Source organism: Triticum aestivum, chromosome 2B (genome assembly GCF_018294505.1).
Source record: "Triticum aestivum cultivar Chinese Spring chromosome 2B, IWGSC CS RefSeq v2.1, whole genome shotgun sequence".
Taxonomy (NCBI): domain Eukaryota; kingdom Viridiplantae; phylum Streptophyta; class Magnoliopsida; order Poales; family Poaceae; genus Triticum; species Triticum aestivum.
Genome location: NC_057798.1, coordinates 561,505,719 through 561,576,775, shown reverse-complemented (window position 1 = coordinate 561,576,775; position 71,057 = coordinate 561,505,719). Strand labels below are relative to the sequence as shown.

General features: G+C 48.3%; 4 protein-coding genes across 5 annotated transcripts; 2 read left to right on the top strand and 2 right to left on the bottom strand.

Moving 5' to 3' along the window:
* The first annotated feature begins 6,881 nt into the window (after positions 1 to 6,881).
* Positions 6,882 to 9,546, top strand: LOC123046042 (sphingolipid delta(4)-desaturase DES1-like). Its single transcript, XM_044469324.1, has 2 exons — positions 6,882 to 7,291; positions 8,507 to 9,546. The coding sequence occupies exons 1-2, from the start codon at positions 7,109 to 7,111 to the stop codon at positions 9,326 to 9,328; spliced, it is 1,005 nt and encodes a 334-aa protein (XP_044325259.1). The 5' UTR covers positions 6,882 to 7,108; the 3' UTR covers positions 9,329 to 9,546.
* Positions 9,547 to 36,061: 26,515 nt separating this feature from the next.
* LOC123046039 (RNA-binding protein 25) lies at positions 36,062 to 40,834 on the bottom strand. The gene is made up of 8 exons (XM_044469320.1): positions 40,135 to 40,834; positions 38,600 to 38,645; positions 37,974 to 38,023; positions 37,827 to 37,868; positions 37,618 to 37,734; positions 37,162 to 37,240; positions 36,453 to 36,524; positions 36,062 to 36,367 (listed from the first exon to the last, which is right to left on the bottom strand). The coding sequence occupies exons 1-8, from the start codon at positions 40,722 to 40,724 to the stop codon at positions 36,317 to 36,319; spliced, it is 1,047 nt and encodes a 348-aa protein (XP_044325255.1). The 5' UTR covers positions 40,725 to 40,834; the 3' UTR covers positions 36,062 to 36,316.
* A 103-nt stretch (positions 40,835 to 40,937) lies between these two features.
* Positions 40,938 to 44,811, top strand: LOC123046040 (syntaxin-81). 2 transcript variants are annotated; one of them, XM_044469322.1, is made up of 8 exons: positions 40,945 to 41,067; positions 41,139 to 41,265; positions 41,359 to 41,442; positions 41,568 to 41,672; positions 42,140 to 42,289; positions 42,883 to 43,140; positions 43,779 to 43,910; positions 44,590 to 44,811. In XM_044469322.1, exons 2-8 carry the CDS (start codon positions 41,188 to 41,190, stop codon positions 44,734 to 44,736), a joined length of 954 nt encoding a protein of 317 aa, XP_044325257.1. In that variant the 5' UTR covers positions 40,945 to 41,067; positions 41,139 to 41,187; the 3' UTR covers positions 44,737 to 44,811. The 2 variants fall into 2 exon arrangements, with proteins under 2 accessions (XP_044325256.1, XP_044325257.1); XM_044469321.1 differs by having other exon boundaries at positions 40,938 to 41,265.
* Positions 44,812 to 45,432: 621 nt separating this feature from the next.
* Positions 45,433 to 48,970, bottom strand: LOC123046041 (E3 ubiquitin-protein ligase RMA1H1). The gene is made up of 2 exons (XM_044469323.1): positions 48,789 to 48,970; positions 45,433 to 46,582 (listed from the first exon to the last, which is right to left on the bottom strand). The coding sequence occupies exon 2, from the start codon at positions 46,527 to 46,529 to the stop codon at positions 45,732 to 45,734; it is 798 nt and encodes a 265-aa protein (XP_044325258.1). The 5' UTR covers positions 46,530 to 46,582; positions 48,789 to 48,970; the 3' UTR covers positions 45,433 to 45,731.
* Between the last annotated feature and the right edge of the window lie 22,087 nt (positions 48,971 to 71,057).

Below are 71,057 nucleotides of genomic sequence, written 5' to 3'. Positions count from 1 at the left end.
ATCGAAGACTATGCTTCTGGCAGCCTCTATCTTGCAGGATGTAGAAGAGAGTCGATTGAAGTTCACCAAGTATCATCGCATAGCATAATCCTACCCAGCGATTCTCCCCTCGTCGCCCTGTGGGAAAGCGATCACCGGTTGTCTCTGGAACTTGTCTGGGTGTGTTTTATTAAGTATCTGGTTCTAGTTGTCATAAGGTCAAGGTATAACTCCGGGTCAACCTTTTACTGAAGGACATGGCTATTCGAATAATAAACTTACATGCACGGGTGCACCACATTTCCCAACACGCTCGATCCCTCTGACCAGACACACTTTCCTGGATCATGCCCGGCCTCGGAAGATCAACACGTCACAGCCCTACCTAGGCATAATAGAGAGGTCAGCACGCTGATCTAAATCCTATGCGTGCAGGGGTCTGGGCCCATCGCCCATTGCACACATGCACGTTGCGAGGGCGGCCGGTGAGCAGACCTAGCAACCTCCATTATAAAGGAATTGTGTTACGCGGTCCAACCCGGTGCGCGCCGCTCAGTCGCTGACGTCAAGAAGGCTTCGTCTGATACCACGATGTCGAGTGCCCATAACTATTCCCGCGTAGTTGGTTAGTGCGTATAGGCAAGTGGCCAGACTCAGATCAAATACCACGATCTCGTTAAGCGTGTTATTATGAAGTAACCACGGACGCCGACTAGGGCCGGGCCCACCTCTCGCCTAGGTGGTCTCAACCTGCCCTGTCGCTCTGCCACAAAGTAACCATCAGGGGGCTGTCAGGAACCCAGGCCCATCACTACATGGATGGTACCACCTGCCGCTACAACCCCCATCTCTGAATCACTCGCGGGTACTCTACGAGCCGACCCGACTTTAGTCACCATCTGAATAGCATGTATGTATGTATAGTATATACCCGTGATCACCTGCCAAGTGATCACGGCCCGGTAGTATAGCAAGGCAGACGGACAAGAATGTAGGGCCACAGATGATAAACTAGCATCCTATACTAAGCATTTAGGATTGCAGGTAAGGTATCAACAACTGTAGCAACAATGACAAGCTATGCAACAGAATAGGATTAACCAAAATAGTAACATGCTAGACTACTCTAATGCAAGCAGTATAGGGAAGGAATAGGCAATATCTGGTGATCAAGGAGGGGCTTGCCTGGTTGCTCTGGCAATAAGGAGGGGTCGTCAACACCATAGTCGATCGAGGCAACAGCGGCGTCAGTCTCGTAGTCTACCGAAGAGAAGAAGGGGAAGAAACAATAAATATAATGCAAACATAAGCATGACGGTGCATGACATGACAATGAGCGGTGCTAGGTGTGCCCTAATGCGGTAGTAGGTGATACCGGCGAAGGGGGAAAACATCCGGGAAAGTATCCCCGATGTTTCGCGTTTTCGGACAGATGAACCATAGGTGAAATGTTGCATGTTCGCTATGCTAGGAATGTGTGGTTGACGAACGGGTTGCGTATTCGGATCTTCTCATCGTTCTGAGCAACTTTCATGTATAAAACTTTTTCACCCGAGTTACGGATTATTTTCTATGATTTTTCAAAGATTTAACAATATTCTGAAATTATTATTAATTCGAAATAAACAACAAATTGCTAGGGGTACCCAGCTCTATGTACACAAAAGTGCACACAGAGGATGACATTTGGGTCAGGGGGACCCAGTTGACCAGTTGGTCAACAGGGGTGGGGCCCCCTATTATTGATTGTTTAGGTTTATTTATTAGTTTAACTAAGTTAACTAACTAATTAGTGAGCTAAGTATGTAATTAATTAATTAATTAATTAATTTTTATTTACATTTTTTTATCTTTTTTAGGGCGTTGGGCCCCATATGTCATAGGCCCAGCGAGGCCTAACGGGCGCACGGTCGTACGGCTCGCGGGCGCAGCCACGAGCGCCCGCCGAGGCGAGCTCGGGCGCGGCCAGCCGGGGCCGCCGGCGATGGTGGCGGAGTACGGCGGGCAGGGGCGGACGCTGGCGAGTGGGAGGGCGTCAACGACAGTGGCAGGGTGGCACGGGAGGTGGTGGCGCTGGCGGCGGCCCACAGGGGTGTGGCGGAGGCGGAAGTCATCGCGGGCGTGACAGCAGCGGCCGGTGCGGCGCTAGGCGACGGCGCAGCCAGGCGAGGGGGCGGCTCGGTGGCGCTGCGTGCAGAGGCAGCAACAGCTAGCAGCAGTAGAGAAGCAACGCCGGCAGCACGCAGAGCAAGCAGCAGCGCACGGCAGCCGTGAGTAGCAGCACAGCACATCGGTAGGTGGGCACGAGCGGGCCGCGACTAGGACGCGTAGGGGGTGTGCGCGCACGAACGACGCAAGGTCGACACGGCAGTGGAGGCATAGGGGGAAGGGGGGTGATAGGCGCCGGTGCGCCGGCCCAAACTTTGGGCCGGTCGCACCCCGGCCATACGATGCGAGCTACGGATCAGTTAGATTCCGCCCGACGCCCAGCTCTCCCCGTGCCCTTGCCCTTCCTCCTGCTCGTGCCCGTTGACCAAATCTACAGATGGTCCCCCGCCGCGACACCGCTCCTCGCCGGAGGCAGCGCCGCTCCCCGCTCGACCGGATTAGTCGCTGCACCGCCGGCCCCGGCACCAAAAAGGACTTGTCTCTTGCTCGCCGGCCACCCGTGCCACCTGCACTCATCCCTCGGCCGCCACATGACATTGACGCCTGCAGCTCGCCCATCGGTCGGTTCCAGCTCTAGTCGCCATGGTTGCAACATCCCTAGGGCACCGCCAGCGCCTCCGCTCGTCACCGTCGTTCAGTTCGAAGCACCTTGTCCTCGGCAAAAACACAAAACTTCATTAGTTTGCGAGTAGTAGCAAAATCACATGCTGGTTGCAGCAAAAAAATCATCGAATCCAGCAAAAAAGAACCACCATCGCGTCGAGTACTTGCAAAAATTCTCGTGTATCTTCCCAGCAAAAGTTCTTATGGGTTCCAGCATTTTTTTTGCCGGTTCCAGCAAAACACATCTCGACACCGTCCCGATGCATCACCGAGCAATAGAGGTTGCAACCTTTTCTCCGTTCGCTTCCAGCAAAAAAACTATATGGTAGTAGCACCGTACCTCGACGTCTTCACCCCGGCAGCTGCTGGTTGCAGCAAAAATAGAAGATCGTTCCAGCATCTCCAGGATCCGATTCCAGCAAAAAAAACTCTTTGGTAGTAGCACCGTACCTCGCCTTCTTCACCCCCTGGCGGTTGCTGATTGCAGCAAAAGTGGACGATGGTTCCAGCTCCAGAGAACACTGCTTCCAGCATATTGTGTGGCCGGTTGCAGCTTTCCGATCAGTGAGGTCCTGGCCTTGCCGGTTGAAGCTCATCGCTTGAACGGCTCCACCACCACCACCGTCGTCCGGGATGCAGCTCTCACGGAAGGAAATCGAAAGCTAGCCATGGCGACTAGCGCGTTCGGCTGCGGCGACCATGGAGAGGAGCGCTCGAAGCCAGCCATGGCGTTCGCTCGCAGCTGCCGCAAGGTTGCTTGCAGCAGCCAGGACGCGTCGCGCGCCAGCTTTTTGCACCCCTCCTCGCCTTATTTTGCTGCAGGGAAGAAGGAAGGGGATGGGCAGAGGAGGAGATGGAAGGGAGAGAAGAAACATGACGCTGGGAGGGGTGTGGCTGAAGGTAGGGGATGAAGTGCGAGGGGAAAAGATAAGGCAGGAAGGGGCGGTCTGCCTCGGTCCACCAAATACACGCGTCTCGCGCGGGGGGTGATTGCGTGGGCGCACGACGCCACTGGCGTCGCGCCCGGCGGAAAGTTCGTACGATGCGCCGTTCTCCAACGATTCCCTAGGGGGAAAAGGGAAGGCGCGACACCTCACTAGCAGTTGCAGGGAAATGGCAGTGGGCGCGGGGAGGAAGACGAAGATGACGGCGAGCGATGACGCGGACAAGGCGCCGAGGTCGGGGCTGTTCTGCGACGGAGAGGACGACGGGGGCGACGGGGTGGCTCCAGCGAGGCGGCAACACAGGTGGGCGCGCGGAGCATGGCAGCGGCCGGCGACGTAGCTACGGGGCGACGACGCGCCGGCGACGGGCGCAGGTTGCTTGCCCCCGATCTAGATCGGGAGGAGGCAGAGGGCGGAATGGGGGCGCGTGGGGGGAGTGCGGTTCGTGCGGGGCTAGGGTTACGGGGTAGCGGGGGTTAGGTGGACCAGGGTGGGCCGGTTGGGTGTGCGACCAGTTGAGTCGTGGCCCAGTTGGGCCAGGGGCACTTTTCCTTTTTTATGTTGTTTTATTTTTCTGTTTTCATTTATTTCTCTTGTTTTCCTATTTGAGCTTTGCACCAGATGATTTTTATTAAAAGTGAAGCTTGAAATATAGATTAAGCACAATATTACCAGGGTGCACAAAAAGTTTGGGTCCAAAAGGAGTTGTCTACCCATTTTTAGAGAAAAGGCTAGCTATTTTGTTGCTGAACCACTTCATAAGATCCTAGGAATTAATTGGTGGGTCAAACAATGTTGTGTTCAATATTACCATGATCAGGGGAATTTATAGAATATAGTGAACTTTTTAGTTGTACTGCTTGAAGAAATAAATTATTTGACTTTACTTTAAATTTGAAAACGGCTTTGATTTTTATCAAGTGGCAATTTGGCTTAGTTAAATTTGATGACATGGCATCATTAGTGCGAGGTTACTGTAGCATGATCCCCGGGGTGTTACACTAATAATCTTAGACGTGATGCCTATATAATGATCATTGCCTAGATATCATCATGATTATTTGAATTTCTATCATTTTCCCAACAGTAATTGTGTTACCACCTATATGCTATTTTTCATGAGAGAAGCCACTAGTGAAATCTATGGACCTTGGGTCTTTTCTTAATCATATTTGCCTTTGAGATCTATTTTTATTTGCTTTTATTTTCATATCTATTAATCCAAAAATATGAAAATAACTTGCTGCAATTTTTATTTATTTATTTTATCTTGCATTCCCGTGAGATCTATTTATCCAAACTACTACAATTTTACCTATCCTTTTATCCGTGAGGGATTGACAACCCCTCTCTTACGTCGGGTTGCAAGTATCTGTTCTTTGTGTGTAGGAGCTGTTTACGTGGTGTTGTGTGGTTCTCCTACTGGTTCGATAATCTTGGTTTCATCACTGAGGGAAATAACTACCGTTGTTGTGCTGCATCATCCATTCCTCTTTGGGGAAATACCGACGTAATTCAAGCAAACATCAGGCGTCTGGGCCAAACCCCACATAAACTTCATTGTATCAGAAAACGCCGACAAACTGAAAGCTATGTTCGTGTTGACCCTCGCGATCGCCACAAATTTCTTTGCCTCCTCCTTTCCGACCACCACATCATTGAGCTCATCATCAAGTAGTTCCATGTTTTCCAGCATCTCCTCCAGATCAATCTCATACCTCTTCCCTACCACCGATGCAGAACTAGTGTCTACTGACAGAGCTAGGTTTCGCCCACCAGACTGCCGTCCGCAGACACTGGCACAAAAAACACCCTCGTCGCATGTGAGAGGGGGCGATTTTGTAAAGATCAGTGTACCAATCTCGCCCCAGCGGTGCAAATCGCCCACCGGTGACGTTTCTATGTGTTGGCTATGAGGTTCGTTGACCCCACAACTTCTGAGGAAAATATCCTAAAACATTGTGCATCTACTGTAAACTGTGAAGAGAAAAATCAAAAAATTAGCAATGACCCAACAGATTCTCGAGGTTGGCTTCACCACTGTCGCCAACGAGGGAAAAGAAACCCTAAATGGGAAGGTATGTGGCTCCTGGGCTATTAGATCCGCTGTGTAATCCGTTTGCAAAATCATCTGCTCAAAGTCCTTTTTAAGGGAATATATGCTCAAGTCCTAGAAGGACACTTTTCAAGGAGAAAAAGTGAAGCCCAAAAGTTGAAGCCATATAGGCCATTGGCTTGTTTACTGAAAAAAGAAGGTAGTAATGAGAGCAACTAATTGAGGAGCGCTCCTTTAGGAGCGTCTCCAAGGGTCACTTGGGGTGGACTTGACGCGCTCTCAGCCACGTATCATGCTTTGGACGCTTCCTCTAAATTTTGTTTTTATTTTTATTTTTTCTCACGTGTTTATGCCTTTTTAGATGGGTTTTTCTGAATTTTTTTGGCTTTTTGATTTTTCGTCTGTCTTTCTAAGCTTTTCGACAAAAAATATTTTTCGTGAAAAAATGTGTTTTCTTTTTCCTTTTGCTTTTGCGAGAGGCATGGATTTGCTTCCGCGAGAGGCACGGCCGTGCCTTCCGGAAACAAAAAAAAATTGTTTTCTCTTTTTATTTTTCCTTTCGTGAGAGGTATGGTTTTGCTTCCGCGAGAGGCACGGTCATGTCTCTCTGCGAAAGAAACACATTTTCTATTTTCCTTCCGCGGGTGGCACCGTTTTGCTTCCGCGAGTTTCGGAAAGAAAAAAAATGCTCCCGATGTGATTCTTTCGTCTAGTTTTTCCGTGAAATAAAAGTTCGCAATATGGGTCTAGTTTTGAAGATCTCGATGTGAGGAATTCAGCGGTAAAAATGAAATTCGGACGCACGGTATAAGAGATAAAACATTTTAAATAAACGGATCTAAAAAAACTCTCATATTGCGACAAATGACACACATAAGATATGAGTGATCCAGAGTGCTTCTTAATTAGTATTTCGTGCAGTAATTGGACCCGTATCAACCGCAAAAGAGTCACCCGAAAAAAAAAACCCCGCAAAAGAGTTGAGGTTCTCGAGTTCACTTTGGAGTTATCGACATGTTTATAGCCCTCGAAAGAAAAAACCGGACCCATGGCGTCAGAGACATGCGGGGTCCCCATGTGAAAAGAACGCACTATTTCAACTCCAATACTCCATCACGCTGTGTCCCGTACAGATATCCCGGCACAGGGCGCACGTCCATCTCCCATGCCCGCACCCCCACCTGAACTGGACTCCCTCAAATAACGAGCACCCAGACCAACTCCATAGCCGGGGCCTCTCCAATCAACGCTGCCGGCCAGCGCGTAGCTCCCGCCCACCCTCGCCCCGTCCCCGTCTCTTCCGCCAAGGAGCAGCCGCCATTGCCTGGGCCTTCGGAGGAGAGGAGGAGAGGAAGCAATGGGCGCGACACGCGCGGACGCCGACGAGAAGGACGCCGACGAGAAGGAGGAAGGCGTGATGGCGACGGACTTCTTCTGGTCGTACACGGACGAGCCGCACGCGTCGCGCCGCAGGGAGATCCTGGCCAAGTACCCGCAGATCAAGGAGCTCTTCGGCCCGGATCCTCTCGCTTTCATCAAGGTGCCGTGATCTATTCCCCAGTCTCCTTTCAGATTGAGATCTTCCGTAGATCGAGCTCTCTAGTGGTTTCAGCGTGGATTTGTTTGCATTGTGGTGGTCGTCTTGTTTTTTATTCCTTCAGTTTTTCTTAAACACCAGACAGTTAGATTCCTAACCTTGAGTTTGATTGCAGCTTCTTTCTTGTTTTAACTTCCATATAAAGCTGGTAAAAACTAAAAAGTCAGTACTATTTGGTAGAGTAGTGATTGATTTTGTCATGACCAAACTGGTCACTTCATCACAAACGAGCGGTTACGCTTTTAATTCAGGAGAACAAATAAGAGTATGTATGGTGCAGCATATTCGTACAGTGTGGTAGCTTCATTGGATGCAATTTAATGCAATGTTCCTTGGCATCAGGAAAAGCCTGGTTGTTACATGTCCACATCTTGTGCATGGGCTCCACGTCCAATCTGTAGTGTTGTCGCTCTCGATGATAGGAGTTTGTGTAGAATGGATGTCATGCTTTATACACATGTTGTGCACAACAAACTAAATTTCGTGTAGTTTGAAACTCAGCAACTTTATGTGCAGGCAATCAAATTAAGATCAAAGTATTTACTACTACCATTATTCTGGCAAAAAAAAGTGGCAATTTGTTGATCTTAAGAGTTCTGCAGAATCTGTCTTGTTGGTCCTGAATCTGTTATGTCATGCTTTTCGTGCCTGAAATAGTTATTGTGCTCTGCACGACTGCGCCTCTGCACCTTCCTTTGGTAATTGTCAGAACCAACTAGGTAGTCTTGCTCTGCAGTTTTGCCAATATGAGACTTCCGCTTCATGTATAAAATTGGTGCTTTTCTGTTCCTGTGACCGGCAATTACTGCATTGGTCTTTGAACTTCTCACTTGCAGACTTTTAGTGCACCTTGGCATGGCATGCTGGCAACTTGAAGCAGACAGATAGTCTCTCATGCCAAAACTTAGATCTCATGACCCATGTAGGCAGGCAATATAGGGCTCCTATCATCCTGTCCTTCAACTGTATAACGTTTTGTTTTATTTTGTTGGACGTTGTTCTTCATAGTTGTGTGATTAGAGATTTATTAGTCCTGTCAAAATTAGCTGGAGAATCAGGATACTTCTCTCTTTCTGTGTGAAAGTAACACCCTAGAAACAGCACATTTTCTAATTTATTACTGATGTATTTTCATATCCGTCTGAACTTTGATTGCAGATAGCCGCAGTTGTTTCGCTACAGCTATGGACTGCCACGCTCCTGCGCGACGCAGGCTGGTCGAAGATGCTGGTGGTTGCTTACTTCTTCGGCTCCTTTCTGAATCACAATCTCTTCCTCGCGATCCATGAGCTCAGCCACAACCTCGCCTTTGCCACCCCATCCCTGAACCGCTGGCTAGGCATCTTCGCAAACCTCCCCATCGGCGTCCCAATGTCGGTGACATTCCAGAAATACCACCTGGAGCACCACCGGTTCCAAGGCGTGGACGGGATCGACATGGACATTCCCAGCCAGACGGAGGCGCACGTCGTAAAGAACACCGTCAGCAAGTCCATCTGGGTCGTGCTCCAGCTCTTCTTCTACGCGCTCAGGCCGCTCTTCCTGAAGCCAAAGCCTCCGGGCCTGTGGGAGTTCACCAACCTGACGATCCAGGTCGCGCTCGACGCGGCCATGGTGTATCTCTACGGCTGGAAGTCGCTGGCCTACCTCATCCTGTCGACGTTCCTCGGCGGCGGCATGCACCCGATGGCCGGCCACTTCATCTCGGAGCACTACGTGTTCAGCCCGGAGCAGGAGACCTACTCGTACTACGGGCCGCTGAACCTGATGACGTGGCACGTGGGGTACCACAACGAGCACCACGACTTCCCCAGGATCCCCGGCACCAAGCTGCACAAGGTGAAGGAGATTGCGCCGGAGTACTATAACAGTCTGAAATCATACAGGTCCTGGAGCCAGGTGATATACATGTACGTCATGGACCAGACGGTCGGCCCTTTCAGCCGGATGAAGAGGAAGGCGCCCAAGAAAGATTCGTAGAAGAAGCCTCTGCTTTTAGGTTAAATTTTGCCACAGATAGCCGTTATAGATGATGTTTTCTCCTGAGCGTCGGGCCACTGTCTCACTGAACTACTGAACTGTTAACTGGAAGGCATTTTGCTTGTGTGTTCAGGGAACCGGCCCTTGTACCAACTTGTTGCTTCATATGAACTCTGCTGTGTACTTTACGCTGGAGCAAAATTTTCAGATTTTGTATATTTTTTCGAGAGTACACATATTTTGTAGAGTAGAAACATATTTTGGAACCACGTGGTACACCTGGTAAGTAACACAAACTTATACTATAATCAAAAGAAACATATTTTGGACGGTTCTTGCTTAGTGACGCGAGGATGGCAACTTTATTTGTCAACAGTGGCATAGCTAGGGGGTGGCCATGGACCACCCTGAAATTTCCCCATAGCTTCTATATAGTGTAGTAAAAAAATATTTTTTTGAAAATAAATAAACTTATGTAAATATTTATATTGATGTACCATCCTAACTTAGTGGGCTGGCTATGCCACTGTTTGTCAAGCATAGCAACTTTTTGTTTTGGATGGCAAGTTTCAGTTTTTTCTGTGGGTTTGTTTTTTCGGTTTCTTTTCTGTTAGTTGTAAATAACATCAGGCGAGATTGCTTCGTGCCACACGTGTGGCATGAATCATTTGGGTAATCTTTCTTCCTTTTTTCTTCTTTCAGACGATGGTAAAATCAGTTACTACCTTGATGATGTAAGTCCTTACTTAGTAACTGGGCAATTCTCTTATGCTTAATTATTCGATGAAACAAATCTACGCGTGCTCCGAGACTTAAGTGGCCTTGGTTCAAGTGGACTGCATCGACTTGGATCGGCACGGGCAATAAATCTTACGATGCGGGCATGGACCTCTTCCCTTCTACGTCTTCACCACCATCATGATGGGCAACCGCATGGGGGTGAATTTATGGAAACTCCGCTTGGGCAGATGGGCGTAGACCCAAGGACGTGTGTAGATAAGCACGGGCGTTCGGTCTATTTGCTTTGCTCGGTCCTGTCTTTTCGGTCTTCTTGGTCCTTCATTATTTGGTCTTCGGTCTTTACGGGATTGCCTTTGGTCCCGATTGTACATACCAAATATCATGCTACAGCTCAAATTCATGACCATTGCAGCACATGCGTATTGAAGGAGAATTCAGACAACGGGTATGTGTAACGAGTTCATGTATGCAGTGGCGGACCCAGGACTGGGTCAGGCCCTAGACGAACTAGGCCAAGGCCCGGGCAGCCTTCATTGACTGTAGCATTTACTATAGCTACAGTGCTAAAGTATACGAAGGAGATAGGCCTCACACCCCAGGCAGCCGCCCCTTTCTGCCTGGGGCTTGAATCTGCCCATGCATGTATGCAACCAAATTTCAGATTTCAGACAACATGTGTATGTACCAGATGTATTCAACAAGAATTGTGCCATAAACAGAAAGACTGGGGATTGTGCTAATTATGCCATAACATCCAGTGAATTTGCTAATTCAGTCTATCGAGGTTATTCGGTCATCCAGAAAAGAAGTCGACCCGACGAAATTAATTCGGTCTTCTAGTTTTGGCATTCACACCAAGAACGAACATCATTTTTTTTGCCTTGGCCTATAATGTTAATAACATAGAGAATGAGGGCAACGCAAGTGTTTTCAACAAAGTCTAATGCTGGAAGAGTAGGCCTTTGCATTGATTGGAAGAAAAAGAAGTACTACCTGTTGGGGATATAATTATTAGGTATGACCCGCCCAGGAGGGACCGGGTCACACCTATGGCGAAGCCCACGAAGACACTTAAAGATGGCGGTTCACTTAAAGGCCCAAGGCCCAGAGGCGACTTAAGGCCTGTAGAGATAAACCGCCATGTATGTGTAACTTGAATTGTAAGACAGAAATAGAGAGAGACCGAGCCGGACACTGTTTATGAACCTGTCGGGACTCTATGAGCCGCCGGGCGTCGACCTCTTTATATAAAGGGACGACTCGGCGGCGGTTTAGGGCAAGTAACATCAAGTCGAGAGCTATGTCAAGCGGATTCGCTCCCTGGTTATCGAGGCATAAGCAATCCCACCCAAAACTGGGTCGTAGGCTTTTACCTTCACTGCAAGGGGCCGAACCAGTATAAACCTCATGTCCTTTGTCCCGTTTAACCCCTTTAAGCTTCCTAGTTGTGATGGCTCCACGACTAAGTCCTTACGCTAGGACATCTGACATGACAATTCCACGATAGTTGGCGCCCACCGTGAGGCCAGCGCACGATGGATTTGAGTTCTTGAAGGGCAACTTCAAAGGGCTCAAAGGATACGCTGTGGGTCGGATGACCAAGAGTCATCGCGGCAAGCTCTGCATCGATGATGAAGGCTGGGGCCCCGACACCGGCTCAATTGAGTACGGGTACCGGGTCCCCTTCAGCGGATTCCACGTCTTCATCGACAAAATCGGCGAACCGGGCCCTGAGCCGGACATCTGCACCGACATCATCGAGACGGCTCAGCGTGCAAGACCCGCCCAGGTTCAACCCGCCGTGAGGCGTGCCTTCGTGGGATGCATCCATGGAGGGGAATTTTCTGAAGGATCTATTTCTGGTGGTGAGACGGCCATCTACTCTGATGGTGAGTTGTCCACAGGTCAGACGGCTTCGTTCTATCAACTGCAAGATGGCGGGCTTGGGGGGTGTTCCGATGGCAGCAGTATTCCGGACCCCTTTGAGCCGCCGAGCAGAGTTGGAATCTTCATGGCAGGTACCCAACCTGCGTTAAATTCATCAACTGCGGCGGCGATGACCTTCGGAATAGCAGCAGCCGGGAAAGGAGGCCCTGTGCGCTCGCCGGCTTAGGTGTTGATGGATCTCATGGACAAGTTGACGACCCTGTTAACCGCCATGGTCAACCCGGCGGATCAGGCTCAACATGATGTAGAGGTGGAACAGTTGAAGCTTGATATTGCACAAGCTAAAGAAGACCTGGCGGTGGAAGATGTCAGGATGACCGCAGAGCGGGCAGCTCTGGACGCTCGAGCTCAGCAGATCCAGTCACAGGCTTTCCATCTCACAATAGATCAGAACGCGTCAAATGAGGTTATGAGGAGAAGGTACCAGAAGACTCAATCTCGTCCGCCTCCGGATTATGATCCTAGGAACCTTTTTTAGACACCCAGAGCAGGCCCCAGTAACCCGCCGGAGGTAAACCGGGTCGCAGCAACCGAGACCAATACGCCGGTTCAGCCACAAGTTATGGGACCTCCACATCTGAACACTACTCCGCCTCCTTATGTGCCGACACCATCGGGTCATTATTCTAACCCGCTGGAGAACATGATCGCGGCGGCAGCACGACTGGCGGCTCTCCCGGCAGATGGCGATTCACCGACGGTGGTTGAAACACGAAGGGTCAGAGATCTTCTTCGGACAGCTTTAGCGCAGCAGGAGGCATACTCTTACAGTAGAGACATGATTCATTCGACCCCACGTCCAAGCCGGAGCAAGAGTTATAGCAGGCACCTAGACTCGCCGGCCGTTTCAAGCAATGCCCAGCGCCGCCATCAGCCACGCGAGTATGACCTGGCTCAGGGTGGGGCTCCTAATTTGCATAATCAAGACATAGTACATCAGCAGATTGAGCAGTCGGCTCAGCAGGCAGCTCAGTTGGTGGCTCAACAGGCGGTAGAAATAGTGGCTCAAGAGGTGGCTTATCAGCCCCGACCGATTTATCTGGTTGCGTCAGTTGAGGTAGGTTTGGTCACCAGGACTAGGGGCGTATCTTGTTTGGTGTCGGCTCTGCGTAATGAGCATTTGCCCAAGGATTTCAAGGGGCCTCGTAAGGTGCCTAATTACACGGCCGATTTACAGCCTGGGGCGTGGATTGAAAGTTATGAGATGGCCATGGAGCTACTGGAAGTTAGTGATGCTGCAATGGCTAAGTACTTTACCATAATGCTGGATGGAACGGCTCGTAATTGGTTGAAAGTGTTGCCGCCTAATTCCATTGGTTCATGGGCAGAGTTAAAGGAGTTGTTCATCCAGAACTTTAAAGATACATGCAAGCAACCCATGTCGATTGTGAATCTGACTAGTTGCAAGGAACAGGAGGGTGAGTCCATGACCCATTGGATGCGCCGGGTCAAGGAAATAATACATTCCTCTGACAAGATGGATGCCGACTCTGCAGTATTAATGTTGGAGCAAAATTGCCGTTTTGAGCCACTGAAGATGAAGCTGAGGCGGCTCAAGCGTGACTGCACTGACATGAGCCAGCTGATGGCGGCTCTAGTCAAATATGCTGACTCTGATAGTACCAAGGATCCTGAGTCTGACGATGAGAAGGCAGGGAAGGGAAAGAAGAGCAGCAACGCTAAGGGTCCTCAGCCTAACCCGGCAAATCAAGGAGGCAATAATAAACGTAAGGCTGATGGTAGCTTAGAGTTTGTGGCTAACACCAATGCACAGGGCAACAATCAGCGGCGTAAGGGGAGGCCACCTCCTCGATCTGGCGGGTCAGGTCCTACTCTCGAGCAGTTGTTAAATGAACCCTACCCGAAGCACGACACTCAAGAGAAGTCGGCTACTCACCTATGGAAGGATTGCACTATCATGAGGGCTTTCAAGAATTCCAACGTATTTGATGGTAATCATGGGCTGGGCGGCGGTTCAGGAGGCGGCGACTTTCATGGCCCGAACAATGGAAGTGGCGGCTCTGGTTCCAGCTTTCAGGGCCACCAGAGTAATCAAGGCAATTTCAATAAGGTAGTCAAGGCGGCTACAATCAACAATCTGGCCAGGGGGTTAGCAACAGCAGCAGCAGTCCGGGTATGAGAGTCATCCAAAGCAATTGAACGGTGGGCATTATCATGTTTTCACCACAAGTTTATGTAAGCGGGACCAGAAACTTCACAAGAGGGCAGTGAACGCCGTTGAGCCAACAGTTCCTCGATACTTGCGATGGTATGAGCAGCCCATTAAGTGGAGTCGGGAGGATCACCCGCCCCGGGTTGACAACCCGGGTCACTTGTCTTTGGTGGTAGCACCTCAAGTTGGGGGGTACAAGTTCACTAAGGTACTCATGGATGGAGGCAGCAGCATCAATATCCTTTATTATGAGACCTTCTGTCGTATGGGGTTAACTGACAAAAATCTTAAGAAGTCTAATACTATTTTCCACGGTGTAGTTTCTGGTAAGTCGGCATACCCAGTGGGCAAGATTGAGCTAGAGGTAGCCTTCGGATATGAGTATGATTCCAGGGCTGAGAAGTTAACTTTTGAGGTGGTCAAATCAGGAGCCCGTATCATGCTTTATTTGGGCGATCGGCTTACGCCAAATTCATGGCGCGCCCGTGTTGTGTTTATCTACAGCTAAAGATGCCGGGTCATAAAGGGACCATTACGGTTCATGGCAGTCGAAAGGTGGCTTTGGAGTGCAAGGAAGGCGACACGGCTTACGCTGAGTCGGTCTGTGCCGCAGAAGAGCTAAAGTTTTATAAAGACAATGTTGACCCGGCAGACATGACGTCCTTGAAGAAACCCACCACAGAGTGTGAACCGGAGATGAAGTTTAAATCGGCTGAGGATACCAAGATGGTTGACTTTGTTCCTGGCAATTAATCTAAACAGTTCAGTATCAGTGCCAATCTGGATCCTAAATAGGAAAGCGTGCTCATCGAGTTCATCCGTGAGAATCGGGACATCTTTGCATGGAAGCCTTCTGACATGCCGGTCAAGCAGTTTCTTCAGCGGTTTAACGAGGAGAGGCGCAAGGCCATTGGTGAGGAGGTGGCCCGGCTCTTGGCAGCCAGGTTCATTATCAAGGCATAAGCAATCCCACCCAAAACTGGATCATAGGCTTTTACCTTCACCGCAAGGGGCCGAACCAATATAAACCTCGTGTCCTTTGTCCCGTTTAACCCCTTTAAGCTTCCTAGTTGCGATGGCTCCACGACTAAGTCCTTACGCTAGGACACCTGACATGACAATTCCACGACAGTTGACGCCCACCGTGGTATTTCATCCTGAATGGTTGGCTAACCCGGTGATAGTACTCAAGAAGAATGGCACTTGGCGCATGTGTGTGGATTACACGGACTTGAACAAGGCTTGTCCGGCCGATCCCTTTGCTCTCCCCGCGTATTGATCAAATCATTGATGCTACGGCGGGATGTGAGCGTCTAAGTTTTTTGGATGCTTATTCTGGATATCATCAGATCAAGATGGCGATGAAGGACCAGGAGAAGACGGTGTTCATTACTCCCTTTGGAGCCTTCTGCTATGTTTCTATGCCTTTTGGGCTCAAGAGCTGGATGCTCAGCGTTGTGTGCAGAATTGCCTTCATACTCAGATTGGATGCAATGTACATGCTTATGTGGATGATATTATGGTGAAGTCCAGAGAGAAGGGAACATTGATAGATGATCTCAAGCAGACCTTTGATAACCTCCGGGTCTACAATATGATGCTTAACCCGGTGAAGTGTGTCTTTGGTGTGCCGGCAGGCAAGCTCTTGGGATTTCTGGTTTCTAAAAGAGGCATTGAGGCCAACCCGGATAAGATCAAGGCTATCACCTCTTTGGAAAAAAACCAAGTGTATAAATGACGTTCAGCGTTTGGCGGGTCGCATTGCTGCTTTAAGCCGGTTCATAAGCCGGTTAGGTGAGAAGGCCATACCGCTATATCAGATGTTGAAGAAGACAGACGACTATTTCTAGAGTGATGCTGCTAACGTTGCTTTTGAGGATTTGAAGAGACAACTGGCTGAGCCGCCGGTTCTTGCCGCTCCTATTGACAAAGAGCCCTTATTGTTATATGTGACGGCTAACGCGCGTGTTGTCAGTGTGGCCATTGTGGTGGAGCGCAAGGAGACTGGTAAGGAATATCCGGTTCAACGGCTGGTTTACTACATTAGTGAAGTGCTCATTGAGTCCAAACAGAGGTATCCACATTGGAAGAAGCTTGTTTATGGGGTGTTCATGGCCAGCCGAAAACTTAAGCAGTATTTCCTGGGTCATCCCATCATTGTGGTCAGTTCTGCTCCTTTAGGGGATATCATCCAGAACAGAGAGGCTACGGGACGAGTCGCCAAGTGGGCTATTGAGCTTGGGCCTCACGGTTTAAAATATGTACCACGTACTGCTATCAAGTCTCAAGCACTGGTGGATTTCATCAACGATTGGACAGAGTTGCAGGCGCCTGAAGAGAAGCCGGATAACACATACTGGACTATTCACTTTGATGGATCCAGACAATTGGAAGGCTCGGGGGATGGAGTTGTTTTGGCTTCCCCTCGAGGTGACAAATTTTTTTATGTGCTAAGGTTGATGTTTCCCTGTACTAATAATGCAGTTGAATATGAGGCCTTGCTCCATGGTCTTCGGATGGCCAAGGAGATGAACTTAAGCTGGGTAAGGTGCTTCGACGACTCATATTTGGTAGCTCAACAAGTATCAGGCAAGTGGGATTCTAAAGACCCTCTCATGGCGGCTTATCGCCGTGAGGTTGATGTTGTTGCTGGGCACTTCAAGGGTTATCAAGTGGAGCACATCGATCGCATGAAGAATGAGGCGGCCGATGCTTTAAGCCGGCTTGGATCTCAGCGTAAACCGGTACCCCCGAACACTTTCTTGGATGTTTTGCACAATCCTTCTGTTAAGTTACGTACAGAGGAAGACTTGGCCATACCTGACCCGGGAGCACAGTTGGTGGCGGCTCTTCATGTCATCCCAGATTGGACGGTGCCATATTTGGCTTACATGACCCGGGGAGAATTGCCCGAGGATGAAACCTTGGCTATACAGATAACCCGGCGGTCTAAGTCAATGACGATTGCTAGCGGCGAGTTACATCATCGCAGTGTCACTGGGGTGTTTCAACGTTGTGTGTCTCCTGAGGAAGGCCAAGAGATTCTTCGTGATATTCATGAGGGAGATTGTGGCCATCATGCTGGTTCAAAGTCCCTTGTGGCCAAAGTTTCCCGTCACAGATTTTATTGGTTGACGGCTCATGCTGATGCAGAAGATCTGGTCAGTAAATGTGACGGGTGTCAGAAATTTTCACGGCGAGCTCATGTGCCGGCTCAAGAATTGAGGATGATACCAATTACTTGGCCATTTTCTGTGTGGGGGCTTGACATGGTTGGGCCTTTTAAAAGATCCAAGGATAAAAAGACCCACCTTTTGGTGGCAGTGGATAACTTCACAAAGTGGGTAGAAGCAGAGCTGGTCAGTAAGTGTGACGCGGCGATGGCGGTTCAATTCATGAAAAAGGTGATTTTCCATTTTGGCTTTCCCCACAGCATCATAACTGATAATGGCACTAACTTGTCCAAGGGGGCTATGGAGGAGTTCTGTCAACGTGAGCATATCTGCTTGATGTCTCATCAGTGGCTCACCCCCAATCCAATGGTCAAGCAGAAAGAGCCAATCAGGAAATTTTGAAGGGTATCAAGCCCCGGCTTCTAGTTCCTTTGCAACGAACGCCAGGTTGTTGGGTGGAGGAGTTACCATCAGTGTTATGGAGCATCAATACTCCCACCAACAGATCTACGGGTTATACCCCTTTCTTCATGGTTTATGGAGCAGAGGCGGTTCTTCCTAGTGACATCCGCCATGACTCGCCCCGAGTGGCGGATTATGTGGAAGGTAATGATGAGCAAGCACATAAGGAGGCACTTGACCTATTAGATGAGAAGTGTGACTTGGCAGCAGCCTGCTCGGCGATTTACCAACAGGACCCGCGGTGCTATCGCAGCCGCCGGGTTAAATCCAGAACCTTTCAAGAAGGCGACTTGGTGCTCCGGCTCATCCAGGATCAGACTGATGCACACAAGTTATCCCCACCTTGGGAAGGGCCCTTTGTGGTCAGCAAGAATTTGAATAACGGGTCATACTACCTTATCGATGTTCGAGAGCACAAAGACTCACGTAGGTCGGAGGAGGAGACCCGCCGGCCGTGGAATATAGCTCATCTTCGGCCTTATTACACTTGAGCCACTGGCTCTCATGATGTACATATCTTGGTGATGTATATATTATCAATAATAAAGCAGGACCTCTGTCCTTTTCATCTTCAAAGATCATATGTCTTCATCGTCATAATTTCAAAAAGATCAACTGGGGGCTGATCGTATTCGAATCTAGCTTCACCCCTTCTGGTCCGACCCTGATCGTATTCGAATCAAAGTCGTTAAATATTCTCAAGGTCACTTGGGGGCTTCCTGTTCAAACATAGGTCGTATTCGAACCAAAGAGAACATAGATGTCGGTACCCACTTGATCGGCGCAATGCCAAAACCCACTTGAGGGCTTCTTGATCATATTCGAATCATAGCTAAACCCCTCTTGGGTCCGACCCAGATCATATTCGAATCAGAGTCGTTAAATATTCTCAAGGTCATTTGGGGGCTTCCTGTTCAAACATAGGTCGTATTCGAACCAAAGAGAACATAGCTGTCGGTACCCTCTTGATCGGCGCAATGCCAAAGCCACTAGGGTCTACATGGTCGTATTCGAACCCTAGCTTAACCCCTTTGGGACGGTTTACTGATCGTATTCGAATCAGAAGCCTTAATTTGTATTTGTATTTCTTTTTTGCTTAAGTCTTTTTTGAAAGCACTCTTTGGATTTGTCTTGAGACCTTTTTCTGTGTTCATGTTCTAAGGCATATAAGGTTTCTGTTTGAGCCGGCTTGACTTTGAACAATCAGTCGCCAGGCGTGTGACATACTCCAATTGAAGTCATGACTTCTAAACTGGGTCATCATCCTTACTGTACATGTCATCTAAACCGTCAGTAAAAATTTGACATCTCAAGTATGATGTTATCACAGTTATATTGAAAGTTCTGATTCTCATCAGGATTATTTATAACTCATATTCACATTTATAATTATGTGGGATAATTATGACCCTCCTTGCGATAAACCGCCAAGGGTCTATGTGATCTACCTTTCTGTGCAGGACAGATTACAGGCTTTCTTCTGCACAAAAACAATAGAAAAGCGTAAGATGGAGTAAATATATGATGGCGGCTTAAACAGTGTTAAGGCATTAAAATGTGCATGAAGGCACGTCATAGAAAAGTCATTCCTACTCCTATTACATGATTCCCCGAGTCAAAATGATTAACATTGTTTCTCAACAAGACTACAAATATGAGCCGCTCGGCGGATCAATTCTCTTGATGGCCTGAAGCTTCTGGATCAACCCTTTCCACTTCTTCGTCCTATTCCCGGTCCTGGAAGGTTAATGACGACCAGTCAATACCACTCAAAGCTTTAAATTCAGCTTCGTCATCAATTAATCCGGTCGGGTTAACTTCAAGGGCGAAGGTATGCTTACGAATTGGTGGAATCAGATTTGTCAAAGAGTATTGCGGTGTGGGGATCCTCTGGTTGTCTGCGTCATACCCCGCCTGGTACTTGGAGAGATCCGCTTCTTCAGCAATCAGAGTGGCCACAGGGCGCACTTCCTTCACACAGGCGGCGAAATCTTCCTGTTCAAATGAAGTACCATCTTCCTTCCGGCTTGGATACCCAATGGCAATGTCGGCCGGGTCTAGCTCCGGTAGCCAGGCATTGGCCCGGCTTAACGCGGCCACAGCTCCGGCTCTTATAGATGACCGCCTTAGTTCAGTAAACCGTTGGGGCAGCACAGAAAGCTTTCTTAGTACATCCGCCAAAAGGGTTGGAACTTCATTTGACAAGGCCACGGTGGCTAAGGCATGCTGAGATCTAGTGTAGAGTTGCTCCACCAGTGTGTAAACCACCTTCAGCTTTGTCAGCATATCTTGGTTGAGATTTGAACTCCTGGGGCCTGCATAGCAATGTCAGGTGCGTTAATAACAATTAATATGATCATCAGAAAGTTTCAAATATTTATAACTTGTAGGGAGAATTACCAAAGATTGCCATAACCATCTGGGTCACGTGGCATTTTAAGCCAGACAACTCATTGACCGCCTTTTCAAGATCCGGCTCTGCCTTGTCAGCTCGTTGGGTTAAGACATTCTTTTCATCATCCCAAGCTTTTCTCTCTACCTCAAAGTCGGCCTTCAGCTTCTCTGGTTCAGATACACTGAATTCAAGCTTGGAGTTGGCCCTTTGGGTTTCTGTCTCTTGTGATTGCAGGTGGTTCTTTAAGTCAGATATTTCTAATTGAAATTGATTGGTGGTGACCTGCACAAATACCTGATCAAAATCATGACCATTAGCATATCATATTCAAGTCCCAAGCACCTTGCAAGCAAGAATACTTGGCACTTGGGGGCTAATGTCTACCGCGGAAGTCTATCTATAGTGGCGGTTCATGAGAGTAAGTCCCAACCTCTTTGCAAGCAAAGCACTTGACACTTGGGGGCTAATGTCTACCGCAGAAGTCTATTTATAGTGGCGGTTCATGATGACTGGAGGTTCACAAAGTTAAAGTCCCAAGCACTTTGCAAGCAAGACTACTTGGCACTTGGGGACTAATGCATATTGCAGTTCAAACTATGCAGTTAATATGTTCTACACAAGCATGTGAAGGACCGGCTCATTCATTTTGATTAAACTGGCCCTTGGGGGCTACGGATTAAGCCGGACAATACAGGTTTGATCTAGAGACATTATTAATACTTGTATGATACTTCTAAATCTACATCATATTCATCATAAGTAGTAGACTTGGGGGCTGGCATAATAAGGATGATTCAGACAAGAAATGATACCTCAAATTTATGGTGCATTTGCTTCACCATATCAATTTCGACGTCACGGCTGCTGTGCACTTGACTGAGATAGCCAGACATAACTTCGCCAACACTCATCTGAGAATAAGCAGCAATATCAAATTTGACCTTGTGGCGGTTCAACTGCTCCTCCTTCGCAGAGCACTTGGCAAGTACAGTGGGTCGACCCGGCTCAGCATAGTCAGTTCTTGTAATCTCCACGTCGGCATCATGAGAGTCGTCTACCTTGGCTGGGCTAGGGGCTTCGGGATTTTCAGCGACATCAGTGGTGTGTTCTGCAGGCGGGTCAGAAGTTGGCACTGTTGTATCATGTACTGGATCAAGTGCTGGCTCAGGAGTAGGAGCATCAGGAGCAGATGTGTGGAGCTCCAGCTTGTGGTTAGTTGGCTTTTCAGCCGGCTTATTCTTCTTTATCCTTTTGCTGGGTTTTGCTTGTCCGCTGCATAAAGATCAAAGAAGGATAATACAAAGCCCAAAGAGTTACATCAAAATACAAAATAGGTAAGTCATCATTACCCTAGGGCGATCTTGAAAGTCGGCAGGTTCGATTCAATTGAGTCACCGGAGGAAGGAGATGTTTCCTGATAATTTGGGTCAGAAGGGTTCAGTGGTTGACGAGTGAGACCCGCCAAAGGATAAGAAGAATGTAAGTCGGAGTTGACCTTGTTCCGACGCTTCCGTGGTGTATTGGGCAAACCGGAGGATAGCTCTGCGTATTTGCTGGTACGGGTCTGCCTCCGACTCTCATGAATCTGTCGCTTCAAAAGAAATTGAGGATCTTGATAAGCTAAAGGATGTGAAAATCTTACTTTCTGGGTTACTTGGTGGATTTTTGGGTGCGACAAAGGCTCTGAGTCGGAGGAAATAATATTTACCTCTTCGTCCACCCCCTGACTCATGCCCGTGTCATCCTGGTCATAATTAGTATCAATAAGGCGATTAGAAAATGAGCCAAGAGAGTCAAGGGCTACCTCCGACTCAGAAGAGTCATCCAGCTGAAGTTGCTCAGAAGCACTAGGTTTCTTTCCGCATCTCTTCACGGAGGCTCTGCTAGCGGCTCTCTTGGCCTTCCTGGCTCTTTTCGCAGCCTCATGATCATATTTGACTTTCCAGAATTTGTCACCAGCCTGTGAAAATCAGCAAAAGATTGAGTATAGATAAAACATCAATATTGTAAATGACTTGTTCAAGCTTGGCGACTTGCCGCTGGAGCCGGGTTGGCTGTGCAGAAAGGGCGTAAGCCCACCTTGCCGCAGTCTGCTAGGCTTTCGTTGAGGAGGCACTTGGTCATGTCATTGATGACGTGATCAGGTAAATTATCAGGACTATGTCGCAGAGGATCATCTTTTTTGCCTGAATAATTGCACATTAGACCGGGGCAGCGGCTTAACGGAATGATCCGCCAGGCATGCCACACCGGACCAAGTCAATGCCATTAAACCCGTTCCCCAGAAGAGCATTGATTTTAGCCAAGGTGGGGGCGAGCGTTTTGCGTTCGGTGGCTGATATCTTGTCAAGCAGAGGATGATTGGAATCAAGACGTAAGGCGCGAAAACCGGGCAGAGGATTCTCATCAGCCGGGGAAGTGTCTTGGCAATAAAACCACGTTTGATTCCAGTCTTTAGGGTGGCTTGGCGGATTGGCATAAGGAAAAATGACGTCTCTCCGACGCTGGATTGAGGCGCTGCCAAGTTCCAAGCTCTGTCCGCTGGCGCATTCATTCTGGTGGTTCAAGTAAAATAACTCTCCGAAGAGTAGCAGGTTGGGTTCTTCTCCAAGATATACCTTGCTGAACACTTGAAAATTATAAATGTTAGACATGGAATTGGGTCCAATATCTTGAGGACGGAGATCGAAGAAGTGCAGGACGTCCCTAAAGTATTTTGAGCCGGGTGGTGAGAAACCTCGGTTCATATGATCCGTGAAAACAATTACTTCCCCTTCCTTTGGTTGAGGTCTCTCCTCTGTCAGGTCAGGGGCACGGTACGACATGACATCCCTTTTTGGCAGATAGCCGACTTTCACAAAGTCTTCAAGGGTCTGCTCAGTGACAACGAACGGGACCTAGTTGCATGAGGTGCTTGTCTTAGGTGCCATGGTGATGGAAACCTAAGAAAGGATAAAAATGTCCGGTTCAAATTTAAGCCTGAGGAAATGTCAGTGCGTATTCAAGATGACGGCTTATGAAGGGGCCTAATGGTATAAGGCTAATTATGTCAGATTATTTAAGCCGCCATAAGCATCATTGGCAATGAAATTATTTAAGCCGCCATGGGCGGTCAAAATTATCAACTAAGCATTTCCTTTTAAGCCGGTGATAAGAGTCGCCATGGCTAGGTGGATCTAACAAATACAGTTTTTGCCTAAGTATTGCATAAACAAGTTTCACAGGTTGCAACGATTATTTCGGATCAAACGACTGTTCAGAAAATAAAATATTCTAGACCTAAAAACGAAGTACAGGTGAGTTCATCAGTTCTAACAAGGCTTCTTTGCAAGATAAAGGGATCTGCTAGTATCGAAAATGAGTGTGAAACAACTACCGCATGAGTTTTATACTATCTTTTGGATCAAAGGAGGCTACATTGGTAGAACTACGAAGAAACCGAGAAGAACAGCGAAGAACACAGAAAGAACCTGCGAACCCTAATGCAGATCTGAAGCAGGGGAAGAGAAAAACTTACAGCTGCAGGGTTGCTACGGAGGCTCGCCAATGTTTTCTCTGGACAAATTCAGGTTGATGCAGCGGCCAAGGTCGACGAAGACGAGGTGCGCGGCGGCGGCGGTGGAGCTTGAGCAGCAGTAGGGTGCGAGAGAAAGAAGACACAGGAAGGAGAAGAATGGGGAAAGACCTGGTCGGGTCTATTTATAAGGAAAAAATTGATAAGTGGGCGCGAAAAACGAGGAGGCCAAAGACATAAGTTATCCAACTACAAGGATGCCTCGATTTTCGGGATGGTCTTTAAGATAAGGATCCATTAACGTATATTGGAGAAAAGCATGAATTAATGACAGATGATGTCATGGCGGGTTATCCCAAATCCGGAGGATGACGTCACGGTGGGTTAAGTTCTCACACCAAGAGGAAGCAGAAGATTTTTTCTTAGGTACTGAATATTGACATGAACCAGTTCAAATCAATCTGGGGCATAATATTGGGGATATAATTATTAGGTATGACCCGTCCAGGAGGGGCTGGGTCACACCTATGGCGACGCCCACGAAGACACTTAAAGATGACGGTTCACTTAAAGGCCCAAGGCCCAGAGGCGACTTAAGGCCTGTAGAGATAAACCGCCATGTATGTGTAACTTGAATTGTAAGACAGGAATAGAGAGAGACTGAGCCGGACACTGTTTATGAACCGGCCGGGACTCTATGAGCCGCTGGGCGTCGACCTCTGTACATAAAGGGACGACCCGGCGGCGGTTCAGGGCAAGTAACATCAAGTCGAGAGCTAGGGCAAGCGGATTCGCTCCCTGGTTATCGAGGCATAAGCAATCCCACCCAAAACTGGATCGTAGGCTTTTATTTTCACCGCAAGGGGCCGAACCAGTATAAACCTCATGTCCTTTGTCCCGTTTAACCCCTTTAAACTTCCTAGTTGCGATGGCTCCACGACTAAGTCCTTACACTAGGACATCTAACGTGACAATTCCACGACACTACCTGTCAGCAAAATCCGACCCACTTACACCCACAAAGTACAAGGTCGCGGGTTTGTGTTGCAAATGCAATACCGCAGGAGCCACCCTTGGCCACACACCAAATTCGTGGGCGCTGCACGCAAGCATAGCACTCTGCACTCATTTTTTTACCTTGATAAGTGACACTACACACATACGACACGAAGACATGCTAACTTCGAACGTTTTTTATGGCAAGTTTAGTGACACGAGGATGGTAACTTTTTTTGAGGGTTGAGGATGTCAACTTTAGTTGTCAAGTATGGCAACTTTCTTTTTGGATGACAAGTTTCAGTTTTTTGGGGGGTTTGTTTTTTCTTTTCAAATGGCAACTTTAGTTGTAAAAACATCAGGACAAAATTGCTTCATACCACACATGTGGCACTTACCTTTTTTTCCTTTAGTTGAGATTACAGGGGCGACGTCGTGTTTAGCACGTGGTCTCATCAGCCCGAGGCGCCCAACATTCCGATTGCCGGTGCCGTGGCCGCTTTCCTATGTGTTTTTTTCTTTAAGAAAACTTTCAATCTATTCATTATCATATATGGCAGTACAACAAACACTAATAATAATAATTATTATATCCAGATTCGTAGACCACCTAGCGACGACTACAAGCACTAAAGCGAGCTGAAGGCGCGTCGCCGTCATCGCCCCTCCCTTGCCGGAGCCGGGCAAAATTTTTTGTAGTTGACAGTCGCTCTCCCGCATCGTTATAGGATGGTTTCTCACGGCTACCAGTGTGGTGGCACTCGCACAACCGCGTCGATGTGCTGGTGCATATGCTTGTTGGATAATGCCAAGTGGAGAGTTTCCCGAAAGAAACGTGCGTGCCACTACTGCTACCGCTGGTCATCGAGAGAACAGGGTTAGAGCATGTCCAGCCGCGCCCCCAACAGGCCCCCTAGGGCGACTTTTTTCACGCCGGCGCCGGAAAAAAACCCAGTCGCGTCCCCAAGATGCCGAAATCCGCCGGCTCGGCCCTTTTTTAGCCCGGCGATCCCAGGCCGAACCCAGCGCGCTCGTGGGCTCCGGCGGAAGGGAAAAACATGTCTGGGCCACACAGTTAGACAAAAAGTCAAGGCAATCATCCAGATTCGCCCCCACCCCCGAGCGCTCAACCACCACCCTGCCAATCCCGGCGTCGCCCGCTGCCCAACACCGCTAGATAGGCCATTTCCCACCGGAAAAGAGAGAAGGTTTCACCGCGGCAACCTCTCCACCACCTTCCAAGCGAGTTTTCTGGCGCTCAGGCCACGCGGGGTGGTATATCGGCGGCTGTGCGCCCACCACGCCCGCCAGGTGTTCGGCGGTTTGCCTGCTCGGCGATGGACTCGGACGACGAGGAGGCGCTCGCGGCGTTGCTGGAGGAGGAAGCCGATGCCGACATGCAGGAGGAGGAGCATCTCATGGTCCTCGCCGCCCTCGCCGGCCTGCTCGCGAGCAATGAAAAGCCGCGGTGGCTGAAAACAAAGAATCGACATCGTCTGGAAGGCTATTGCATGCTCTACTCCGACTACTTCGCCGATGCTCCATTGCACGACGACAAAGTTTTTCGGCGCCATTATCGGATGAGGCGAAAGCTTTTCCTCAGGATTGTGAATTACATCCGGGTATTCGGCAGCTACTTCAAGTGCAAGAAGGATTGCACCGGCACACTTGGATTCACCTCAATCCAGAAGTGCACGACAGCTATGAGGATGCTTGCATACGGAGCTCCCAGTGATTCACTCGACGACTATGGGTGCATGGCCGAGTCCACGACCATTGAGTGTTTCTACCAGTTCTACAGGACAATGGTAGCAGTGTTTGGACCGCAATACTTGCGATCACCCAATGCTGAAGACACTACTCGGATCCTAGCACAGAATGCAGTAAGAGGATTTCCTGGGATGCTTGGAAGCATCGACTGCATGCATTGGAAATAGAAGAACTGTCCATTTGCTTGGTAGGGGATGCACAGAGGCGCCAAAGGCGGTTGCAGTGTGGTAATTGAGGCAGTGGCCACACATGATCTCTGGATTTGGCAATCCTTCTTTGGTATGCCAGGAACTCACAATGACATCAAGTGTTGCAGTGCTCCCTTGACTTTGCCAAGCTTGTTGAAGGTCATTCTTCTCCGGTGAATTTTGAGGTCAATGGGCGACACTACAACAAGGGGTACTACCTAGAAGATGGCATCTACCCGATATGATCTTCATTTGTGAAGACTATCTCAAACCCTGTGTCAGGAGGCAAGAACTCCCACTTTGCTGAGGTTCAGGAGGCTTTCAGGAAGGGTGTCGAGCGGGCATTTGGTGTGCTCCAATCTCGATTTGCTGTTGTCCGGTACCCTGCTCAGACCTGGTCGAAAGATCAAATGTGGGAGATCATGACTTGCTGTGTCATCTTGCACAATATGATTATTGAGAGCGAGCAGGTAGAACCAATGTTTGACACTAAACCATATTACAGCAGGGTCCTCTTGTGCAAGTTGATCACCAGCTACCGGCAACCTGGACTACCTTCCTCAATATGCGTCAGGAGATCCGAGACCCACAGGTGTATCAGCAACTGTAGCAGGATCTGGTGGAGCACACATGGAGGCTCAAGGGCAACACCTAGCTCGACGTGTGATGAAATATGAGTTTTTATTTGTTGAACTATATAATTTTTATTGAATTATTTGTTGTTGAACTATTTGATTTCTATTGATTTTCTATGATGAACTATGTGATAAAAAAATTACTTTTGTTGAATTGCGTCGAACCACGGCGAATATGGGCTGATTTGTGCCGATACCGGGTCGATTTTCCTCTGAAACTGGGTCAAAAAGCGGGCTCATTTGCGAAAAAGGGCCGATATCGGCGCCTGGGGCCGACCTGGGGCGGCGACTGGGAACTCAATCGCCCCTAGCGCTGGCTCGCCCCCAGGCGACGATTTTCAAGCCTCTGGGGGCCAACGGCTGGAGATACTCTTACACTGCGTTTGGATGTATGTATTCAGGCTCCGAATTGTGAATTGGTATTGGGAGGTTCCAACTCAGCTGTTTGGATGGCCTTTGTATTAGCAGGTGGAAACGTATCTCAATACAGAGCGTGATTTTCCCCACTTGTGCACGTTGCTCGTGAATACCGAGCCTGAGGCCTCCGATTTGCTCCGAAACGCTCGCTCCCGCAAAACGTACCGCTTCGTCTCGCCCAGGAAAACAGACATCCGTGGAGGTCCTCCACCGCCACCCATGGAGCTCCGCCCTCGTCCCTCGCTCGCCAGACTCTAAGGACCCCCCTCCCCCGCCGCCGAGGGGCAGGGAGATCTGCCGCCGCGCTTGTCCCTCCGAGCCTCCCCGCCGCCCGTGGAGGAGAGGAGTAGGGAGCTCCGCCGCCGCCCTCGTTCCTCGCTCTCGTCGGCTTCAAAGGAACCCCTCGCGCTCATCCCTCGCGCTCGCCGGCCTCCAAGACCACCCCAGCTGCTACTACCAGCCCCTCCACGAGCACCACGCTGAGGCGCGCTAAGTTGTAACCTGTAAGCGCCCTTGCTAGATCCTTCGATGTGTGTCCTGCTCGCTACACAGTACACACTTCCAATGTTAATACGAAGCTCTATTTGTTAATTATTAGGTTATTGGTGTTTAAGTCTGAAGCACTATTTCCGGGTAAAATAGGTAATTAGGGATGTAAGCTTTGAGTCTGAAGCACTTCCCGTTCCCTGCTACCTTTTCTCCCTACCATCATATGCTTTGAATAATAGTCATATTTTGTACAGATTTTGTTTTAAAGTATGTTGAACACAGCATAATCTTCTAATTCATCTGAATATACAAATTCAAGAGTTTGTCATCCGAACACGATTTGGTATTGAAACCTCATTGAGATTCAGTGAGCCAATTCAGTGGACAACCAAACAAGTGAATTTGTATCCCTGTCCATTTCAATTTCCTTGCTGAATTGGTATTCCAGCCAATTCAATACGGAGCCCTTCAATACAGACATCCAAACAGAGCGTTAGTGTACGCAAGCGACTGCGGTCCAAGTAAAGGTCACCGAGAGAGCAGGGTTATACGAGATTCATCACCGACGTGTCATCGACGAAATATGTCAGGCAGCAAATGCCGGAACACATGAGGCATCAAATATCTAGCCAAAGTTTCCCATCCCAGGACCCACCTCCTTTGTTTAAAAACCACAAGCCACCAAGCAAGAAGAAGACCAGACGAACGGGGAGGTGGCTGACAGTTGCGCACCACACTGGCTGCCAGCTGGGCCCTCTGAACTGTGCCGGTGCGTTGGCCACATGTCACGCCGCTCGCCTTGGCTCCGCGCTTGGCGCCCGGGTCGTTGCGCCGTTGCTGGATTCCGGAGCACATGGACCAGCCCTCCTTCAAAAATCAACGACAAACTTGAGAACCGGAACAGCAGCAGAGCACACCAGCACCCGTTGACAGCTGGACCCTGTGAGCTGTACCCGTGCACCAGGCCCACAGATCCTCTCCCCACCCCAACTGCTACTACGCTCCTTCTGTTTGTGGCTTTTTTTTTGTGTGTGTGACTTGTGATTCAAGCTGGTTCCCTGGCAATCCATCCTTCAACCGCCGCCGCAGCCCGCAGGTACACCACACCCCATACTTTACAGCTCAGCCTCCGCCATCTGGTTCAGGTCTACACGCAAACCCGCACCGGCTATATATCCCCAGTGCTAGCCCACCACCATCCGCACGACATTTTCGCCACCCAACCCGGCAAATCGCCAATCACCATCGTCTTCTTTGTCTCCTCCAGCGAGCCACACGAATCCTCTCCGACCAAGAAGAGAAGAGAAGAGAAGGGAAGAGAAGAGAGATGGGAGGGTTCCAGCGGCAGGTGAAGGAGCGGACCATGGAGGTGAAGGTGGCGGTGCTCAAGGGCGTCAGGGTCGTCGGCGACTTCGGCAAGAAGACGTGGAACAAGGTCAAGGCCATCAAGCGCTGATCGATCCATCCATCGCATCACCCCGGCCGTCTGCTTCCCTTCGCTCCAGTCCAATAGTTGCTTCATGTAGTACTGCCTGATAGGATAGCCGTCTGGCCTCGCTCTCTTTTTCTCGGTTGTGGTTGTGATTTGGTTTGTTGGATCTGTTTTGAGGCAACTTTTGATGCATGTGAAAATTCGCCTGTCAGCATAGGCTTATATTTAGCCTTCTTATATTCCCTTGTTTATTATTATTATTTCTCCTTCTTGTTCTTCCTCCTTACCTCAAGTTTATGGTGAATTTCTGATAGATCCAAAAAAGAAAGATCATATATGTGTAGTTGAGACGCTTTGGTCTTTTTCCGCCCAACGTTATGAGATGATCAATACGAAAGTGATCTTCTGAGCGCGAGCACACCTGCTCGCGGTATCCCTCCCGCCCGTTGTCCTCGTGATCCACAAGCTGATGCGAACAGGCCCAAGTATTTCTCTCGTATATCTATTGACGAACAGTTCCACTGGCCCACTTCTGTCAAACGGCCACTGCTACGACGTCAACCAAATGGGCTTCGGCTCAGCCGGTCTGTAACGGGGTGGGCCGTCAGCTTGCAGATTCTGGACTAACGCTTGTGCAGTTTGAATTTCGAATAGGATCCAGAGTGTACTGGGTGCGCGACCTCACAGATGCATGCACTTGTCACAGATGCACACTGCTACGTGCCTAGCTTTCAATCCCGTGCCCCATTCCAGCAGGCAAACATAGCTGGATTACCTCAGTTTTAAATTTCAGGTACCACCGTAACAGGAACCATGCTTGCAATACAGTTGTTTGAATATATAAGTCAGCTCAAACAAGATTATGCTCGCCACTCTGTTTGCACAAGCATTCAGTCAAAAATTCAGTATGCACGCCCGTACTGACAAAAAAAATAAGAATGCGTGATCATCTTGTCAAAAAATTCAGAATACATCAGCATAGTGTCAAAAAATTCAGAATGCATGCCCATGCTGACAAAAAATTCAGAAACAGACATCATCCATTCTAAGCTGGTATCAGTTTGAACATACACGCAGAGGAGTTTCATTTTGTTCAGAAACGAGTCATTAACACGTCCATCAGCATTGCATTACATTCAGCAAGCATGCAAACAAGACAGATTTTATAGGAAATCCAACACATTCTCGCCGCACACACTTAGCTACACAACACAATGGTCTACAGTAAAGAAACGATCAAACAGATAGCTTGGGCAGGGACATTGTGGTCGGTCCTCACATGTTGTTTATCCGCAAATCGCCTATACTCTTTTGCAGTTGTTTCGCCTGTGACATTCGGTGCCACAGTTTGCGCACCTGACCGGTTTACGAACAGGCTTCGGGATATGGCCCCGGTCCGGGCAGGTTGTCCTCTTATGTCCCTGCTGGCGACATATCGTGCAGAACCTTGTCCATTTGTTGAGCCCCTCGTTGGCGCCTTCTCTCAGCTAGTTGTTGGCTGCCCCATATCCTTCCGCTTTTTTGGTGCCAACAAACCAGTAAGCCTGTTGATGCACATAGCTTGTGCAGAGAGATTAACAATTGAGAAAATGTACAATAAATTTGAGCAAATGTTTCTGTATATTATTTCAAAAATTAACTAGACAAAAAAGAGAAGTAAATATCATATATTCTTAGAATACACAAGAACACAACTAACCGGAAGCTATCAGTAGCAGGCACGTATTGACATCGTGAAGTGAATGAAGTATAGTATATAGGAAAAAAAATCTTAGATATTATTACCAGTTAGCAACCAGATAAACAGATCTCCAGTAACAAAATACAGAGCTCCATGACTTAGTTATGCTACTACTACTGATAAAGATCCAATTACATGGTACAACCAACTACTACAGGTAAGGATTCAATCACGTAGTTCAACCAGGAAAAATTATTCATGCTAGTGAAACCTCGTTCCTATAGTTAGTCATACCAAAATAATAGAGTGCATTCTCTTAGAAATGCTAATTCAGCACATCATTTGTGGCCAAACCAAAGTTACTTAATTAATGTTGTGACACCTGAACGAAAAAGAAAAAGTTATAGTCAAACAGTAGCATGAAAGATTTTAAGGGAATTGGAGAAAGATGCAGAAACAAAGACAATGAAAAGACCATAATTTCTCATTATGCAGTGAGATGTATGCATCGAATTCATTTTTCATTGAGCTCTTCTGTTAGATGTTTAGAAATAAATTCAATCCGAAGAATGTCAGAATTCTTATGTACTGATGCAAAAGGTATGCAGCCCAACACTAAATGACAGATTATATGAAGCCCAAGTCAGATGGAAATGTGAAGGTAAATTAGTTATTTAAATTTTGATACTAACTGATATGAGTCACACCCATGGCAGTCAAGTGTTCTTATATTTTCAGAGGCACATGATAGTTAGATTAGATGCAAGGTTTTGTGCAATGCGTGAGATATATTTCAAGTCACAAACTAAAGTGAGTAACCGTCTGTTATTCAGCCATCCATATTCAGTTATCACGAGCCTATATATCTTCTAATGTAATAAATTCAGCATCACTATCATCATGCTTAGTTATGCATTCTAATTCATAGTCGATTCAAAGACAATGGTGAGCAAACAAGGTCACAACAAGAGCTATCCACATATATATTGTTCCAATATTAAGAGAGCTCTAGATGTACAAAATGGCGAACTGTGACAACTAATTGGAGTGAACTCTTTGCCTCCACCTCCAGCTACCTAATTGTTGCTTCAGAGCACTCATACAATTGGAAACACCATGCTTGTATCACACTTCATGCAGATTAGAATCAGAGAAGGCATGTCAATATCACAAGAAATAAATAATTACTAAATTAGCATTTAAATTTCTATACATCTCACTGATATAAGTTTAAGTTATGATAATATCTCAGCTTCATTCAGTCCAGGAACAATAGCTTTTTCCATCAAGCATCAATCAAACAATTTGTGAACAAGTAGCAAAGAATAAGAGTACCACATAGTGGACATATTCATTTACGTTGCTCGATTTAACATCATTGCAGGGCACCAATACAATAACAACTCAGGTTATGAGTGGGAGCCTCACTGAATAAACATATTAGAAGATCATCTTGCAAGCATCATATAAAATAATATGGTCAGGTAGAAAAGTAACATAGAAAAGTACCTGTACTTAGAGAGTTGAATTAATTTCTACGTCCATAGGATGACAAGGTCAAGGCTAATGATTTAACTACTGAAAGTAGGGGAAAATGCATCAGAGCTAAAAGGATCTCAAATTCACCTAGACCTTTTGTGTTAGCATTTCCAATAGAGATGAAGTTGCAAAAGGGGACAGTTTTGGTGCGTGCACCTCCATGGCTGAATGCCATACTGTTCTCTATATAGCTGATAGAAAAGAATGTTGTTAGTTCTACAGGTTGGTTTTCTGAAAACAGAAAAAAAAACTCATGGAGTGCCTAGTCATTTCAGGGGTGATCACTATTCACTGAATTGCTTGACATTTCATAAAATAGGAGAACGGTAGTCAGTGAGCTTCCTCCAACTTGTAGATTGGTGAAACCAAGTTCCCCTTTGAAAACATGAGAAAACAGAGAGGACAGAATGACTGCTGCCCCCAGGGTAGGAGAATCATATGTGAAGTAAGGGGTGGAGATCCCTGGTCTAGCAAGCAAACATAGATCCAACTAAGGTGCAAGCGAACGCGGCCCCGGCAATCCAAAGCTGTCGATTTGATGCCTGGGAGGCAAATCTTGGAGAAGGAACCACGAAGATGCCGAAAATGTGAGATGGAACACTTCTTGCCAGTTCTGATAGCCTATCAACAACCGGCTGCCGATCTACAGCCTTGTGTCGTTGCGGTTGGTAGTGGGTCGTCGTCCATATCAACGGAGATGTGCTGGCAATGCCATGAGGGCTTAGGGAGATTGAGGGAAGGGCATGGTGGAGGAGCAATGTGCTTGTGGGAAAGCCAGTGTGTTGTCTGCCCATATGTCGGAGACAGCGAGTGGGTGTGTTGCTCATGATGCTCAGCTATGTACCAACCATTGCCTTTGAGCGGAGATACCTTATTAATGCAGGGCAGTCACGGCACGATCTACTGTTCTCCACCCCAGCTTTACCCTGCAAAACCATATCCAGACAAGCACAAACGGGTCAGGTTCCATAAACCCCAAGAGCAAACCAAAATTAATACAATTAATCCATGATGGGTACAAATGCGTACCGCACAGCCGCAAACAATTTCCTGCATGCATTTTGTCCTCTCCACATTCAGTATACTCTTCCTGTATCTTATTCCAAATCCCTTCTCCCACGAGTAGAGATTGGAAAAATCATAGGCCTCCCCGAGTGTGTCAAAGCTTGTACCCAGTGCAAGCACGATTACAATGTCACCCGGTTTGTCAGTGAACCCCCGTATTGCCTTCTCAAGAGCGTTGGGTCGCCCAGGGCAAGGTGCCCTTCCTGGAGCAGCAGCTCCAATCCTAACCCTACAATATGATAAATCAACCTGTTATCTACTTTCATTTTTTCACCAGTCATGACCCCAACGATTCTGTCCAGATTAAGCTTGATTATTTCAAAGCTTTTCCAACTGAAGTCTGGTATTTATTCGTTCATATCACAATCAAGCATCACAAAAAAAACACAGTTATGCCCTCTTTTTATTCATCTAGTCCCTACTAGCAGCTCTAGCACTGGTTTCGACTTAATTTATATATAACAATTTTAATTTCTCTACGAGTTTCATTTTTCTGAATTTTGTAAGTGAAATCTCTTGCACAACTAACCAACCTATCTGCAACTCAGTTAATTCAATTTATAATTCACCTGAAAACAGTGTACAATCAAAAACAGACTGCCACTGTTGTGCCTTTTGTTTTAGCATTTAAGTATGTAAATACAAGTTTCAGCTCAGTTTTGCAGTCAAGCATCCACACTGCTATGTTTTCTGTTAATCATGAGTGGGTCATAGTATCTTCAGAACAGGCTAGGACCAAAGCACACATAGCTTTCGGGGGAAATCTGTATATAACTATTCTAATTTCTCCAGGATCTACCTATTCCTATTTTTTGTAAGATCTGCAAGTCAGTTCATGCGACTCCAAGTACACCTAAAATCATATAAAAAGTCTTCAATCCAAACACCAGTAGCCAATAGATTACCTGCGAGTCCAGCCTGCTCAGATGCTTGTGGCTCACCATCCCCATCCGCTGCTACGAGCCCCCCTTCCGCCACACACATCTGCCTATCGGCGCTGGCTGTCTCCATGGGGGGTAGCTCTGCAATCCCTATCGCCACCGCGGGGTAGTGCAGCGGCTTCATTGGAAGTTCATTCTCATTGACATCTACCATCACGGCGGTCCCGCATCGGCCAAAACTTGGATCAAGAAACAGAACCCTTGCAAATCCACAAGCAGAAAAATACGCAATCAGGATTCGGGGAAGGGGGGTTACCTCCTAATGGGCTGCATCAGGAACTCCATACGGATAGCGCCGCCCTGTATTCCTACCCCCACTGATCTCCGGTGCTCAGGGTTTCACCCGTCGTCAATGGAGATCCAAACAAGTGTGGCAAGCGGTGGGAGACAGCTCCGCCTTAGTCTCACTTGTCATTTACTAGCCTGCGCACCGCCGCCTGCCGGAAATCCAACTACTTCCTGAGCTACGGGTCAGGAGAAGAACACGGTCCTGAGCCACGGCTCTGATGACCTCCCGTCACGGCAGGATCTACGCGCTCCGTCACCGGCGCGGCGTACGCCATATCCCTCTACCGTATTTTCCGTTCCCCCGATTAAAAAACGATCGACTGGTTCCCTCGGTAATTTAATGCTACACATCTCGATGACATGCCCGCCGCCCAGATACCACGAGCACGTGTGCTCGCGACCAGAACAACCGCGTCCATGATCAATATGGCTATCTGTCCGTTTCGTAGAAAAAGAAATATGGCTACCTGCCAACAATATTTCATCTGGCGTTCACAGCGTCTTTCACTGTTACACCATTTCTGAAGCAAGACTCGAAACTTCGATGATAAAAAGCCACTGTTGCTTCTCTAATGCACTTCCTGTTTACTCTATTTACGCATGAGAAAGGTGGTTGCTTTTTGCATTGCAATATTCTTCATACCTAGCACAACGTTAAAACAAGCCAATCTATGCTGCCTCAGCACTAAAAGCCAAGAGTCCCGCGCATACCCTCGTAGATGAATATACTAGTTGAGTTTAAAAGCTGACAGCCTACGGGTTAAAGCGCCGGGCTACGAATCACTGAAAGCCCCAACTCATGAGTCACTGACACGAGTTGCCACACCAGGCGACAAACAATGAGATGCCTATGAATTCAAATATATATATAAAAAAAGACAATGAGGTGCCTATGGAACAGTAATAGAAAAACTTCGAGAAATCTTACAGCTCAATGTACCAAACTGGTGCATACATCACAACTTGTTGAATCTAACGAGCAAAATTTTCAAAATTATACAGTACAGGTACAGTACCAGCATTTTCCAAGCCAGCTCAATATACTTTTTGTGCAAATAAACTGCGGTACATCACAGTATGTTGCTCATGAAGGTCTATGAGAAATAACTTCTGAGAAAATGGTATGTCTGTCCACAAGACGCCTATTGAGGGGGCGCATCAGGATCCAACCTTTTCTGGATTGCAGCTGCGGCCTGATAAAGAAAAAAAGCTTGGCATAAGTAGCGTGCGTCTTCCATCTAACTGAAATTTTTGTAAGGGTTGGAATGAGGTCATTACCTCGAAATTGCCCAACTTGTACTGTAACATCATTTCCTCGCGTAGAAGGGACTGCTGCTTCATCGCTTGAGCCTGACATGGGGAGCAAAACAAGATTAATAATAGGTTAACTAATAGAACAAAAAGTGACTTTCATGTAAACCCATGCTAATGTTTGGTGTCTGCATAATAATCCATTGCTGATCGTATCATCAGAAGATAGTGCACAGTCTAGCAGGATTTAAACACAACTGCAGTCATATGTTCAGTAGCATACACCTAACAAAAAACCTGGATTAGATAAACCTTACAAAGCAACACTTGGGGATTCCCAGCTATTGTACAAGGGAAGATTCAAAAAAACAGGAAGATGCACCTATAACACATAATGGCCGAGCACATGGCAGTGGTTGAGGTCACAACCTCATAGGTTCAAGCCCACAACAGTACATATGTTCCCAACAGAACAGAAATATGAACATAAATTAGTGCCACTTGGCATCAAGTAACCAAGTAAAAGTACGGGCCCAAGACAGAATTACAACTACGTTTCATTCATGGAAGACTAAACAACATCTAGGATACATGAAAGAACTTGTATGCTAACAATGCAACAAAATTGGGCAGCCTGCACTGTCATGTCAAACCTATGCTGTCAATGATAATTCCAAGTTCAGAGGATAAACTGAAGGATGAGAATAGGAGCAGAAAAAAAATGCAATATTCTAACCATTCCAGTTTGCATGGAGCGTTTTAGAGCTGTCACTTCTTCCTCCTTTCGGCGTTCACGTTCTTGCAACAGTTCTAACCTGCATGATTTTTTTACAGAAAACTGTAAGCCAATGATAAAAAAAGGTGTAATAAACTCTGAAACCAATTAATACAGAAAATTTTCGTAATTGTCTTTCTGTGGAACATTGCATGGCTTAACAGGCTCACAATTTGGAGTTACTGTGACATAGTAATTGGTTACAAAAAACATTCTATTACCCAAAATGAGTGGAACATAGGTCGATTAATAACCATTCTATTACCCAAAATGAGTGGAACATAGGTCGATTAATAGTTCAATACCAAAGGTCTACAGGTAAAGTAAACTTCAGTAATTTACACTGAAGCATTTTATGGTGTCCCATGCTTTGTTATTGCAGGTATACAGACCCAAAATATGTGCATGTCCACATACCGTCGCACTTCCTCATCATTAAATACTGTACGGACTGCTACCGAACCCGCATTCTTTAAACCATTCCTTTTCTCTTTCTCCATCATCCGTTGATGGTAAGCATCCAAGTCATAATATCTAACAAGAGAACAAAGGGGGAGAAACATAAATTCCATTAGTAAATATAGGAGTATATACACTAACAGTCTATGAAAAGAAACGTGCAGTACTTTTTTGATGGAAACGTAGCTGTGTTGTGGTCTTCCATGAATCTGATATGGACATAAAGATGTATGTTAAACATCTAGTAATTCCAGGGTGATATTTTTTAGAAGTTCCAGAAACTCAAGTAATTTCATGGCAGCACAGTAACATACTCCTTGAACATTTGTTTTTCTTCCCAATTAGCCAGTGCCTCCAAATTAACCTGTGGGCGCATTACCAAAAAGTCTAAAATTAACAGTAACATCATAAGCAAGAAAGACACTAAACAAGATTGAGAGTAAAAAGCCTGAGAGCGTGACACTAAGCTAATGAGCAGTACCAATCAAGTAACATAACATTTGTCTGCTCTATGTGACCTGATAAGTGACAACAGAACTAGAATAAGAGAAATTGGGCTTAACCAAAATAAGATCCAATAGGGCAGAACAAATTGGAAGAAACTCTAAATTGGGCATATCAAAAGAAAAGGAGGGAGAACAAATATTGTGTTTTGCTTAACTTTTAGGTCAGGTAACTTAAGCTCCAAACACTCACCGACCAACGAGCAACAAACTTCACGACGATGAAACTTTTTGCTGAAGACAATAAATAAGCTCAACTGAAAGAACACTAGTCCTCATTTCTAGATAAATATTCCTTTGGGGCTAATTAATTTGCCTAGCACCATGTAAAACAGTGGCATACACCTTGTTTACCCTGACCCCTTTTTTTGCATGCACATAAGTTATCCATGTTTCTATGAAAGACAACATCAAAAGAGCGATAGAAATACATATACCTGCTTGACTTCTAATAACCATGCGGTGAACTCTGGTCGCTTGTTCCTACAGAACATATTGCATGGTTTAACTCATGAGAATGTAGTACAGTAGTTGAAACATTAAAAAATGTATTAATTTGATTGTCTGCACTCTAAACTCAGGGTCTCAGTCACAGGGATTCATCACTTAAATCAATTGATGTCATCAAATCAATGATTACAGAATGATTCTACTTCTGACTCGCATTGGCCGTGGAATGGTGTTTGCATATGACAATTCAAAGATCTCATATATATCACTATTAAAACAACTGACAAGATAAATACTTAAAACATAATTAAATCAATTACCAGTAGGGTTGCTAGTGGCAGTGGCCAACCCATGGGCACTCTCCCCCCACCCCCCACCCCCCACCCCAACCCACATGGAACAGCTAAATGGACATTTGCGACAGCCGCTTATGTTAAGTGGCAGGTGCAACCATCCATGGAGCCACTGCTGCTCACACATATCAGTATCCAACTTTCAGGCATAAGGATACGTTTAAGGCACAGATGATTATCATAACAGATTCCCACCATATCATAAGATTTGCGTCCATATCCAGAAGACGGACGGAATTCCAGGATTATCCTTTTGGACAAAGACTTAGGTTACTCACCCATCGACATTGTCCTCGAGTAACACACTGGCTCGTCATCAGGCATGGATGGTTGTGCGGCCTCATCGCTAGGTGTATGGCACTCACATAGAGGTGGTAGGGCTCTCCAATAAGAGCATGTTTCTTTCTTCCGTGATCATCTTTTGCTTGAGTTCTTTTTCTAATTTGTGGCTGATGCATGCTACCTGGTGGCAAATCCAGGAAGCTTGGAGAAGAAGAAGCCAGCTACGGCTTAGAGAAACAAACAAGTGATTTATCTGTCATTTTGCTCCACTATTACGATTTTATATAGCGGCAAGAATCAGTTACTATTATGAACTTTTTGGTTAGTGAGAACGACACAAAATTTTGTTTTATTCACAACATAATCATTGTGAACATCTTTCTGTATTTATGCAGTCTGCACTCCAGGTGTGATGAATTGTTGATTCATGCAATATATCAGCGTGTATGAGCGGCAGTAGCAAACTGTGTAGATGTGCTCATCTATGATGAATAGGTGATAGATAACACTTCGGCCAGTGATAGATCAACATACTAGCTAGCCCTGGAGAAGATCAGTCCGCAATCATCAGTAGTTTCAGGGATTTTCATTGGTTTGTGCAAAATTGTTTCTAGTTTGCAGGCTCACCGAATCCACTCATCAAAGGCGAAAAAGAAGGTGCATGCTGCAGGCTGGGACATGATGCAAAAAAAATTGCTGGGCAGTGCAGCCAAGCACAGCACCACCGTAACACGACATACTTTCATCCTTAACTAACATAGTCTCATACAATTCTACCAGACAGAAATTAATTCATAATATTCTACATTTTGGCTTGTGAAAACCTAAAACTAAGAAATGATGATCTAGAAGCAAGAAAAAAAAGAGCTAAGAAGCAAGATCCTCACCACATATCGACCTCACGGATGATGCCATACTTGCCCCACGAGTTGGTCACTGCAGCCTTCTTCCCCAAATCCTTCTTCTCATCCTTCCGCTTCTTCTTCTTCTTATCCTTTTCCCTCTCCTTCTCCTTCCTCTTCCTCTTCTCCTTCTCCTTCCTCCTCCTCCTCCTCTCCTCCTCTTCCTTCTCCTTCCTCCTCCTCCGCCGCCTCCTTCGCCTCTCCTCCTCCGACTCCGACTCGCTTTCAGACTCCGCGCTGGAGCCCGAGTAGGACGACTCAGACTCTGACTCCGACTCCGACCCCGAGCTCTCGCTGCGGCTCCTCCTCCTCCGCCGCCGCCGCTCCTTCTCCTTCCTCCGCCGCTTACGCCGCTCCCCCGAGTCCTCGTCGGAGCTCTCGCTCTCCTCCTCCTCGCCACGCCTATTTGACTTGCCATGGTGGCCCCGGTGTCGCCTCCCCTTCGAACGCCCCTCCTCCTCCTCGGCGGCTTCTAGGGATTTGCTGCGGCTGCGGCTGCGCGCCGCCGCCGCCGCCGCCTCGCCCTCCTCCTTGCCGGCACCATCCGGGGCCGAGCCGTTCTCGTCCTTGGCCATGCCTAACCGCCCTAGGGTTTCGCCGTTTCCGCGTCGCGGAGCGAACGATCGAGAGCGGGAGCGAGGTGGCGAGCGCGAGACGGATCGGCGGCTCGCGGAGTGGCGAGTGTGAGAACGAGATAGCCTGGTTTCCACGGGGGCCCAGTTGCCAGTGAACCGGTGTCACGCTGACAGGTGGGCCATACTCCTCCTGTACACGTATTCCTCCTCTCCTCGCGCCCCTGTCTGTCTCCCTCTCCTTCGCTCCCTCTCCTTCGACCAAACCTCCCACCTCGCCGCCCGATCCGACGCGCCGGCGACCCGCCGCCGCGCTCGAGCGTCGCTGATCCGCGGCGCAGATCCCGTACGAGGTTTGCTCACCTTATCAGCTCGAGGGTGCAGGGTTGACGCGCCTAGCCGGCTCTTGAATTTCAGCGCACGCGGATCTGGTGGGAGGAGCCCCGTGGGCGCCGCTGCCTGGGCGATGTCGAGGGTCCGGGACAGGACGGAGGACTTCAAGGAGTCCGTCCGCGTCGCCGCGCTCTCCCATGGCTACACGGAGGTGAGCTCACATGCCAAACATGACACCTCGCACACCTGCGCAAGAACAGTCTCATCATTTACGATCCATTGTATTGATTTCTTCTTTTCGCAGTCGCAATTGGCCGCGCTCATGTCGTCTTTCATCATCCGGAAGCCGTCATCCAAATCTCCGTTTACAAATGCAGCAATCAAGACGGTAGAACTCTGCTCTTTCGCCATTCTGTTTTGACTGCAACAGGAACCGAAAGCAATAGCCGAAGCTTAGAGTCCTGATAGATTGTGGGAGGCTGCTAGTCTAATTGCTGGGTCCTGTCGGTGTAGCTTGAGAGCATCAGGGAGCTCGAGAAGTTTATAGTGAAGCACAGGAGGGACTATGTGGACATGCATCGCACCACGGAGCAAGAGAGGGACAACATTGAGCATGAAGTAAGTTTCAACCTTACTCTCCATTGTCTGTTGATTTACCCTTTCTCCTTGTTTGAGGATTGTTGTATTTATTCTAAACTGAGCTAGTTGCTAGATGATTCTTTGTGACAATAGCTTTGCAACATGCCACATATGTATTACTAGTTGAAATTTGAGGTTCCGGTTTGTCATCTTATCTTCCTTTTGCACTGTTATTATAGTTTTTTCTCAGCTCTTCCTTGATTACTTTAGAAATCTAGGGTTTAATTTGTTACAGAGCATAGCAACGCATAATTATTTATTATCTTTGTTGTAAAACTGTAAATATATGCAGTTTGTTAGGTTGTGTATGTATCTTTGTATACTGTATCGACTATTGAGTTGACAATATATTCATACAGGTAAGGACTGTTTATTCTTGTAAATTTAGGTAATCGCTAAGTTCTTTTCTCCATTTCTTACTTTGCTGATTGCTGAACATATATTAGGTTGGTATTTTTGTAAAAGCATGCAAGGAACAGATAGATATCCTAAAGAACAGGATCCTTGAAGATGAGAGGAATAGAAGAGCCAACACATGGCTTGGCACAAGAGATGAGACTTCCCGGTTGGACCTGATAGCTCACCAGCATGGTGTGGTATGACTATTATGCTCCCCGCTGTTCAGCTACTGCCAGATATTTACAGTTAAATACAGCATTGCTCTGATATTACTGCTTTTTAGTGTGTGCAACCACATAGATACTAACATATAGAAGAATGCTATTGCTCCCCTTTCTCTCTGTTTCGTTTAAGTATAGTCGCTAATTTTCTCTGTAATTTCAGAAATTCCAGGCAGTCATTATACATGCATTACTGAGCTGATATGTGCACATATTTCGGTGGATTATACTGAATAAGCCCTGTATATTATGCCTGATTAGTACTGTAGAAGGATATGCATACCTTCAGTTGGTATCATTTGGTGGGACAAAACAAATGCATCATAACTTGATAGATTGTCCAGTCAAAGCAGCTAACTGAATGTTAACGAACTCTGCTTCCTAGTTCAGATATGCATCAAGAAAGCTTCATGTGGGAAAATACATCACTCTGTTATTTTTTAATAGCATTTCTCTATACCAATTTGTATTACAATTAAGTAATATTTTCTGGACTATCCTCTTTGTTCTTTATAGATTTTCTTATGCTCACTTCCAATAAGATGTGTTTTGTTTAATAATTTTACCAGGTTTTGATTTTGAGCGAGCGTCTCCACTCAGTAACTGCACAATTTGATCGCCTTAGGTCCCTGCGCTTTCAAGAAGCTATTAATAGGGTGATGCCAAGAAAGAAGATCAAGAAGAAGCCAGAAATAAAACCTACTGAACCATCCAAGTCAAACCTTGTATTGAAATCTGATGTCTCGAAGGTTGAAGATCGGGAGGTATCAACTGCGCCCTTAAGAGTTCAAGAACAGCTCTTGGACGATGAAACACGAGCTCTCCAGGTAATATAATATGGATGGGATATAATATGTACTTGAGACACTTATTTTGGGACGGAGGGATTACTAGGCAAAATTTGCTATGGGACACCATTATGTTGTGTCAATTGCTCAGATGCATTGCAAAAACATCACCATTAGAAAGAAACAGATTGTTTGCTAGAATACCGAACCAGGCTATTTTAGTTGATTAAAATAGTGCGTGTTTGTGGTATGTGTAGTGATATCAGCTGGGGAATTTTCTTAAAAAGGAATGACATGTGTGTTGAAATTTGTTAAATTGCTCAGGTAGGTTGGAATATGTGGTTATATCAGCTGGTGAATTTATTTAACAAAAATGAATACAAAATGGTGAAACATATAGGTTAGAACATGGCTAAATGGGGTGCAAGTAAAATAAACGGATACACAGAGGAAATGAGAAATAATGTCCTGAACCGAATGGCAAATTAGACCTTCCAGGTGTGTTCTCTCTGCTGATGATACTGTGTTTTGTGCTTTTGGCGAATTGCACGCTTTTGGTAACGGTACTGGGGAATTGGTGTTTTTTTACTGCCTGGGCAATTGACACAAAATAATGTTGTCTCAGATACACTTTGTTATAAGTCAGCTTATTTACTTTCCTGTAACTCTTGGCTCAGATGGAGTTGACCAATCTTCTTGATACTGTCCAAGAAACGGAGACAAAGATGATAGAGATGTCAGCACTTAATCATCTTATGTCAACACATGTTCTACAGCAAGCTCAGCAGATTCAATATTTATACGACCAGGTATGATATCTGTGCAAAAGTTTAAGCCAACATCTGGTTGTTATTCAAGAGAAGAGACTAGACATCTCTAGTGAAAGTATCAGTTCTCAAAATTTTGCGAATTCCTGGAAAATCTTGGTTATAGTAGAACTCTTGAAAATTCTATTGTAGGTGGCATAGGATATATCCATTCAAATTTCAATAGCAAACTAGGGTTGTTCGTGTGGGATCAAAATTTTCAAAACGCAGCATATTCTTGTAGGATAATAAGAGACAACAGATAATAGCATATAAAAATACAAATCCTACAATGAGATGATAATAATAGCATTTGAGCGCACAACATTTGCTTGCGTCCGTGTAAGAGCTACTCCCTCTATAAACAAATATAAGACGTCTTATGTTTGTTTACAGAGGGATTACATGATTATGTATATGTTGTTTCTTATCAACTGAAGTCATCAGGATCCATCCAATAAGAATTTTTCCTTTTTTGTTTTGGCTGATCTAGGAAATCTGCAATATCTTTATTACTTGATAATCTGCCAAATTCAACAGGACCAAAAAAAAAAGAGTCATTGCCTTAAGAAAAAGGACACAAAGTTATCTGATCTGTCTGTATAAATTATGAATGACTCGTGATAAGTTTTCAATCGCTGTTTGCTTCTCCTCTTACGGCACATCCTATGCATTTTCTCAGGCAGTGGAAGCAACGAACAACGTGGAGCGTGGGAACAAGGAGCTATCCCAGGCGATCCAGCGGAACAGCAGCAGTAGAACCTTTCTCCTGCTTTTCTTCTTTGTTCTTACTTTCTCTGTTCTGTTTCTTGACTGGTACAAAAACTGAATTGGCAGCTCATGTAACCGTACTATTGTGCAAATGGATTGACCTATTGACGCCTCGTCTCTTGTGGGACGATTATCACTTGTCATGCATATTGGTCAGTGCTACTCTGTTAAAATTCCGAGATTTTGCCGCCGTTTGCAAATATAATCAGTATAGTTCCTCCTTTGAACACATGTAATCAGTATAGTTCAGTACACCGCCGAGCACATGGAAGGTGGCATCTACTACTGTGCTGCTACTGCCGCCCTCTCACCGGACAGGCGGAGGCCACAATACTGTTTGCCCGGCACCGAAGAGATGCACGATGCACATGACTTCTCCTTGCACACTGCAGAAAGATGCTGTTGGGCAAACACTTCTATTATACAATAAAGTAGGGCACGGCTACTAATTGAAATGTCTCAACATAAAAACAATTCTTTTCTGATGCGCGATATGCTTCCATGTCATTCAATTTGCAAATCTGCAATGTGCATTTTGAGATGTTCTGAAAACGTGACCAGAAAATGTATATAAATGTTAAACACATTAATTGCACAAACGACGAATGGGGAGATTAATGAGCGTAAATCCAGTAACGGCAAACTGCCAATCAAATGCAAGAACAATGCAGATTCTGGAAAGAAAATCCAGATTGAGAGGAAAATTTGCATTACATGGTAGTGACAGATGCAGGCAAACCAAACAGGCCATATGTATGGTTCAGGTAATGGATTTCCTGGTACTGAGGCAAGACAAGAATGAAATTTGCATTTCACCTCCAAGTCTTTCATATTACAACTCTATATATCAGCATGATTTAGACGCATGCTTACCGATAGAGACCGTTAAGAGCATTAACGGTTCCTTATCCTCTCCCCATCACTATATAAGTGACACCCATTCATTAGTATCTTGCCTTCTTTTTCCTCGAGAGGCAGTATATCACGCCTTCCAATATATACACAAGCCGTATACCGCCTCTTCAGTTCAGAACGAGAGCCTCTAGCCTTGCTTCAGAACAAGAGCAGACACAACACAACAAACACGAAGAGGAAGAACCAGATCTGGTGCAGGGACCTCTCCACCTCCATCTGCTGCCTCCTCAGCCGGGGACCCGCCGTGTGGTCCGCAACGGCGTAGGGGCTTGTGTAGTACATGCTCGGCGGCACCTGGCCGCGGAACGCCCACGGAAGCACCGCCTCCGCCATCCCTCCAAGCACTCCTCCAGCCGTCGAGTGGATCAGGCCACGCCCCATTGGCGAAGGAGGGTAGACGAAGTCGAATTCGGTGGCACCAGGATGGTGGTGGTGCGCATGCCGCAGTGACCGGAGCGGAGGGCTGGGCTCCACATTGTGGTGGTGCCGGTCATCATCGATGCTGCTTTGCGCGTGCTGGTGCGCAACATTCTCCCGGTGCACTGTTGGCCGTCGAGGAATGGCCGTGCCATCCAGTGATTTCTTCGAGCTACCACCACGGCCATAGAGCGGCACGAGGCTGTCAGCAGATAGCGCGGCCTTGCACACGGGGCACTGCTGCCTTGCTGAAGTGCTGTTGGCACCGGAGGCTGATACCACCGACGGTCGCAGCCACTCGTAGATGCAAGGCCAGCAGTAGAGATGGCCACAGAGGGTAACAACTGGGTCTGCAGCGAAGTCGAGGCAGATGTTGCAGTCAAAGGAGCCGCTTCCAGCGTTTGCGGTTGCGGTTGCAGGCATCTCCCCACTGATGTTCTTCATCGGCTTGTTATCGGACACTGGAGGTTGGTTTGTCATGGCAGCCATGCAAACCTGGTCCATTCCCCCACCTTCCATAGCAATCAGAATGCTAGCTGTCGCAAACAGTTCTGGTCGAAGAACTCACGGTACTGCAATCAAATAAAATAGAAGGTCAGTAGACAGTAGGAATACATGCAATGGAAAGGAGAAGTCATCAGAAAAGTGGGGCTAATCATGAAGCCGTTAACGCGTTTAAAACACCTATAACCATGTGTTTAAGGACTAGATAAACACCAAGAAAGAGGAATTGGAAGGCACACAGCAAGCAGAATGCAGTGCTTAATATATATCCCAAAATTCGAGAGTGGAAGGGCAAACAGACACAGTTGCCTGCTAAACAACAAAAGGGGTTCAGATAACAGGCAGCATTAAGGCCCACGCCACATCATCCTGTCCTGAGGAGTCTATCCACTCACATTAACAAGTGTGAAAAGTGGAGCGGATGTTAGGTAAAGCCCCTGGATTCCTTGTCAATGTGCCAGAGAATAACTATAACTATAAGCACTCCATTTGCCCTTTTTGCAAGCAATGGACTCCCCATGGAAGAACCCACCATCTTTCTCAGCAGGCTGAGTCAACAGCTGTGGATGCTGTGATTTCTTTAGTAATAATTAGTACAAGGGCTACAGATGCTGCATTCTGTCTTTATCCTCTTTGTTATTCTAACCCTAAGCCACTTTACGTTCTACTGACATGCTATCCTAGCATATCTTCCTGGGAAACCTGAATCACTAAGAAAATGAAACCAAACCACTAGCTTATGCCCACCGTGTCCCGCTGCAGTATTTGACCGCCCCATGTTCAAGGCAAGGGCCATGATTGGCAGCTTGGAGTTACCTCGGGAAGAAAGGCATGGAACACAGTTTGCATTCTATAATATGTAGCCACGGTTTGCATAGTGGACCTGGACAACGTTGGCTAGATTAAAGCTGATCCCAGCTGTTGTAATTGAATATTCAGCGCTATTAGCCATGGAAGACCAAACAAGCGGATTTGACTAAACCAAGGAGGAGCAGGTGGAGAGGATGAGATGCCCCGTCCCAATCTTCGGCATAAGCTTCCGTAGCACGTTGATCTTTCTATGTGGTTGTGGGGTTCCTCTCACAATTGAATCATTGGAAAACACCAACAGGTGGGGATCGTGATGTGGACCGCAACAACGACGGACTAGCTAAATGGCTTGGCATATTCCATGGAGACAAGTAGACCAAAAGGATCATCATTTAACATATCCAGTGACCACAGAAAAGAATATTAACCAAGAGATAATGGCACACTACTGTATTAGGATCGGGAAACAGGGGATTAATTGCTCAACAGCGTCAGTGGAAATATCCCAACCACCATGGCCCCATGTGTGCAAGTACTACTAATTTTATTATATACTTTTTTATTAATAATGCACAAGTGGACTTCGGTAATCCCTTCCTAATTTAAACACGCGTACTTAATTACATAAGTCACGCATATATCAAACCCAGAGCACAACTTTTTCCTATACCGCAGCAAGAACGGATACTAGCCAACAGAGTAACTGAAACCGATGTGATCCTTGAGAGACAAGCTTCCAAGCACACAGATCTGCTGCGCTTAATTGTGCTATCTACCACTACAATTATTATGCACGCTATGAATTGATGCTGCATATAATGCAATATTGTACAACCGAACACGGTTTGACAATTCAATGGGCATTGAGCATTCTACTGAACATACCCACGGGATTTCTTTTCCCCCACTCCAAGTAAGATATTACTAAGTTCTACCGCCGTATGCAATCTCAATGCGAGAGAGAGGAGTTTGACCCCAAAAAATCTAACTTCGGTGGGCAACAGCAACAGAGCATGGAGGAGCAGACATGATGTCCCCGGCGTCAATACGAGGAAAACTAGTTTCGCATCCTGAATTCGTAAACACGGCGATAAGGGTCGGAAGGATTGCGCCCCCTGATTTCACAGAGGAAATGAACAAGATAAATCCTTTCCCTAGAGAAGCACGACATCACCACGGCTAATTTGACCCATGAGAAGACGGGGGAAAACACCCCGACAGCTTCTTCCTGGAGAAGCACCCCCGGGCAGCTGGTGCCAAGGCGGCGGCGGCAGCAGCGAAGCTAGACAAACGCGAGCCACGGAGGCAGCCCAGCCCAATTGCAACATCCGAGAATCCACCACGAGAAACAATCCCGCGGCGCACAACGGTGCTAGAATCAGGCCGAAGACGCAATCTACACCCCGCAAAAAATCACAAGAACAACAGCAGGACGGAGAAATAAGGAGCTTGATTTGAACCGACCTCGGAAGGAATCCAATCCGCACGCGCGCCGCCGCCCTCGGTCCCTGGCCTCCGAGGATCGAGCGAGGGGGGGCGAGGCCCGATCGGTGAGATTGCGTCGCTGCGGCGTGCGGGGGAGCGGGCGGAGGAAGAAGATGAGGGAGGTTAAGAAGGAGGTGGAGGTGGGATGAGATTGGGTGTCGACGTCACTTGCGGAGGGGGCTAGAGAAAATTATATAGAGCCGGAGACCGACGGGGGCAGAGGGGGCGTTGGCCGTCCGATCCTGCGGAGACGGCTGTGATTGGCCCGCGGGGGCGCGGGACGACGCGCGCCGTCCGTCGCCTCGATCGAACGGCGAGGATGGTCTCCGACGTTGCTTTCGGTGGGAAGCTTCCAGTTGAATTTTTTTTTGCCGGGATAAGAGCCGAGGACGGCGGCATCGGTGCGAGCGAGCGAGCAACGGAAAAGGATATGGCTTCGAGATTCCGCTGGCAGTTTGATAGGCTACAGTAGCTATGACATGGTAGAGTACTTCCCCCCGTCCCCCGTGCCGCTCCCGCGAGCGGCCCGGGAGGAACCCTAAATCGCGCCGCCGCTAGTCCTCCCGTCCCGCCTCCCCACTCCCTCGCCACCGCCAAGGGACGTCGCCGGGCAAAGCCCTGGCGGGTCGGCGGCGGCGGGGTTTCTCCCCTCCTCTCCAGGCTCCCGGCGGCGCGGGATGCCAGATCTGGCACGGAGGTCCTCACGCCGGCGTGGTTCGCGTGCCGGCGGCGGGCAGGGGTGGCTCTGGCGAGGTACGGCGCGCATGTGGCTCTCGTCTGGGCGGAGTGGCGCGGCCTTGCCCCGGGTGGTGCGGGGCGAGCTGGCTGCGTCTGGGGTCGACAGTGCCCTGCTCCGGGTGGCGCGGCGCGGCCCTGCTCGGCTAGGCACAACTTCGCCCGGCCTGTGGCATCGTGGTGGCGCCCTTGGTCGGTGTCGGATCGGCTGCCCGGCAGCTCTCCCTTGCGCGGATCCGTGGCTCTCGGGCCAGATCTGACGCGTCGGATGGTTCCTGGTCGGGTGCTGCGGGAGGCTGGTTCACGGCGGGATGCTCGACAGCGCTCCCTTGGATCTGCATGAGGGGTGCAGCGGATGAGTGGATGTGGGTGGTGCGTTGATTTCGTCGGAGGCGGCAGCGCATGCGCAACCATGGAGGCGGCGGCGCTGCGAGGCTCGGCTAGGCAGGGCCTGGCGAGTAGCGGGCGCCCGACCACCTACGTGTGAGGTGCCGGCGGTGATGCCTCGGTGAAGTTGGCATCGAAGTGTGGCTGATGCTGCATGCCAGGTCCTTTTGTGTGGCAGTCCCTAGGTGCGGGTGAAGGCCATCGCGACGGATCTGGTCCCCGCATCGATTGGTGGTTGCTACGGTTCCTGGTGTGCTGAAGGTGGTGGCTTGAAGCGTGCTTCCTCGGCAGTGATGTGTGGCTCCGACTGCAAGTGGCTGCGGTGTTGGAGGTGAGAGGCATCTTCCGGGGCTGGCCGGAAGCTTGGTGGCGTGGAAATGTGCATTGCTACGGATGAAAATTTTGTTCGGCCTTGGTCGGACCGACGTCGATGGCACCCGTGGGTGTCATTCCCCTTCCTGGAGGCGTCGCCGAGTGTAGCACCGTTGTCCACGTTGCCTTGTATCGGCAACCATCTCCGGGGCGAAAGCCTTGATTCGTAGGATCGGCACGATGGCGGCGTTTTTCTGACGATGTTTCTCTGTTGGGAGCTTCGTGCTTGGAGATAAGAGACCCTATGTTGCGCTCTTCCGGCGTGCACCGCTGCCCGGACTGTTCTTCTCTGGCGCTATGTACGGTCGTCACTGGCTCTTCCAAGGAAGCTGGAGTTGTTGTTCTTCGATGATCACCGGCATCGGTCGAGACGGGGCATGGATATCGGTTTTGGGTAGACTCTTGTATACCGTAGGCCTTGTTTGGATACACAGTTTTACCAGTACTAGTTTTCCGCAGACTCACATAACCGCCTAACAAACTAAAACTATGTTTGGGTTTTCCACCAAAAACATGGATAAGCAGAATTTGGTTTCCACAAAACCAGGAATCTGCGTTTTGTGAAAAATGACTAATAGTTGTTTTTGGGAAAACACGATCGTAGAAACCCACCGCAACTGATTTTTTCCAGTTCCACTTTTTTCGCAATAAATCCATTAGCGCTAATTTTACATTCATCGGGAGCTTGGATGGCCGGCGTGCATGCAAATTGACCCTGAGCATCAGCTCTCTACCGTCGGCCTGTACGTCCATGGAAGCGGATGCCGCCGTCCGTGCGGGGTGAGTGGAAGCGTTCACTGCCGTGCGCGTGCCGTGTTGGCGAGGGAAAGTAGCCACCGCCATGCGCGTACGCCGGAGTCGTCAAGAAGAAGCGGTCGATGCCGTCGTCCGCGCGCGGCGAGTCGTCGACGGAAAGCGGTTGCTGCCGTGCGCTCACGGCCAGTCCCCAGATGAAAGACGTTGCCGTCGTCCACAACCAGCAGCTGAGCTTACCAAATATAGTTTTCTATAAACCGGTTATTCACAAAATAATAGATAAAATTGGTTTTCCTAGAAATCAGTTGAAAACGCATTTTCTATAATCTTATCGCTTATCTCCATTATCCAAACAACCACGTAGTGTGTAGTCGTGTGTGGTTTCCTTGTTTTTGTCGGGTGTAGAGTTGTGCTATGCTCGTTGTTCGCAGCGAGAGGTAGATGTGATTGTATGGCTGTATTTCTCTCCTTCTATAAAGATAAGGTACGCAATTTGTGTACCCTAAAGAAAAGACATGGTAGAGTTTCAAAAAAATGAAAGAAAAAGGCTAGGCAAGACATGGTGTCGCTGTAAAAGAAACCTAGACCTGGTGTAACAGTGTTCTTCTGGACGGAAGAGAGCTAGGCATGAAAATTTGAAACATTTATTTTATGGTACCCGGGAACGTCTCGTCTACCTAACCATCTCAACCACAGATTGGTTCGTGTTTATTTAGTTGAATTAAGGTGAAATAAGGGTCGAAGGGATTTAGTTCAAATTTGCATCCCTAGAACCAGAACCACCACGTAGGTTGTTTCTGCGAAATATTAGCCTGCGACTAAGGACATCTTCAACGGGCATGCAATAAAATGAAAATACCAAAGATGCAACGTGTCCACAGACAACAAATAGGGGCGGTCCGCTAACCCTATGCATCAAATGTCTGCCTACATTTCAAACAAATGATTCATGAATGAACAAAATTAATGAAAACCTGACGGATTTAAGCAAATTACATATTACATGCGAGCCGAATGCTAATTTAATAAGTTTAACTAAAATACTCGAGCTACTAGACGATAACCTCGTATGCATGGCCTCTAAGGTCGTCGTGATCGTCGTCCTTACTGCGACGGATGACCTCCTAGGGATTGCAGCAACCTTGATTAGCTGCCGATGCGCACTCACGGCGAAGCTGCTCCGCCTCGTGCACACAATCAGCCGAGTTCGGATCACGGCGATGGTCTGGCGAGAGGACTCCGGGCCATGTCGCCCGCCATTGCCCTTGCCCTTGTCGGTGGAGGCACGGACAATGTGCCTGTACTTGGCCAACCCTATCTTGAAGAGTTGGTCGCTGATCTGGCGCTAGTGTCAGGAGGAGGTCTACGCATGGGTCCTAGGCCGATCCTCGACCCAGGCCAACGCGAGGTCGGGCTCGGCGCGCACCCATTCCAGCACCAAGTCGGACTTTGTGAAGGCCGAACGGTGCACCGCGTAGCGCCGCTTCCAGCGCCCCTTTTCGAAGGCCACCTTGTTGGTCATCGTCCTGGCATGCGAGGACGAGACGCCACCCCGCGACCGAGAGAGTGAAGGGGGCAGTTGCGCATTCGCGATCGCCATGGAGGGCTCCTTCATAGCGATCGATGATGCCCTTTGAGATCCAGTTATATAGCAGATTGGTTCCCTACCTTTCCCTCAAGGAGTGGCCCTGGTTATGGAACTCATGAGAGGATGTGCACTATGGCCAAGGCTCCCATAAGTTATTGCTAGCAAGTGGATAGGGTTTTGGTTGGGATGGGGAGGCTCACGCGTACGTAAATGTGGTCCGGACTCCCGTAAAATCTCCTGATTTGCGTTGGGTTTACAAGAAAACAGACATAGATCGGTCCACGGACGAATAAGGTGCCGTGTTGGATCACAAATTACATCTACACCGCTCAGTCTTGATGGTTGCGGACGGTTTGAGTATTTGCACTGGAGATATCCACTCTTTTGTTTGTGGCGGATGCTGGCAAAGTGTATACGTATCCTTTTCAGAGTTTCGAGTCAAGAAACTTATTTTTAGGGGCCGAGTAACTTGGAAAAGAAACGAACGCATGTGCCAGCAAATTAGCTCGGTGCGGTCTAGTAAATGACATGCAGAAGATACAGGTCGCCAACAGTCATTTACCAACTGTAACCACGTTGCAACCTAGTAATAAAACTTCATCCCCGTCTTAAGAATTCACTACGGTAACAAAAATAGAGGGTCTTACCAAATCGGACGCATCGAACCGATCGAACAGACGAGGGGGGATACCAAAGCCACGCACAATGGGCAATTGGGCATATGCCGTGGATAAAGACGTAAGCTGGCACCATTTGGTTTTGAATTTCTCTAGCTCATCTTTCAGTTTAAATTTGAAATTGAGTTCCATGTGCTTCATTCGGACATGGAGTAAACGGGGCCGAGCTCCTGCTCGCCAGTTGCCAGCCTGCAGCTGTCTGTATTCCACAGGCCATGGCAAGATCGATATATCACAGTTACAAATCGAGATAAGGTCCGCCCGTCCCGTCCGCCTTTGTTTGGTGCTCTTATAACGAGCGACACGGGCGCACAAGTTTTTTTTTCTTTTTTTTTGAAAACAACACGGGCGCACAAGTTAATGTCCCCTCCGTGTACTGGTTAGTTGCGAGCAATCACATCACTAGCCCGCACACGCAAACGTCCATTATTCCGAGCTGAAATGAAATTCCATATGTGGACAGGAATATAGTATCTTCGAAAGATTATGTTTGGGCCATGTCAAACATGTAGGCACCAGCGCAATGATTACCAGCCCTTCAATCACGGTTCCCACTACCACTTGTTTGTTGATTAATTAAGCACACTTTAGAGAGGATGCAATTTTCCTGGCCGTGTCGTGCTCCACTGAGAAAGCAGATATTTGTGGAATGATCACTGAGGATAAGCTCGCAGCTGAAGTCACATTGAGTGAGAGGTGAGCGGAAGCAGACAAAGCATGTGGCACACTCAACCTTTGTTTTTTAACTACTCCCTCCATCTCATAATGTAGTGCATTCGCGCTTTCCCGAGATTGAACTTTGACGGTAAATTTAACCAATTCAGTGGTATAATATTTTTTCCTGCCGCAGTCGATCTCGTTGATTAAATTTACGGTCAAAATTGGATCTCAAGAAGCACGGGCGCACTACATTGTGGAATGAATGGAGTAGTATAGGCTCAACCTTATCGTGATCCTCGCAAAAAAAAAACTTATCGTGATCGTGTCGGTACGCAGATGTCCTCGGTACGCAGGGCACAGTCATCCTAGGCAGATAGGCTGGCGAGCCGTGAATTGTCGTGGTCACGGCACACTGACCGACTCCTGTGTCCCTGAACCTGGGCCTAGGCGGCCAGCTTCCCCCGGTTTCGCCCCGACCAATGTGCTAGTGCCGGCCCGACGGGGTCAAATTTCGTGTTTTGACCCTTTTGTCAAACAAAATCGGGATCTGACTCCCCTTTAAAAAAATTGACATCTGACCCTTTTGCTACCGCCAAAGGGCTCGGCGGTAGGGTCACACAGGCTAACGCCAGGGTTTCTGGCGGTGACATCTGACCCACTACCATTACCTAACGGCCAGCGCAACACCCTACCACCAGGGCCACGGCGGTAGGAAACCACAACCTACCGCCATAGGACACGGCGGCAAGGTGGGAGCATGTGGTGCTGGGTTTCTATGACCAAAAAAGTCAGCATCCCAGCGGTAGGGTTGCACAACCTACCGCCGGGGCGTTCGGCGGTAGGATCCTACCGCCAAGAACCCGGGCGGTAGGTTGTGCAACCCTACCGCTGGGACGCTGGCTTTTTTGGTCACAGGAGGGGGCGTGGGGGGGAGGCACCCTACCGCCTGGTGTCACGGCGGTAGGCTGTACAGACCTACCGCCTTAGTGTCTGGCGGTAGGGTGGCCCATAGTGCATTTTTTGCACCTCCTAACTTCTCTTGTTTTCAATTTTTGGCAGACAACATTCAAACACTTGTAAACATGAAGCATATGTATGATATATGAAGCACACATTCACAAATTCATAAATAACATAGGTTGGATACATAGCAAATAGACATCCACAAAGGTTTTCACCAAGTTATACATAGAAAATTAACGAAACAGTTTCACGAGCAAATCCATATGGTTCACGAAGCAAACATGCAAGTTTTTTGGTTCAACGACACGACAACAACTTCGGTCCTTCCTTCCCCTCTTCGCGGTCTGGTCCTCATTGTTCTTGGATCGCTTCTCGGCCGCCTTCTTGCGATGAGTAGGACGCGCTTTCTGAAACGGGGATGGACTAAACACATCCTTCATCGGCATATTTCTCTTCTCACGCTGGGATGTCTGAGTTGGTGGAGGTCCGTGGGGATCATCGTACTCCTCCTCCTCCTCATCGTCCTCTTCCTCTTCTTCACCATGTTCTTCTGCTCCCTCTTCCTCGCCTTCTTCTTCATCTTCCTCTTCATCATCATCGTCCTCGCCCTCCTCCTCGTCATCTTGAACCGCCATAGACGATGAGGCGGCCTGGCTCGATGAAGTGAGTCTATGCATCGGTGCTGCATGAGCAATCACAACAGCGGAGGAGGTGGCACACCCGAGCAGGCCCACAAGCTTGCGACTTTTTTGAGGAACTTCTGCAATGAGAACGAAACAATAAGCACAATATGGATCAACTTCATAATGAACATAAGCAAATGAACTACATGTTACCTTCACCGTTCCCCTCAACTTGGTCTCACTAGCTCGAGTCCCGGGGATAGAACTAAGCGCATCAGAGGCATCAAAAATGCTCTTGTTCAGCTCCGAAGACTGCAATGGAATAAAATGAGTCAGTAGCACTAAAGTTGATTTCATCCAAACGTCGGTTGAAAACAGATAAAAATAACTTACCACTCTGTTCATGATGGGTCCGTACTCCCTAAATCTGCCCTGTAGCTCTCTGATGTTGTCATTGTAGGCTTCATTCTCGTCATCGCCATCGTACAGACTTTCGGCATCTGCCATCGTCCACTGTGGCCTTAGGCGCAGACAATGCTTGATGCCATCGTCGAACCACATCAGGTGATCCGAGTACTCCTCCCAGTCAATCACTCTTCTCTCCACATCTTTGCGAGTTTTCCACTCGTTCCATTCTTTCACGTATTTGGCATGTTGCTCTCCCCAATCAGTGATAGACTGATTCTTCTTCCTGCTCAGCCTGCAAAGCACAAGAAAGATTGTAAAACACCATTAGTAAAAATATGAAAGTTGGTAACGATGAGAACGAGCGGTGGTACTCACAAGTGCAGGTCGTAGCCACCGGTATCTTTGACGATGCCGGCTGGTGGTGTATGTTGTGCCTTACCAAATTGCGCGGCAACGCATTGTGGCAAGTGGTACTCGACGGCATAGACACAAATCATGGGCACGATGCACCGCCAGAGAAGCCGGTCATGCTTGCACATCACGTTCAACTCGAACCCCCGCTCTCGGTCGTCAGTATACGGCTGCCGGATAACCTAGCACCAAAAGTGGTAAGCTCAAGTGAAAGTGTTGTCGACCACTGAGGGAGTCCTGGACTAGGGGGTGTCCGGATAGCCGAACTATCATCATCGGCCAGACTCCAAGACTATGAAGATACAAGATTGAAGACTTCGTCCCGTGTCCGGATGGGACTTTCCTTGGCGTGGAAGGCAAGCTTGGCGATACGGATATGTAGATCTCCTACCATTGTAACCGACTCTGTGTAACCCTAGCCCTCTCCGGTGTCTATATAAACTGGATGGCTTTAGTCCATAGGACGAACAACAATCATACCATAGGCTAGCTTCTAGGGTTTAGCCTCCTTGATCTCGTGGTAGATCTACTCTTGTAATTCCCACATCATCAATATCAATCAAGCAGGATGTAGAGTTTTACCTCCATCAAGAGGGCCCGAACCTGGGTAAAACATCGTGTCCCTTGTCTCCTGTTACCATCCGCCTAGAGCACAGTTCGGGACCCCCTACCCGAGATCCGCCGGTTTTGACACTGACATTGGTGCTTTCATTGAGAGTTCCTCTGTGTCGTCATCGATAGGCTCGATGGCTTCTTCGATCATCAACAACGACGCAGTCCAGGGTGAGACTTTTCTCCCCGGACAGATCTTCGTATTCAGCGGCTTTGCACTGTGGGCCAATTCGCTTGGCCATCTGGAGCAGATCGAAAGCTACGCCCCTGGCCGTCAGGTTAGATTTGGAAGTTTGAACTTCACGGCTGACATCCGCGGAGACTTGATCTTTGATGGATTCGAGCCACAGCCGAGCGCGCCGCACTGTCACGATGGGCATGATTTAGCTCTGCAGCCGGACAATGCCCTGGAGGCCGCACACGAGCCCGCTCCGACCCTCGACTCGGAGCCGGCTGCGCAGATCGAGGACGGGTGGCTAGACACCGCCTCGGGGGCTGCAACCTCTACGGCGATGGAGCCGAATACTGGCCATGTCCCTTGTGAAGCTCGTGACTCCGAGGTGCCGGACTCCTCGCCGGACTCCGTACCTCCCGCGACCCCTCCAATCGAATCCGATTGGGCGCCGATCATGGAGTTCACCGCTGCGGACATCTTTCAACACGCACCTTTCGGCGACATCTTGAGTTCGCTAAAGTATCTCTCGTTATCAGGAGAGCCCTGGCCGGACTGCGATCAGGACGGTTGGGATGCGGACGACGAAGAAATTCAAAACCCACCCACCACCCACTTAGTAGCCACTGTCGACGACCTAACCGACATGCTAGACTTCGACTCTGAAGACATCGACGGTATGGACGATGATGCCGGAGACAACCAAGAACCAGCGCCTACTAGGCACTGGAAAGCCACCTCATCATATGACATATACATGGTGGATATCCCAAAGGATGGGAATGGCGAAGGAACAGCGGAGGATGACCCCTCCAAGAAACAGCCCAAGCGTCGGCGTCAGCGGCGCCGCTCTAAATCCCGCCACAACAAGAATGGAGATTCCGGCACCGGAGATAATAACACCCCAGACAGTGCCGAAGACAACCCCCTCCAGCAAGATTCAGCACAGGAGGACGCAGAAGCCAGCCCTCATGAGAGAGCGGCAGACGAAGAGGTAGAGGATGATAATTACATGCCTCCCTCCGGAGACGAGGCAAGCCTCGACGACGACGAATTTGTTGTGCCTGAGGATCCCGTCGAACAAGAGCGTTTTAAACGCAGGCTTATGGCCACGGCAAACAACCTCAAGAAAAAGCAGCAACAGCTTAGAGCTGATCAGGATTTGCTAGCCGACAGATGGACTGAAGTCCTTGCGGCCGAAGAGCATGAGCTCGAACGCCCCTCCAAAAGCTACCCCAAACGCAAGCTGCTCCACCGATTAGAGGAGGAGGCATATAAACCTGCATCACCAATGCACAATACGGCTGACCGACCACCCCGTGGCCGCGACAGAGAGGCCTCTAGGCCCTCCACTAGAACCATACCCCGGCATCGCTCGAAAAGCACAAGGCCACAGGGGAACACTCTGGACTTGCGAGATATATTGGAGGATAAGGCAAGACAATCAAGATCGAACTACGGATCGCGCGGGCACCCATGATACGTGACGACAACCGTCACGCCGGACATAGCAAGTCCGGCCGGGCCGAACACAGTAGACAAAGCTCTTTTGAGCTTCGTCGTGATATAGCCCAATACAGAGGCGCCACACACCCACTATGCTTCACAGATGAAGTAATGGATCATCAAATCCCCGAAGGGTTTAAACCCGTGAATATTGAATCTTATGATGGCACAACAGACCCCGCGGTTTGGATCGAAGACTATCTCCTTCATATCCACATGGCCCGCGGTGATGATCTTCACGCCATCAAATACCTCCCACTCAAGCTTAAAGGACCAGCTCGGCATTAGCTCAATAGCTTGCCAGCAGAATCAATTGGGTGTGGGGAGGACCTGGAAGCCGCATTCCTTGATAACTTCCAGGGCACGTATGTGCGACCACCAGACACTGACGACCTAAGCCATATAATTCAGCAGCCAGACGAATCGGCCAGACAATTCTGGACACGGTTCCTAACTAAGAAAAATCAAATCGTCGACTGTCCGGATGCGGAGGCCCTCGCGGCCTTCAAACATAACATCCGCGAGGAGTGGCTTTCCCGGCACCTGGGACAGGAAAAGCCGAAATCCATGGCAGCCCTCACATCACTCATGACCCGCTTCTGCGCGGGAGAGGACAGCTGGCTAGCCCGCAGCAACAACCTCAACAAAAATTCTGGCAGTCCGGATATCAAGGACCGCAATGGCAGGTCGCGTCGCAACAAGAACAAACGCCGCATTAACGGCGACAATAATGAGGATACGACAGTCAATGCCGGATTCAGAGGCTCTAAACCCGGTCAGCGGAAAAAGCCATTCAAAAGAACTACTCCGGGTCCGTCCAATTTGGACCGAATACTCGATCGCTCGTGCCAGATACATGGCACCCCTGAAAAGCCAGCTAACCACACCAACAGGGACTGTTGGGTATTCAAGCAGACAGGTAAGCTAATTGCCGAAAACAACGACAAGGGGCTGCATAGCGATGACGAGGAAGAGACCCGACTGCCGAACAATAGAGGACAGAAGGGTTTCCCCCCACAAGTGCGGACGGTGAACATGATATACGCAACCCACATACCCAAAAGGGAGCGGAAGCGTGCACTCAGGGATGTATACGCGATGGAGCCAATCGCCCCGAAGTTCAACCCATGGTCCTCCTGCCCGATCACTTTTGATCGAAGGGACCACCCCACCAGCATCCGCCATGGCGGATTCGCCGCATTGGTTTTAGACCCAATCATCGATGGATTTCACCTCACCAGAGTCCTGATGGACGGCGGCAGCAGCCTGAACCTGCTTTATCAGGATACAGTGTGCAAAATGGGCATAGACCCCTCAAGGATTAAACCCACAAAGACGACCTTTAAAGGCGTCATACCAGGTGTAGAGGCCAATTGTACAGGCTCAGTTACACTGGAAGTGGTCTTCGGATCCCCGGATAACTTCCAAAGTGAGGAGTTAATCTTCGACATAGTTCCGTTCCACAGCGGCTATCATGCTCTGCTCGGACGTACCGCATTTGCAAAGTTCAACGCGGTGCCGCACTACGCATACCTCAAGCTCAAGATGCCAGGCCCTCGAGGAGTCATCACGGTCAATGGAAACACTGAACGCTCTCTCCGAACGGAGGAACATACAGAGGCTCTCGCGGTAGAAGTACAATGCAGCCTCTTAAGGAAATTCTTGAGTCCGGCCATTAAGCGACCGGACACGGCTAAAACGCGCCCGGAGTAACCTACAACGAGACCACCTGGCACGTTCCGAGCACGCGTAGCAATGCGGCCCCAACCCCAGCCCCTGCAAAATTGCAAGACTGGTCCTTCGCGTACATCATTACGCCCTGGAGATACCATGGGCATAGGGGAGGGGCACGACCACGATAGGCCCAGAATGCGGCTTAACCACACCAGGGGCTCTCAAGTGTGTCGTTCTTTTTTCTCTTTCTTTTTCTTTCTTTTTTTTACCCACAGGATTCCGTTCATCCGAGGCCCTGTCCGGCAGTAGACCTGCCGAACTCATGATGCAACAGCCAGGGAAGGAGAAAGGCTATGATGAATATCCAGGTGGTCTCCGTTACGAGCATTAAATCTGTTTTACACACCATTCCGCAGCCTACCCCTAGAGCCTTGCTTATCGCACTATTTGTATCGTTCTGCATTCACGGCAGTATTTCTTGAATAAACAATGCAACACCTTTTTGCTTATAATTGCATTTCTTTCTTATACATATGTTCATTTATGACATGTTGCATCCGTACACTTTGGTACGGCTAAATACACCAGGGGCTTATGTTTCCCGCATCATGGTGTGATAAGTCCGAACACTTTCACAAGTGCGGCACCCCGAACTTATAGCATTATATGCATCAGCTCCGAATCATGTCTTGGGTCAATAGTTGGGTTTGCCCGGCTCCCATGTTTTGGTACCTTACGTTCCGTTGTATCGGCTAAGCTAGCACCGGGAGAACCACCACGATTGCGCCCCAGTTGAGCTGGGCGAGCACCTCAGTGGAGAAAGCTAAAATTGATCGTCATGATGAGGCGAGAGCTGGTCACTGTTCGAGAGGTTTTTTTCGAGTCCCTAAAGACTTATGCCGCTTAGAGCGAGGAACCGGCTTTGTCCGGCCCAGGCGTGGATAGCGCCCCAAATTCGGCCTTCCGAACACTAGGGGCTTCGCCGAAATTTAAAATTATAGAATTCTACGGCTAAGTGAGAGTGTTCAAGCATTATAAGTCTGGTTGCCTCGTTCGTTGTGTTGAGCGCCTCCCTAGATGGACCCAAAAATGGGAACAAGAGTGCTCAAATTTATCCTGAACACCCAGCACTCGTGGCATGGGGGCTGAAGCCGACGACTTGCCATCTCTCACATTTGATAAACGGTCGCACAGAAGGTAATATTTTAAATTAACAAGCGTTGCTTAGCGCATATGAACAAAGTTTTCAGCGCACAGGATAACAAAATGCGAGTCTACTCAAATATTATATCTTTGGAGCACTCACCCGCAATAATGCGGGCACCCTTCAGGACACTCTTATAATACATCTCGGGCGTGCGATACTCCTTGCCCGGCGATGGCGCGTCCGTCACAAGCTTCTCAGCATCCATCTTGCCCCATTGCACCTTTGCGCAGGCAAGGGCCCGACGGGCACCTTCAATACAGGCGGAGTGCTTGATGACTTCAACCCATGGACAAGCATCCACCAGCCGCCGCACCAGGCCGAAGTAGCTCCCAGGCATGGCCTCCCCGGGCCACAGCCGAACTATGAGGCCCTTCATGGCCTGTTCGGCCACCTTGTGGAGCTCGACCAGCTGCTTCAGCTGGTCGCTAAGGGGCACCGGATGTCCGGCCTCAGCATACAGAGACCAGAAGACCTTCTCCGTCGAGCTCCCCTCCTCGGCCCTGTAGAAAGCAGCAGCATCGGACATGCTGCGGGGCAGATCTGCGAATGCTCCTGGAGAGCTCCGAATTCGGGTAAGTGATAGGTAATTCACACTCACATGCTTGCTTTGCATGAAAAATGCCTTCCCCGCCACTATTTTCTTCAACGCCTCGATTTCCTGGAGGGCCTTGTAGGCTTCGGCCTTAGCGGCCTTGGCACTCTCAAGAGCCGATGCAAGCTCGGACTCTCGATTCTTCGAGTCGCGCTCCAAACTCTCATGTTTTTCCACGAGAGCCTGGAGCTCTTGCTGCACCTCCGCCACCCGCGCCTCCTGCTTCTCTCGCTCGGTGCGCTCCGCGGCCGCATTACGTTCGCCCGCGGACACCGCCTCCTTCAGGGTCGCCACCTCGTTCGTGGCCCCTGCAATACCCACGTTATCCTTGTCATTCTTCTTGCAACCAAATCCTTTTCTGTAAGGTACAATTTTAATAAGGTGTTACTCACCTTCCTTGTCCTCGAGCTGCTTCTTGGCATGGCTGAGCTCGTTCTCGGACCGCTCGAGGCTTTGCTTCAAAGTATTGACCTCCGCACTCAGTGCGGCAGAGGTCAGCAGCACAGCCTGCAATCCCGTATTGACATATTTTTTATGACTCCTGCGTATATCTTTTTAGATCCTCAGTCCGACTTTTCTTTCCGAACACCGAACTGAGCATCAGGGGCTACTGTCTATGCGGTACTATTTTACATATATCAAAATTCTTACCTCAAAGCCTGTTAGAAGGCTGCTGCAGGCTTCGGTCAGCCCGCTCTTGGCGAGCTGAACCTTCTGAATCACCGCACTCATGACGGTGCGGTGTTCCTCTTTGATGGAAGCGCCGTTGAGCGCCTCCAGCAAGCTATCCGGCGCCTCCGGTTGGACGAAGGCCGCCGGCGTCACGGTCTTGCCCTTCTAACGAAGGGGCCGCCCGCCGGACTCCAGAACCACTACAGGTTTTGTTGCGGAGTCCGGTGCAAAGTCCGGGAGGTTGCCCTGCGGCACCTCCAGGGCCTCCTCCTCCTGGTGGGTCCCCTCCCGGGATCCTACATCGGCATCGTCCGCATCATGGGGGTGGAGGCGGTCGGAAGGGAATCCATATCCGACGCACCCAAGGACCTGCTCGACGAAGCGGGAAGATCATCCTTGGGCGGACTGCAGGGTTGTATGCGGCATTAGAAAGACACCATGTGGTGAAATGAAAAATCATGAAGTTATTCGGGAGTCCGGATACTTACGATCTCGCCAGGGGCTTGGCCCTTGAAGGCTAGTCCTCGTCGTCGTCGCCGGCGTTGACAGAGCAGTCCGGGGGAAGAGTCCTTCCCTTCTTGGACCCTTCGGCCTCCCTCGTTGGGGAGGCCTTCCTTTTCTTCCCTCCCCCCGCTGGGGGAGAGGCCTCTTTCTTCTCCTCCTCACCTTCGTGGGAGGAGTCCGCCTCGGAGTCACCGGACGATAAGTCCGATGACACCTGAAAATGGGAACTCTTTCGAGTGCCTGTGGCCTTCTTCTTGGCCTTCTTCTCCGGCACCACGTGGGGTGCCGGAACCAGCAGCCCCATTAAGCGGGCGTCCGCTGGGTCTTCTGGCAAAGGGGCCAGACAGTTAGTCTGCTCGGCCTTCTTCAGCCAGTCCTGTCAAAGGAGAGGGAGTTTAGATCCCGCATAGAGTCAAACTATGGAAAACAAGTGTCCCGTAAAGGATAAAATCACTTACCTCGCTAGCCGGACGCTGCGAGCTGAATCCGCGATCTTCGGTAGCGGATGCGGGAGCCTCGGCGCCCTTAAACAGCACCCTCCAGGCCTCTTCGTACGTAGTGTCGAAGAGCCTGCTCAAAGTCTGGTGCTGCGCCGAATCGAACTCCCACATATTGAAGTCCCGTTGTTGGCACGGGAGAATCCGGCGGATGAGCATGACCTGGACTACGTTGACAAGCTTGAGCTTCTTGTTCACTAGCTTTTGGACGCAGGCTTGGAGTCCGGTCAGCTCCTCCGAATCACCCCATGTCAGACCACTCTCTTTCCAGGAGGTGAGCCGTATGGGGATGCCAGATCTGAATTCGGGGGCCGCTGCCCATTTAGGATCACGCGGCTCGGTGATGTAGAACCACCCCGATTGCCACCCCTTAATGGTTTCCACGAAGGTGCCCTCGAGCCAAGTAATGTTGGGCATCTTGCCCACCATGGCGCCTCCGCACTCCGCTTGGCTGCCCTTCACAACCTTCGGCTTGACACTGAAGGTCTTGAGCCACAAGCCGAAGTGGGGCTGGATGCAGAGGAAGGCCTCACACACGACGATAAACGTCGAGATGTTGAGGTTGAAATTCGGGGCCAGATCATGGAAATCCAGGCCGTAGTAGAACATGAGCCCCTGGAAAAAGGGATGGAGTGGGAAGCCCAGTCCACGGAGGAAATGGGAAAGGAATACTACCCTCTCATGGGGCCTGGGGATGGGGATGAGCTCCCCCTCGTCGGGGAGCCGGTGCGTGATGTCGCTGGACAGATATCCGGCGCTGCACAGCTTCTGGATGTGCCCCTCCATAACGGAGGAGGCCATCCACTTACCTCCCGCTCCGGACATAGTTGGAGAAGGTTGAGGTGAGATGTGCGGACTTGGGCGCTGGAGCTCGAGTTCGTGGAGATGGATAAGCAAAGGAGGAAGAAGGCGTAGGTAAAAGGGTGGATCTTTATCCCCTTATATGGGCGGACGAAACCATGCGTCCCCACCGGCCTGATAAAACTCGCTTATCTCCCAAGCGCCGCAATCAATGGCGCGGTTGGGTTACCCACGTACGTATTGATGGGAATCCCGGAATAAGGGGAACACGATCTCTGCTTCGACAAGACGTGCCAAGGAAACCGCTTCGCTAAACGCGCTAAGGTGGTACAATAAAAACAATTCGAGTAAAGGCTTGGTGGTGGTATGACGTCACGCCACAAAATACGTGAGTAGATTGAACTTGTGTAAATGTTATTCTCTCTACGGTGGTATGTGGAATTTATTTTGCAGAGCCGGACACTATCCTAGTGTTCACAATCTTCTATAAATTATTCGGAGGAGGAACCCGCCTTGCAATGTCGAAGACAATATGCGCGCCGGACTCGTCGTCATTGAAGCCTGGTTCAGGGGCTACTGAGGGAGTCCTGGACTAGGGGGTGTCCGGATAGTCGAACTATCATCATCGGTCGGACTCCAAGACTATGAAGATACAAGATTGAAGACTTTGTCCCGTGTCCTGATGGGACTTTCCTTGGCGTGGAAGGCAAGCTTGGCGATACGGATATGTAGATCTCCTACCATTGTAACCGACTCTGTGTAACCCTAGCCCTCTCCGGTGTCTATATAAACCGGATGGCTTTAGTCCATAGGACGAACAACAATCATACCATAGGCTAGCTTCTAGGGTTTAGCCTCCTTGATCTCGTGGTAGATCTACTCTTGTAACACACATCATCAATATTAATCAAGCATGACGTAGGGTTTTACCTCCATCAAGAGGGCCCGAACCTGGGTAAAACATCGTGTCCCTTGTCTCCTGTTACCATCCGCCTAGACGCACAGTTCGGGACCCCCTACCCGAGATCCGCCGGTTTTGACACCGACAACCACATTTGAAATCTAGGTCTTATACCTGGAGAGGCGTCAGAGCATCAAGCTCGTTGATGAAGATCTTGTACAAGGCCTTGGATTCACCCGAGATTGTAACACCATGTCCCAAGCGTATGCGGCGGTCGGGTATCGAGCATCGTCGCCATCTTTGCCATAGTCAGTCCATGGACGCGCTCTAAGCTTCTTCGAACGACCCACCGGGATTCGCTCCCACATCCAAATGGAGAGGCCCCACACACATCCACACATACCGGACGTAGCTTCCGTGCTCTGGGTTGCATCGTCAAGCTACAAAACAAATGTAGATGATAAGATGCCAAAACCCAAAGCAGCGCACGTCCATGATATTTGAAACAATGATGTGATATTCACTTACCGAACGGTATAGGTAGGCGAGGCCAGCGGCCCCCCAGCTGTACCCCGCATCCCAGTCCGCCAGGAAGTCGAGATACATCCAGAGGGCAGTGTCCCCAGAGCAGTCTGGAAACACTACCTCCGTGAGAAGATACCACAGGTAGGCCCTGGCATACTGGTCCACTGATACGTCTCCAATGTATCTATAATTTTTGATTGTTCCATGCTATTATATTACCTGTTTTGGATGTTTATGGGCTTTATTTTACACATTTATATCATATTTTGTACTAACCTACTAACCGGAGGCCCAGCCCGTATTGCTGTTTTTTTGGCCTATTTTAGTATTTCGAAGAAAAGGAATATCAAACGGAGTCCAAACGGAATCAAACCTTCGGGAGCGTGATTTTTGGAACAAACGTGATCCAGAGGACTTGGAGTGCAAGCTAAGAAGCAGCCGAGGCGGCCACGAGGGTGGGGGGCAGGCCCACCCCTATAGGGCGTGCCCCCTTATCTCGTGGGCCCCTCGGGCGGCCATCGACGTACTTCTTCCTCCTATATATACCCATGTACCCCGAAAACATCCAGGGAGCCACCAAAGAAATATTTCTGCCACCGTAACCTTCTGTATCCGCGAGATCCCATCTTGGAGCCTTCGTCGGTGCTCCGCCGGAGGGGGAATCTGTTGGGGAACGTAGCAGAAATTCAAAATTTTCTACGCATCACCAAGATCAATCTATGGAGTAATCTAGCAACGAGGGGAAGGGGAGTGCATCTACATACCCTTGTAGATCGCTAAGTGGAAGCGTTACAAGAACGCGGATGAAGGAGTCGTACTCGTAGCGATTCAGATCACGGTTGATTCCGATCTAAGCGCCGAACAACGGCGCCTCCACGTTCAACACACGTGCAGCCCAGTGACGTCTCCCATGCCTTGATCCAGCAAGGAGAGAGGGAGAGGTTGGGGAAGACTCCGTCCAGCAGCAGCACGACGGCGTGGTGGTGGTGGAGGAGCGCGGTACTCCAGCAGGGCTTCGCCAAGCACTACGAGAGACGAGGAGGGAGAGAGGTAGGGCTGCGCCTTGGGAGAGAGAGTCTCATGTGTTGGGAAGCCCCAAAACCTCCACTATATATAGGGGGAAGGGAGAGGTGGAGGCGCCCTAGGGTTTCCCCTAGGGGGGCGGCGGCCAGGGCAGATGGGATCTCCCCTTTGGGTGACTTGGCCCCCAAGCCAGGAGGTGGGAACCCTAGATGGGGCGCCCCAAACCCCCTGGTCACGTGGGAATAGGTGAGGGGGGCGCACAGCCCCTTAGTGGGCTGGTTTTCCCCCTCCCCTTGGCCCATGAAGCCCCCCCAACACTTGCCGGGGCTCCCGAAACACCTTTCGGTCATGCTGGTCATCACTCGGTACCTCCGGAACACTTCCGGACTCCCAAACCCTTCGTCCAATATATCAATCTTCACCTCCGGACCATTCCGGGACTCCTCGTGACGTCCGGGATCTCATCCGGGACGCCGAACAACATTCGGTAACCGCGTACATACCTTCCCTATAACCCTAGCGTCATCGAACCTTAAGTGTGTAGACCCTACGGGTTCGGGAACCATGCAGACATGACCGAGACAACTCTCCGGCCCATAACCAACAGCGGGATATGGATACCCATCTTGGCTCCCACATGTTCCATGATAATCTCATCGGATGAACCACGATGTCAAGGATTCAATCAATCCTGTATACAATTCCCTTTGTCTACCGGTATAGTACTTGCCCGAGATTCGATCGTCGGTATCCCGATACCTTGTTCAATCTCGTTACCGGCAAGTCTCTTTACTCGTTCTGTAACAAATCATCCCGCGATCAACTCCTTGATCACATTGTGCACATTATGATGATGTCCTACCGAGTGGGCCCAGAGATACCTCTCCGTCACACGGAGTGACAAATCCCAGTCTCGATTCGTGCCAACCCAACAAACACTTTCGAAGATACCCGTAGTGCACCTTTATAGCCACCTAGTTACGTTGTGACGTTTGGTACACCCAAAGCATTTCTACGGTATCCGGGAGTTGCACAATCTCATGGTCTAAGGAAAAGATACTTGACATTTAGAAAAGCTTTAGCATACGAACTACACGATCTTGTGCTAGGCTTAGGATTGGGTCTTGTCCATCACATCATTCTCCTAATGATGTGATCCCGTTATCAATGACATCCAATGTCCATGGTCAGGAAACCATGACCATTTGTTGATCAACGAGCTAGTCAACTAGAGGCTCACTAGGGACATGTTGTGGTCTATGTATTAACACATGTATTGTGGTTTCCGGTCAATACTATTATAGCATGAATAATAGACAATTATCATGAACAAGGAAATACAATAATAACCATTTTATTATTGCCTCTAGGGCATATTTCCAACAGTCTCCCACTTGCACTAGAGTCAATAATCTAGTTCACATCACTATGTGATTGTAATGAATCGACACCCATGGGGTTTGATCATATCTCGCTTGTGAGAGAGGTTATTAGTCAACGGATCTGAACCTTTTAGATCCATGTGTGCTTTGCAAATCTCTATGTCATCTCCTAGATGCAGCTACCACGCTCTATTTGGAGCTATTCCAAATAACTGTTCTACTATACGAATCCGGTTTACTACTTAGAATGATCCGGATCAGTGTCAAAGTTTTCATCGGCATAACCCTTTACGACGAACTCTTTTACCACCTTCATAACCGAGAAAATTCCTTAGTCCACTAGTTACTAAGGATAAGTTTGACCGCTGTCCTGTGATCCATTCCTGGATCACTCTTGTACCCCTTGACTGACTCATGGCAACGCACACTTCAGGTGTGGTACACAGCATAGCATACTATAGAGCCTACGTCTAAAGCATAGGGGATGACCTTCGTCCTTTCTCTCTCTTCTGCCGTGGTCATGTCTCGAGTCTTACTCAATATTCACACCTTATAACACAGCCAAGAACTCCTTCTTCGCCGATCTATTTTGAACTCCTTCAAAATCTTGTCACGGTATGTATTTATTTGAAAGTACTATTAAGCGTTTTTGATCTATCCTTATAGATCTTGATGCTCAATGTTCAAGTAGCTTAATCCAGGTTTTCCATTGATAAACACTTTTCAAATAACCCTATATGCTGTCCAGAAATTCTACATCATTTCTGATCAACAATATGTTAATAACATATACTCATCAGAAATTCTATAGTGCTCCCACTCACTTCTTTGGAAATACAAGTTTCTCATAAGCATTGTATAAACCAAAAATCTTTGATCATCTCATCAAAGCGTATATTCCAACTCCGAGATGCTTACTCCAGTCCTTAGAAGGATTGCTGGAGCTTTGCACACTTGTTAGCATCTTTCAGGATTGACAAAACCTTCTGGTTGTATCACATACAACCTTTCCTCAAGGATATCGTCGAGGAAACAATGTTTTGACATCCTATCTGTAAGATTTCATAAATCATGCAGTAATTGCTAATATAATTCCAACAGACTCTTAGCATCGCTACGAGTGAGAAAGTATCATCGTAGTCAACTCCTTGAACTTGTCGGAAAACATCTTAACGACAAGTCGAGCTTTCTTAATGGTGATACTTACCATCATTGTCCGTCTTCCTTTTAAAATCCATCTGTACCCAACAGCCTTTACGACCATCAAGTAGTTCTTCCAAAGTCTATACTTTGTTTTCATACATGGATCCTCTCTCGGATTTTATGGCCTCGAGCCATTCATCGGAATCCGGGCCCACCATCGCTTCTCCATAGCTCATAGGTTCATTGTTGTCTAGCAACATGACCTCCAAGACAGGATTACGTACCACTCTAGAGTAGTACGTATCTTTGTCGACCTACGAGTTTTGGTAGTGACTTGATCTGAAGTTTCATGATCAATATCATCAGCTTCCACTTCAATTGGTGTAGGCGCCACAAGAACAACTTCCTGTGCCCTGCTACACACTAGTTGAAGCGACAGTTCAATAACCTTATCAAGTCTCCACCATCCTCCTACTCAATTCTTTCGAGAGAAACTTTTCTCTAGAAAGGACCCGTTTCTAGAAACAATTACTTTTGCTTCCGGATCTGAATTAGGAGGTATACCCAACTGTTTTGGGTGTCCTATGAAGATGTATTTATCCGCTTTGGGTTCGAGCTCATCAGGATGAAACTTTTTCACATAAGCGTCGCAGTCCCAAACTTTCAAGAAACGACAGCCTAGGTTTCTCTAAACCATAGTTCATACATTTTCATATCAACGGAATTACGTGGTGCCCTATTTGAAGTGAATGTGGTTATCTCTAATGCCTAACCCATAAACGATAGTGGTAATTCGATAAGAGACATCATGGTATGCCCCATATCCAATAGGGTGCATCTATGATGTTTGGACACACCATCACACTATGGTGTTCCAGGCGGTATTAGTTGTGAAACAATTTCCACAATGTCTTAATTGTATACCAAACTCATAACTCAGATATTCATCTCTATGATCATATCATAGACATTTTATCCTCTTGTCACGATGATGTTCAACTTCACTCTGAAATTACTTGAACCTTTCAATAATTCAGACTTGTGTTTCGTCAAGTAAATATACAACATCTACTCAAATCATCTGCGAAGTAAGAACATAACGACATCCACTGCGTGCCTCAACACTCATTGGACTGCACACATCAAAATGTATTACTTCCAACAAGTTGCTTTCTTGTTCCATTTCACTGAAAACGAGGCCTTTCAGTCATCTTGCCCATGTGGTATGATTTGCATGACTCAAGTGATTCAAAATCAAGTGAGTCCAAATGATCCATCTGCATGAAGTTTCTTCATGTGTGTATACCAATAGACATGGTTCGCATGTCTCAATCTTTTCAAAAATGAGTGAGTCCAAAGATCCATCAACATGGAGCTTCTTCATGCGTTTTTATACCAATATGACTCAAATGGCAGTGCCACAAGTATGTGGTATTATCATTACTATCTTATATCTT

Excerpts from the sequence above, each read along its gene's own strand:
- LOC123046039 (XM_044469320.1), bottom strand. The coding sequence starts at position 40,724 with ATGGCCAAGGACGAGAACGGCTCGGCCCCGGATGGTGCCGGCAAGGAG. Across the intron at positions 37,869-37,973 it reads GAAAAACAAATGTTCAAGGA|ATTCATGGAAGACCACAACA; the intron begins GTATGTTACTGT and ends TGTCCATATCAG. Across the intron at positions 36,368-36,452 it reads ACAAGTTGGGCAATTTCGAG|GCCGCAGCTGCAATCCAGAA; the intron begins GTAATGACCTCA and ends TTTCTTTATCAG.
- LOC123046040 (XM_044469321.1), top strand. The coding sequence starts at position 41,188 with ATGTCGAGGGTCCGGGACAGGACGGAGGACTTCAAGGAGTCCGTCCGC. Across the intron at positions 41,443-41,567 it reads CAAATGCAGCAATCAAGACG|CTTGAGAGCATCAGGGAGCT; the intron begins GTAGAACTCTGC and ends CTGTCGGTGTAG. Across the intron at positions 43,911-44,589 it reads TTCAATATTTATACGACCAG|GCAGTGGAAGCAACGAACAA; the intron begins GTATGATATCTG and ends GCATTTTCTCAG.
- LOC123046042 (XM_044469324.1), top strand. The coding sequence starts at position 7,109 with ATGGGCGCGACACGCGCGGACGCCGACGAGAAGGACGCCGACGAGAAG. Across the intron at positions 7,292-8,506 it reads ATCCTCTCGCTTTCATCAAG|ATAGCCGCAGTTGTTTCGCT; the intron begins GTGCCGTGATCT and ends CTTTGATTGCAG.
- LOC123046041 (XM_044469323.1), bottom strand. The coding sequence starts at position 46,529 with ATGGAAGGTGGGGGAATGGACCAGGTTTGCATGGCTGCCATGACAAAC.